This window comes from Melanostigma gelatinosum, assembly GCF_949748355.1.
Source record: "Melanostigma gelatinosum genome assembly, chromosome: 2".
Taxonomy (NCBI): domain Eukaryota; kingdom Metazoa; phylum Chordata; class Actinopteri; order Perciformes; family Zoarcidae; genus Melanostigma; species Melanostigma gelatinosum.
In genome coordinates, this window is record NC_136635.1 from 3,546,370 (window position 1) to 3,618,458 (window position 72,089).

The window sequence follows — 72,089 nt, forward strand, 5'->3', positions numbered from 1 at the left end:
ACCCTGCTTAATCCAGAAGCTGTTGGAAACCCACTGAAGAAAACCTTGTCATTCCACACAGGATATGACCTGGTTTATTCTTATGTTCCTCTCAAGCTAACTAATCTCTGTCTAGCTCCAATTGTACATTTGTTACTGTTGACGTGACGCCTGGCAGGAAAGCAGACCAAAACAACTCTGAAATGGCATCTTAACAGCCCAGTGGGATTGTGCAGAAATCTGCAGGTACTGTGATCTGTGCTAAAGTGTGTTCCAGTTTCACACCTGCAGTTTGTTACATCAGAATGAAGTATTAATAGCCCGAGCGAGCCCCATTTGGGGTTCGACTACCGGTACCGAGGTTCCGAATGGACTTTTCATCAAGAAATATCAAAAATGCTCCAGACATATTAAATACAGAATTTAAAAAAAAAGTCCGGGCAAAATCATCATGCCAGCCATTTTACACAATTATACACAGTTATACACAAACTAAGTCAATAAACTAGAAGATTTATCACAAAATCAGGATTTTTCTCCACAAAATCTGCGAACTATGCACCCGAAATTCATCTTTCATCACAAAGTCGGCAGCGATCATGGCGGATGGATATATGATTTCGCACTAGAGCTCGATACGGCGTAGACTCAGCGTGTCCAAATTGACCTCCGTCAAAGCATTCAAAAGTTACATGACAAACGCCAACAAACCATACACTGCTCTCCAGAAAAGAAATTGAAAGTCTGCATACCTTTTGGTGATTTACGTGCCGACAAAAAAAGTTAATCCATTTGCTGCTGCATTGTAGTCCGTTTCCTGCTCTATCTGCCTGCATTCAAATGAATGTGCTGTGACCTTACATGAGAAAATGGGGCGCATTTTTCTCCTGGACCAATCCATTTTACGCATGGGGGTTGAGCCCAGCATATCAAGATTTTTACTGACTAATGGCTCTCAGTTTTCCAAATAACACCCCTGACGGCTTTCAATGGACTATTCCGCATCTAACACGGTGTCACATGATGAAATCCGCCAATCACAGGCCTTACCAAAGGCTTAAAGAGACACAGACAGACAGAAGTTTTGTTCATGGATGAGAGTTATGACAGCTGAAAATAGCTGAACATGGCTGAAAATGATTGCAAACTGCTTTATTATGATGTATTGAGCACTCTTAATAATAAAGCAAGTGAATATATAGTTAATATGTAGTTATACAGTATATAACATTAGAATAGAGCAGCGCAAAATCTGGTTCCAAAACTGAGAATTCGAGTTGAAATTCTGTACTTATACCTTATTTATGCTGGCCTGCTAATACAATTGGCTTGGAGAGACCACAAACATGTAGAGTATTTTTAGGCTTCAATCTGCATTATTTAAAAAACTAAATTTCAATAAAAGTGCTTTTTTTCAGGCGAACCTGAAACTTTTCAATTTGAGCTGTGTGCCATCTTCATTCACTATTAACCAGTAACATATACACAATATTTGCATATGCGAACAAGTCTCTCACAAGTTTTACCTGTATTATACCATCAAAATTATTAAAATAGACCTTGTAGTTTCAGATTTACAGTCTTCAAGTATGGGTGTGCAATTTTCGAGCAGAATCCTAAAAATAGGGCTCGGGCTAAGGCCTTCTGACAACAAAGCTCTGTTCTGAATGCAGGTAGGGTCTGTAAGAAATTTGAGCAAAAAACTGTAGTTAGTAGATATAATAAAAGTGTTAAATAATTCATAATTAAGAATTCATAATTAGTCATAAACATAAGGGTTTTGGGAATGCATAATTAAGATAAACATAAAGGGTTGTAAGATTAGTAGCTAATAAGACATGAAGCTTCTGCCAAGGTTGCAGAAGTCTAGCTTATATACTGAAGGACTATCATAGAAGGGAGTAAGTCATAACTGACAGGATTTGAATGTGTTAGCTGCTCAGGGAGAGAGAGATGTGGAGATAGACATTTACAGAAGTGCGTAGGGAAATTGGCCAATAGAAATTGAGATAGACGGAAGGGGAGGAGTCGCGAACGAATATGTGGGAGGTTTGATTTAAAAGACTTTTTTGCTCTCTCGTGTGAAGGCTCTCAGACGACGGACGTGTTTTTTATACCTGAGAAGCTGAGTTGAGTTTTTTGCAAATGGGGTTTTATTGATTTAATATTTCATAGGAGTATGTACTCCAATGTTCAACTGTAATCGTACTAGCATCAGTGGAATTAAATTCCTTATAATTGTAAACCAGTCTTGGTAGATTTCTTATTGGAGCGTGTCGACTGCACAAAGCAGCCGGACACACGTGCTCCGGCCTTCTTCCTGTGGTGTGAGGTCTTAGCCTCAACAGGTCCTGAGATGTGGTGAGTTTGTCTTTAGTGCAGATGTAAGACATAGGCTGCATCGTACGCTGAAGTCACAGTGATCAGACCTTAAACATAGTGACTGAAGTGTATTGGTGAAGGCTTCACCAGTAAAGGCAAGATTGTTGAGAGAACCAACTGTCTCACTGAATGAGACTAACAGATTCTGTCGCATGCTGCCTTGCATACCAATGATCTCACTAAATGACACGAACCATCCGGTCAACTTATCGTTTGTATGCCACCATTAATGCCCCATGCAGGCGTTGGACAAACTCAACCGACCGGTCACATCGATGTCTGTGGCACGACAGAAGCTTATGCACGTCTTCTCTCTGTGCAGCCTGAGTGGTTTTGGCAGAGCAGTATTTGATTCAGACGGGATTTGGATGAGAGTTAAGCCTCTGGGACTGTCTGTGTGTGGAGGCTCTAACCTATAGATTATATCGATACCCTAAAGGTAAGCCCTGACAGATAGACCTACAATATGTCACTTATTGAGTGAGTGGTGCCTGTTTTCAGAAATGAAAGAGGAAAAACACTGCGTCTATTATTCAGAAGCCAGTAGCAGTGAGAAGAAGACAAGGCACACGAGAGAGAGAGAGACAGAGAGAGAGAGAGACAGAGAGGGGGGGGGGGGGCACCCAGAGACCTCTATTGATCGCGCGTCCTCGCGAAGCGCTCGCGAAGCAAACCAACCAGGCTGCAGGTCGGTGACAGCTGCCAGACGAGAGAGGGGGAACCACAAACACGGACAAAGGACAAATGTGTGGCTCCCCAGCAGCATCACCACAGAGGTCGGTCATGTGATGGGTATTGGAGCGGAGCCCTCGAGAGCTTTCCTTCACCGGGGGAGCGGGGTGGTGATGATGAAGATGATGAAGAGCAGGTTTCTGCCGCTGACCGGGAAGTTGGCGTTGTTCTTCCAGGCGACGCTCAGTGGGGAATAAAGGAGCCGCCTCGTTCACTGACGGACTCTTATTACTCACTTGATTTATTTGCTGTGACATTTGAAGAAGTCCACTTGTTATTGTTCCAGCGCAGACATGCGGGGTTAATGATGCCCCGAGCTCACCTTCGGATCGTACACGTTGCCCGGATGATGCAGCGGCTCTGGATCGTGCTTCTTCTTCTCTGGAGTTATTTGAGTAGCAGTTAACAGGACGCTCCGCATCCAGGTCCAGGGACCGTCTCATGTCCGTGCAGTGTGACGAGCCTCACTGTGACATGGAAAAATCGGGACTATACAGCCTCCTTTACTACTTACTTCTCAATTCGCCCTTTATGATTTGTGCAAATGGTAAGTGAACCCCGAGCTGGGAGGCGCGCGGGGATGAAATACGTGTTTCAAAATAGACTGTGGCTGTTGGACAGCTATAGTGTGGAATAAATGCCAGCATGTCTGCAGAATTAAACATATCCTGCCAATTGTCTGTACAGTTTTGGAACAGTTTGAGAATTGTGACAATAAATCAGTGAAAAGAAAGCCAACACAGTATGGCTGAGCTGTGCCCACATCACAGCATCATGAAAAGGATTATTTGATCAAATAAAGCCTGAGGCAGATTGTAGGTCACAGTTCTCTGATAAAATCATTTCCTTCTATAAATCACAGTAAATGAACCATAGCAGCTCAGACAGGAGGTGGGTGGCCATCAACAGGCCGAGCTCTGGATGCTTTTTAGGCTGATGAAAGTCGCTTTTTACACACTCACTGATCTGTGCTTCTGGTGTCTTGCTTTTCTCCACATTCGCCTCCATGAAACCAAAGCGGCATTTACTGAAGTCCCTAAAGATATGAGTGTGGGGGAGGGAGAGGATGTGGAGATGCCCTGCGCCTTCAAGGCCGACAGCCCAGCGCCCATGTCTCTGGAGATCCAGTGGTGGTACCTGAAGGAGGATGTGCCTAAAGAGCTGTCCCATGAGCTGCAGATCAGCGCCCCGGCCCACCGGGCCAAGGTAACTGCAACACTGACGCCAACTCAAACACCGTTAGTTCATCCGGCATCATGTGTGTGTTAGTACTGATCAGAATGATACGTCGTGTCGGCCTCCTCAACCCCGACATCTGTTAAGCACTGGTCTTACCCAGCAGCTGAATATACATCACTTCTACCCTGTAAATCTGCCAGAGATCAACATTTGTACGCTTTGCATATATGTGTGGAAATATATATGCAAATTCACAGGTTGCAGATCTGTGAGACGTCTTGATATAGGAGCCTGATGCAGTTTGTTCCATCTTTCTACATTTCTAAAGAACTAGCAGTGTTTAAAACTTGCATTTGTCAGCTATTAATCCTGTGCATCACTCAGGACGAGGGCGATGTCACCCTGACTCTGAAAGGACACTTGTTGGGTATCAACACCATTTCATTCCTCTCAGGTCCGCTGCATAAAACCATGATAGGATATGGTGGCAGGACGCGGTGGGAATTACTTTTCCCTCCAGCATGACAAATCAGTCTTTTTCAGTGGTCTGAGGAGTCAGGGGCAATCACATCTGCAGCATTTCCTCTGCGGTTTAAGCACATTAAAACATGCAGTGGGGGTGAAAGAGGAGGAAAGCCAGCGTGAGAGAGAGGAGAGGTTATCAATGGCGTCTTTGAGAAATGTACGCAACCAGCTCCGCTCATGCCGTTTGCTCTCACCACCAAATGAAATAACACTCTTGTGATACTGTTGCCAGCAATGTGCATGTATTTAGTTATATATATATATATATATATACACACACAGACATGTTTTCTACATGTGATTCACAATGCTTTCTTTTTTCAGGTTGTTCCAAGGGAAGCCACAAAGATAAGTGTAAGTGTCCACTCTCCTGTGTTGAATAGGAGACTGTTGTTTTTCAAACACTACACAGAAGACTGTCAGTCGTAAAATGATGACGTTGACAGACGATCACGTGTCTTGAGAGAAAGAAAACAGCTGCCTGACATGGCAGTGTGTTGGGATGTAAAAGGTGGAGAGATGCTCCTCTTCTCTGTGTGCCCATGATGCCGTGACTCCATGAAAGGCGATTGGCTGCTACACCTGCCACTCACTCTTAGTGACGTCTTGGCTGAACCAGAACAATCTTCCTGGCTTTCTCTGTTGTGTTCTCTTTTAATGGGAAAGAAGCTTCTAATCCTGACAGTTTGATCTGTAAGAGATCATTTGTGTGCATATTTACACACATTACGTAATTCAACTGATGGATTAGTATTCACTTCAGTCTTCTGCTGTCCCTTGTTCTTCAGACAGGTTTGATCTCATGTTTTCAGACATTTAGTGTCAACACACTGCGGCAGGTTGTGCTCTGATAGCATGTGAACACTTGTTGGGGATAACTGCGGCTCCATAAGATGTAGTGTGTAGGTCTGCTGAGAAGCTAACACAGGGTCAGGTGCTTTTGATGCCTGTGCCTCATGAAGGGAGCCTTATTAAGTTGATGATTAATGCATGCTGAAACTAGTTATTGTTCAAGCATTCCCATCTGCCACGTTTCAGCATTTCCCGCTCTCTCGGTTCCAGACTGTGCGTGTTCAAGGCAACGGCATCTCCCACCGCCTCAGCCTGTCCAAGGTGAAGAAGGAAGAAGAGGGGCTGTACGAGTGCCGCGTGTCCGACCTGTGGGGCGACGAGACTCAGGAGTTTAGGGTCCACGCGGTGCTGCATATCGCGCTGGGTGACGGCATGGTGGCCGAGGAGGCTGTGTCGCACATCCAGAACCGCTGGCCCCTGAGGAATACCAACACGGGGCTGGGAGGGGGCGGAGCAGGGAGGGCCACCTCGGAGCCCGGCCAGGGGCTGGCAGGAGGTCAGAGGTCAGGGCAGGGGAAGCACCGGATGCCTCAGCAGGCCCAGCCCGGCCTCCTCCCGTCCATCTCGTCCACCGTGGCCAAGTCGTCTGCCTCACCGCTGTCGGGGAACGCAGCCATCCTCCGGCAGCAGCTTGGAGCTGGTGAGTGAGCGTTGGAGGGAGGGTGGGCGTGAAACAGAGCCACAGTGACCCCTAGTGTTGGTAGAAGGGAGGAACCACGGGAGATTTACAGACACGCTCAGCAGACTGTGGCTGCTGTGCTGGTCTGCATCTGGCTCCAGGTCTTATCTCTTTAATGTGCTGTAGGTTGCTCTCTGATAAGGAGCCTTTATCGTTGTGTTGTTGTGGGAGACAGTTCAGTCCGAGATGCACCGAGACGTCTTTTTATCAATTCCACCTGCCACTATATTTTGAAGTGTGTAGAATTGGTGATATTTAGTCTAGAGCAGGGGTCACCAACCTTTTTTAAACTGAGAGCTACTTCAAAGGTACCGAGTAGTACGAAGGGCTACTTATTTGATACAAACTTCCTGAATAACAAAGTTGCACAGATCACCTTAATAATAATAATATATGTGAAGAGACTGTTTAATCACGTCAGTTAATTATTCCTCACAATAATTATTAAGAATGATTTCCACAACAATGATGGTATAGCTACACATACATATTTAAACATGCAACTTTTATTTCTGTTAATCTGTTTCAACATGTGAAAGTCAGAGGTCTCACATCTCTGATATGTTTGTATCATCACGTGATCAAAGCCGGGTACTGCTGCACACAGCGCCTGCTGGTGAATGATGCAGTGGTAATGTGGACATGTTGTGAAGTCTGGGTCACCTTTGCATTGCGCAATGAAGCCTGCATGCCGGCCCGTCATGGCGGGAGCCCCGTCTGTTGTCACCGACACCAGCTTTTCCAACGGAACCTTTTTCTCCACGAAGAAACTAGTAAAAAGCCTCGTCTGTAGCCGAGCGGGGATCCAACCCTCCGAGGCGCGCGAGGGTCTTCGGGCGCCCGTGTTCAAACCTCTAGTCTGGGCCTTTTCGGTCGGATTGCGTTGCCTCGCCTCGCCTCTACCCCCGCCACCCCTGAGTTATTGCCCCGCGGCCTGTTCCGAGGATTTACGGACCTGACGATGTGGTGCGCTCGCTGCGCACGTCTGGCGCCAACGGGAAGCGCCCGGCATTCAGAACCTGAAAACCTAGTGCGGTGCGGCGGCCTCGTCCTGGCTGTCCGCCGTGCGCCTCCGGGTACCCAACTCTCTTATGACAAGAAATAGTCATTTTAGAACAGGGGTGTCCAAACTACGGCCCGCGGGCCAAGTACGGCCCGCGGTCCATTTTTAATTGGCCCGCAGCAACTTCTAAAAATATAATGTAATATGGCCCACACTTGAAACTTGCGCTTGACTGTATTGTACTTCTTAGTTTCACCACTAGGTGGAGATACTGTGTTGAACAAGGCAGCTTCTCCACAAAATAAGAGCAATCAAAGAAACGTTTAGCCCCGGATGATGACACGTCCTACACTGATGCCGAGCGAGAACAGACAAGCTGTGTGGAGTTATAACAGATAGGGCTCCAGCTATGAAAGGCGAGCGCAAGAGAGCGGAGGTGAGGCTGTTAAAATGCAGTGTATCACCCACCAAGAAGCCCTCTGTGCTAACACAGTCCAGCGTGGCGATGTGATGAACACGGTTGTGAAAACTGTCAACATAATTCGAGCACGAGGGCACTCTACGCAACTTCAATGTTGCGCATTTCCCCACGCAGTCCGAAGTCAAATGTGCTTTTCCAAAGGCCAACCTTTCTGCTAAAAGGGGGAAATAGGTGTCCGTGATAACGTCTCTCATGACAGAACTCAGTCAGTGCTTACGTGGCGGCTGGTCAATAGAGGGCGATAGGGCGCCGCCCCACCTTGAGCCACAACAAATAAAATGAATAATAATAACAATAATAAACGATACAAATTGTCAATATTTGTGTTTTTGAAATATGGAATCACCCAGTAATATGTGTAAAATATGATATCTGCGGTAAATATATGCTTTTCCTGCATGTCCTCTCTGCGTGTGCACGTCTCAGCAGCGCTGGAGAAACTGCCCAAAAGAGCAGTGACGCAGTTTAGCCAATTGCTGATTAAAGATATAAATGTGTGACATACAATTTAGCCAATCAGCGCCCTCAAATAGATTCAGCTTGGGGCAGAATCGATTCGGGGAGTTGACGATCATTTGGGGTTCTGCCCCAAGCTGCGCGTTCCCGTCCGGACGAGTCTCTACAGGCGGGCGCGAGCTCCAGCGCGAGCACTACTCCTCCAAGACCCGTTTGAGAGGAGAAACTGCAGTGCTGATATCAGATCAGCCTGACCTCACAATCAGACAGCAGACTAGCAGGAAAGGGAAGCAGCACATGAAGCTACCAGCTGTAAATAAGATGTCCTGACGTGTTTGTCAAAGTGTTATTTTCTGCTTTTTTTCATGTTGGAATAAATGTTAAATATTTAACTGCAAAGTAGCAATACGTGTTTGATACCTTCATTTATTTAGCATTAAATCATACTGGGATGTTTGCTGAAATTGATTGGATGTGGCACAGCCCTACCTAGAACATGTTCAACCAGCTGCCATGGCTTTCAATATGTTTCTCTCATTGAGAGAGACATCGAGCTGTTCTCAACTCCCTTCTATTTGAATAATGAGTCTGTTCGGCTCAACATACGTGAGCAAACATCTCTGTTAAATCTGAACAAAAGCACATTGAGAACCAAATTTGATTGATTTTGCTCACTTTAACACACTAGGGGTGAGGCGATCGGACCTGAGTGGCCCAGCCCTTGGTATATTTTTCTGTATGTGGCCCTCAGTGAAAAAAGTTTGGACACCCCTGTTTTAGAATCTACACGCAAGCAACTATTTTAGACGGAGCTCCATGGGGACCAGTGCTATTTTTAGAACATGCCTTGCGGGCGACTCACGTGGTCCCTGCGGGCGACAGGGTGCACCGTGTTGGCTACCTCTGGTCTAGAGTGCCTAATTTCCTGTCATATTGAACACCGCACTCTCAGAAAATAACATCATTCATCCAATTTCTCTGCAATTAGTTATAATCACTGAGCTGTCTTTTGTTGGTCCGTCTTTAGAAACAGGGCAACGTTATCGACCCATCAGTGGACAGATCTAAAAATCCAAATAATAAGCATACCTGGCAATCCACAGACATGATAAAACAGTTCATGAGTGATTTTGGTCTTGGCGATATTTGGCGATTACAGCACCCAAACTCAAGAGAATACTCATTCTTCTCACCACTCATACTCACGCATTGACTTCTTCCTCAACAGCAATTCAATCATATCTAATATTTCAGACTCGAAGATCCATCCTATCATTATTAGCGACCATGCTCCCGTAACATTTATTTGGAACAGAGTTACCCTACATAAACCTATCACTAGATGGCGCTTCAATACATCTCTTCTCAAAGACCCTCAGTTTGATAGTCTTATTAAAAAAGAGTGGGCGTCCTTAGAAATAAATGATTCCCCAGAGTCATCACCAACCCTTCTGCGGGAAACATGGAAAGCAGTTTTTAGAGGAATAATCATCTCATTCTATGTTTACAACAAAAAGAAAGAAAAACAACAAGAAGCTGAACTGGAACAACAAATCAACCGACTCGAAACCATGAAAGCAAGTAACCAAACAACGGAAACCCAGAACGAATTAAGAAAGTACAAATTCCAATTAAATGAAATTATAAATAATAAAACTCAATTCCTCATACACAGACTTAGACAAGAAAAGTTTCACCATAGCAATAAATCCGGTAAATATCTGGCAAATAAAATTAAATGAAATAAAGAAAAAACAACAATCTCAATCATCAAGGACTCTGCAGGGAAGCCCACAAATTCACCCGATGAAATAAATAAAATCTTCAGAAGTTTTTATGCCAATCTATATTCATCTAAAAATAACCCAAATCAAGAAGACATCAATTCATTTCTCAACAGCATTGATTTACCACAGCTTAACAAAGAACAAATCAACATACTTGACTCACACAGGACAAACTTTTTACTGTCCTCAATCTTATGCCCAATAACAAAGCACCAGGTCCCGATGGCTTCCCAGCTGAGTTCTATAAACACTTCTGGTTCATTCTAGCTCCACTCTTTAACAAAATGATAATTGAAATAAAACAAAATTTGCAATTTCCAGCCAACATGAACACAGCCAGTGTTCACCATTCCCACTCCTCCTCAAACCAAACAAAGATCCAACTCTTCCTTCTAGTTACCGTCCCATTTCTCTTCTCAATGTAGATATTAAAATCATCACTAAGGCATTAACTCACAGATTAGACAAAGTCACTCCATCCATAATTCATCCAGATCAAACCGGCTTTATCAAAGGTAGACATTCATCCACTAACACACGCAGACTGTTTAATTTATCAATTACTCATCATTACAACAAACTGGTACCATCATAGCCTCCTTGGATGCAGAAAAAGCCTTCGACAGAGTAAACTGGACATTTCTCACAAGCACATTACAAAGATTTGGCTTTGGGGAATCATTTATTAACTGGGTTCAAATTCTATATACTTCACCGTCAGCCACTGTCATCACTAATGGACAAACCTCACAAAGCTTCACACTGCACAGGGGGACTAGGCAAGGATGCCCACTCTCTCCCTCACTTTTCAGCATTTTCATTGAACCATTAGCTGCAGCTATTCGTCAGAACATCTACATAAAAGGAATTCAAAAACTCAACACCCATCACAAGATCAGTCTCTATGCAGATGATATATTGCTCTTCCTACAAAACCCCTACTCATCACTACAGGAAACTATTAAAGTCATGGAATCATTCTCTAATATCTCCGACTACTCCATTAACTGGAGTAAATCATCCATCCTTCCATTAGATAGTAACAGTTGGGATGGGGCAGCCCATACACCACCTATCCCTTTCTGTACAGGTGCCATCACGTATTTGGGAATACATATTTCCCCCAAGCTGTCAGAGCTGTTCACACTCAACTTCACTCCATTACTTAAAACAATAAATGACGACCTCCTCCGCTGGATGAACCTACCACTATCACTCATGGGCAGAATAGCTACAGTTAAAATGACAATACTTCCTAAAATAAATGACCTATTCACAATGATACCATCTCAACCCACCCACTCCTGGTTCAAGTCGCTTGACTCAATCATTACTCAATTCTACTGGAAAAATAAAATGCCAAGAATTAAACTGGCCACTCTACAAAAACCAAAAACACAAGGACTTGAAGCTCCACGTTTTTTTCACTACTCTCTAGCAAATAAACTTCAGTACATTCTTAAATGGATCCACCCCAGCCAATCAGACAACACATGGTTAGATATAGAACAGACAGTTTGTAAGGACATTCAGATTTCTGACTTACCATTTTTAAGCCAATCTATCAAACGCCATCCTTGTTTCAATATACTAACAATAGCAGAAACTCTGACAGCCTGGTGGAAATTCCACAAAATCACGAACATTACTTTTGCACCTTCAAATTTTACTTCCATATGGAACAATCCTGATTTTCTAAGTCACAAGATACCTCTAAATCTCCACACATGGTCCGCTAAAGGCATCACTCATCTGAAACACATCTTCAATAATAACACCATGGTTTCATTCCCTCACTTGGTTCAGAAGTACGGCATCAGGAGCAATCAATTTTTGGAATATCTGCAACTCAAATCATCCGTTCAATCCAAACTTAACATTAAGGCCACTAACCTAGAATTACCCCCCTCAACCTCAGAATTAATTAATATCCCCTCTTCAAAAAAGTTTATCTCAAAAATATGTAGAGTAATATCACAGTCTGACAAAAATAATCCATACCATCAAGAAAATGGGAATCAGACCTATCCATCACTCCTGATTTCTGGAACGAAATCTGCAATAACATCTACTTCATGACTAAAAATGCCAATGTACAACTAATACAGTATAAAATACTTCACAGAATTCATTACACCGGGCAAAAAATGTTTCAAATGGGATTCACGTCAGAGATCTGTCCAGATTGCACTCAAACCAGCCCGGATAGCTATGTTCATGCCACCTGGCACTGCACACCAGTTAATCACTTTTGGGAAGAAATAACTGAGTCACTGTCTGTCTTCCTGGGCTGCCTCGTCCCTTTATCCCCTTCACTGTGCTTACTAGGAGACATCTCAACAATACATCTGAGTAAAACAAACCGCAAATTACTCCTTGTGGCCCGAACTATCGCCAAGAAAACTATCCTCATGAACTGGAAATCAAGGAATAATACACACATCGCACACTGGAGAAAATTATAGAATATATTTCAATGGAAAATCTAACCTCATCCATCATATACAATACAACAGAACACCATTCCACCTGGTCATCCCTCACTATGTTTCTGCAAACGTGACACCACCCATTCTATTAATATTGAAATATGTATAGTGTAGGGGACGACCGAATTCACGGGACCCCTTTAAAGAAAGGGGTGTAACCCTGGTGACAGAGTGGGTTAAAGGGTGACAGGAAGTGAATGTGTTTTAGGTTTTGTATGGATGGAAATAAACGGCCACATGGTGCAGCCAAAGGGAATACTCGCCTCCTTGTTTGTTTCCACGCACCTACATTGGTGACCCTGACGCTCCTGGACGTTTCCAGAAGAAAGAATGACGACGCACGCAGTTTCGCTGAAACTGCCGGAGTTTTGGGAGACGCAAGCGGCGGTGTGGTTCGCTCAAACTGAGGCACAGTTTGCCCTCAGAGACATTACAGCGGACGCGACAAGATATTATTATGTCGTGGCGGCTCTCGGCAGTTCGACAGCAGGCAGAGTGGTGAGCATTCTGGAAAATCCGCCAGAGAGGGATAAGTACAATACCCTGAAAGACCGGCTGTTGAACATTTTCGGGCTTTCGGACTCTGAGCAGGCTCGCCGGTTGCTTGCTCTGAATGGCCTCGGCGACAGCAAGCCATCGGAGCTAATGGACAAAATGTTAGCGCTGCTAGGTAAATACGAGCTGGAGTTTCCGTTTACGGAACCTTTTCTGCAGCAGCTCCCGCTGCAGGTGCAGCGGGATTACCAGGATTACCAGGATTACCAGGATTACCGATTGTCGTGAGTTGGCCGAGTAGGCCGATAAGTTTTTTCTGGCGGGCCAACAAAGCTACACGGCCGCGTTGAGGCCGGCCCAAGCCACGGCGTGGCCGGGGGAGACAACGATCGTCACCGCAGCAGCAGCAGCAGCGAGCCAACGGCGGGGAGCTACCGGTCTGTGCTATTACCATGCAAGGTTTGGGCCACGGGCTACAAAGTGCCGTTCACCATGCAGTTTCGGCAGGACGGGAAATGCCAGGGCCGGCGCTCAGTGACTGCCATGGGCGTCGGTTGGGAAGGCAGGCTGCTGTTCATCAGGGACAACGTTTCCGGGCGACACTTTCTCTGTGACACGGGGGCGCAGAGGAGCGTTGTGCCTGCATCGCGGGTGGACATGCTGACGAACGGGCAGGGCCCCCCGCTGGAAGCCGCGAATGGTACCCCCATACGGACTTTTGGGACACGGTGCCTGGAGCTGTGTTTTATGGGGCAGCGTTTCAGCTGGGACTTTGTGACTGCCAAAATTGCCATTCCCCTGCTCGGCGCGGATTTCCTATGCGCTTATGGGCTATTGGTGGACGTCAAGGGCCGCCACCTGATAAATGCTGTGACTTTTTGCTCTTACCCATGTACACTAAGTAGAGCGGGCTCTACCAGGTTGACTAACATGCTTTCAGCGGCTGATGAGTTTATGCGTCTGCTGGCCGAGTTCCCAGACCTCTCGCAGCCCACCTTCTCCTCCTCCACGGTCAAGCATGGGGTGGAGCATCACATCTCTACCACCGGCCCACCGGTACATGCCCGGGCCCGGCGCCTAGATCCGGCAAAGCACACCATCGCCAAGATAGAGTTTGAAAACATGGAGCGCCTGGGCATCATTCGCCGCTCCGACAGTCCATGGGCTTCACCCCTGCACATGGCCCCGAAGCCTGGGGGCGGGTGGCGCCCGTGTGGAGATTATCGCCGGCTCAACGAGGCAACAATCCCGGACCGCTATCCGGTTCCACATATCCAAGACTTTTCTACCCACTTGTCGGAGAGCGTGGTGTTTTCGAAAGTGGACCTGGTAAGAGGTTACCATCAAGTGCCCGTTCACCCGCTGGACATTCCCAAGACTGCGCTGATCACTCCGTTCGGCCTGTTTGAGTTCTTGAGGATGCCGTTTGGCCTAAAAAATGCAGCACAGACGTTCCAGCGTCTAATGGACACGGTGCTGAGGGACCTGCCTTTCCTGTTCGTCTACCTGGATGACATCCTGGTGGCCAGTTCGTCAAGAGCAGAGCACAGGTCTCACCTCCGGACTCTATTCGAGCGACTCAGCCAGCACGGGTTGATCATCAACCCGGCTAAGTGCCAGTTTTGGTTGACCACCATTGACTTTCTGGGTCACCGCATCACAAAGGATGGGGCGCTCCCCCTCCCGGCAAAGGTGGAGGCAGTGACTAACTTTACACGCCCACTCACGGTGAGGGCCCTGCAGGAGTTTTTAGGCATGGTGAACTTTTACCATCGCTTTATTCCCCGAGCAGCGCAGGTGATGCGGCCCCTGTACGAAGCCCTGAAAGGCAAGGCCATCAAACAGCTGGTGGATTGGACTGAAGAGAGGGAACTTGCGTTTGTTGATGCAAAAACAGCTCTGGCAAACGCAACAATGCTGGCACACCCGTCACCTAAGGCTCCGATTGCCATCACCACGGACGCTTCGGACTACGTGGTGGGCGCGGTGCACGAGCAGTGGGTGAAAGGGGCGTGGCAACTGCTGGCCTTCTTCAGTCGACAGTTGCGGCCTAATGAGCGGAAATACAGCACGTTCGATCGGGAGCTCCTCGGCCTCTTTCTGGCCATTCGGCATTTCTGGTTCCTGCTGGAGGCTCAGCCGTTCACTGCATTTGTGGATCACAAACCACTGACGTTTGCCATGAGTAAGAGCACCGAACCATGGTCTGCACGCCAGCAGCGCCAGCTCTCCTTCATATCAGAGTTTACCACGGATGTGCAGCATGTAGCGGGCAAGGAAAACCTGGTCGCAGACAGTCTCTCCAGGGCTGTCACCGGGGCTGTCCAGTTAGGCTTGGACTATAACAAGATGGCAGAGGATCAAGTTACAGACCCGGGCGTCCAGGAGTTGAGGACGGCAGTCACGGGACTGCGGTTGGAGGAGGTCCCGTTTGGCGAAACTGGCGTTACGCTCCTGTGCGACGTCTCCACAGGCCAGCCGCGGCCAGTTGTTCCCGACGAATGGAGACAGCAGGTTTTCAATGCTATTCATGGACTGTCCCACCCGGGCAAGAGGGCGTCTCAGAAGTTGATCTCAGCAAAATTTGTCTGGCACGGGCTGAAAAAGGATATACGGAAGTGGGCCGGGACTTGTGTGGTGTGCCAGCGCTCCAAGGTGCACCGTCACATAAAGGCCCCGTTAGCACAGTTCTCGGTGCCAGAAAGGAGGTTCGATCATGTGAATGTGGACTTGGTAGGACCTTTGTCCCCATCCCGTGGGTTCACACATCTCCTCACGATGGTAGACCGAACCACTCGTTGGCCAGAAGCTGTCCCGTTGTCATCAACAACGGCGGATGAGGTGGCTCGGGCATTTATTCACGCTTGGGTCGCCAGGTTTGGAGCCCCAGCTCACGTTTCCTCGGACCGAGGCCCACAGTTTACATCAGAGCTGTGGAATGCAGTTGCAGGAAGCCTAGGGGTGAAGCTCCATCGCACTACCGCCTACCACCCGCAGGCTAATGGCTTATGCAAGCGGTTCCACCGGTCGATGAAAGCTGCTCTCCGTGCCAGCCTCAAAGACAGCAGTTGGGTGGACAGGCTCCCGTGGGTCATGTTGGGGCTCAGGACAGCCCCCAAAGATGATCTGCAAGCTTCATCGGCTGAGCTGGTTTAAAGTGGAGAGCCACTGCGGGTCCCGGGGGAGTTTATCCCCAAAGTCACAGACCCTTGGTCTGCAACCCAGCAGGGGGAAACACTCCTGGAAAAAGCCAGGCTGTTTAAACCAGTGCCCACGTCGCAGCACGGCCTTCCGCAGTCATATGTCCCGTCCAGCCTCAGGTCAGCGGAGTATGTGTTTGTTCGCCAGGACGGCCACCGTGGACCCTTTCAACTCCCCTACGTCGGGCCGTTCCGGGTGCTGGAGACCGGAGACAAAACCTGCAAGGTCGACATGGGCGGCAAGCTGGAGTACGTGTCGGTTGACCGCCTTAAACCAGCACATCTGGACCTGGACCAACCTGTACGGTTGGCTGAACCCCCACGGCGGCCTCGTACCCTCCCACCGCAGCACGACAGGACCCGGAGGGGGCCTTCAACGGTGGTTCTGCCTCCGGCCCCAGAGACACGGAGTCGGGCTGGTCGGTTGATCCGGGCCCCCAAACATTAATGGTTGGGACTAATCTCGGGAGTTGGTGAATTCTGGGGGGAGGCATGTAGGGGACGACTGAATTCACGGGGCCCCTTTAAGGAAATGGGTGTAACCCTGGTGACAGAGGGGGTTAAAGGGTGACAGGAAGTGAATGTGTTTTAGGTTTTGTATGGATAGAAATAAACGGCCAGAAGGTGCAGCCAAAGGGAATACTCGACTCCTTGTTTATTTCCACACACCTACAATAGTATATATACCGGTGTATATCTATATATTTTTTTGTGTGTACTTTTTACTATTATTGATTTCTGTTTTGTTTTTCTTGCCGGACAACCAATTGAAACCCACGTACATGCATCCATGAACATCCATATGCACACATACTTACCTGTTTTTGATTTTTTGATTTATTTTTTTTAGTTTGTTGTGTTTAAAAAATTTTTTTTAAATTATTATTATTCTTTTTATATATTTTTCCCTCCATCTCAAAAGGCTGAAGGACATTCTCACACACACGCACACATACACACTGACTATATGATATTTGCTCTCTTTTATCCCACTGTTCTTGTCATCCTCTTGTTGTTATGTCTATGTATTGTCTTAATATTGTCTCGTGTCTTTCAATAAAAAATGTATTAAAAAAAAAGAAACAGGGCGACATGGTACAGGAGGACCTTTAAGTTACCTGCAATATTCGCTGTTTTGTGTCCATATTTTGTTATTCTGGCACCAGCGGTAAGTTACGCTGAACGATTCGGAATAAAAAATCTAATTGCATCATTACTCTCATTGTCATTGAAAAATATTTTGAAATGATTATAGTGTGATTTTTTTTTGCGTTGGTAGAGTAAGAGCTGTAGGCCGGGACATCTCTGCAGCACCACAATACTTAAGTTAGAATGATATTTTGACTCATGTTTTTCCTTCAACAAATATTGTGCCTCTTGCAATTTTTGATTTGAAAACATTTGGATTCATGCTTCTGCTTGTGTGCAGCATTTGTGAGCTTGTTATATTATCACTTATCATAAAAAATACATCTTTATATAAAAGATATTCAGATTTGGTGGAAACCCGTCAATGTGCATCTATCTATATATATCTATATATCTATATCTATATATATATATAGATATATATCTACATATATATATATGGATATATATCTACATATATATATGGATATATATCTACATACATATATATATATATATATATATAGATATAGATATATATATGTGTATATATATATATATATATATATATATGTGTCCTCTCATCCGTGTGATCGCCCAGCTCGGCCTTCCCCATCCTCTACACACAAGATCCTGCAAAAGCTCTGTCATACTTTTGAAATCTCTTTATCACGTCATCGTTTTCATTCATGTGCGCATGAACACGCAACACCGAGTTAGGACTGTACCTCCACCAGCCGCTTAGCAGATGGCACGGGCAAAGATGGAGGAAGGGAGTTGGGATTTGTAATCGACCTCATCTTAGCTTTGACAAACACAATGAAGATCATAAAGAAACCAATTAAAGACAACATCTGGGGAAGTGTAGCTGTTGTGATGGTGATAATACCAGTACTGGAAGTACTAATATCATTTACTCACTTAAAAATACCACAATAAAAAAAAAACACATTCAAAAACTTAATTGAAATGATGTACGTAAATAATCATGAAAATGTACTAAAAGTATAAAGTAAAAGTACTTACTATGCAGCCAATGGGCTGTTTAGGGATTACATTATTATATATTATATTATTATTATTAATGCGATAACATGCATTTTAAGTTTGTAGCTGGCTGCAATAGAGCTATTTTTATTCATTTGTATACTGTTGGGTGGTTTCATTTACTGTTTTTCAATGCATTGTATTTTACATACTCATTATAAATAAATATAATGAAGTAGAAAGTAGCATCAACATTCTACTTAAGTACAGCAGTTCTTAAGTAAATGGACCAAGGTACTTTCGTGCCTTGGGTTGTTTTATGCAATGTCACTCTGAATCTCACCAGAGAGAGTTAGTCTGGAGCATCTTCTCAGCTGCGGTCAGGCCTGCTAACCCTACACGGCTTCCAGGGTATGATAACTGGAAATCACTCAAGAGCATGGCTGTGGGTGAACATGGTACTACAGTTCCTGACTCCTAAAATCCGCTACAGTGCTACATTCCCTACACTTATGTAATAAAGTGCAGTGTGTCCAACAGGGCAGAGGTCATATTGTGGGGAGGGAATAGCCTTCATTATGTGGCTGTTTTCTCGTAGTACGTTGAGGTGGATCTGCTGATGTTCAGCGTTCCTGGATCATTCCACCATTGTGTTCTATAGTCTATTCCATACAATTGATTCCATACAATGGATTCGTTATCAACAGGAAGACCCAGTCAGAATAGGAGTGTTTAAGTGGTACAGCAGTAAACCAATACCAACCATTGCAGCCTCTCCTCCACGGACCGGAAGAAACTGATGAGTTAGGGTTGAACCACGTTGAGAGGGGATGAAGCACAACTGACCAGATGTAGAGTTTGGAATCTGGAACAGAAAAACCCCCATCATATTCGTGGCGCTGCAAGGTATAAATCTTGAGCCGAGGTTGCCTCCTCTCCCATATGAATTTTGAGACTAATGAATGTTTCTTGTCCCAGTGATTGGTGGGAGGAGGTAGGAGTTATATAGAGGACAAGGTCACTCACGACAAAATGTCCATCTCAATAATAGAGAAAAGGGTCTGCAGTGAGTGAGGACGATGAAAGCATCTTTCTTGGTCCATCTCGATACAGCTAAAATGCCTTTAATGCATATCTGCCTCTTCTAATACCTGCAAAAACTTGATGTCACTTGAGACAGCAGCGTGGGCAACTAGGGAACCTGTTGCTAAAATAAACGTGACATGGTTTTCTACACTTGAGTAGAGGTAATGTGTGCTCATCTCCTGTGATTGCAGGCAGTTGGAAATGGTGGAGTGTTTAGTTGAATCAATACCAGTGCTTTTTTCAGACAGCTGCAACTGCTCTAAGCATTGCACTTCATCAATCCCAGTGGGAAACCGTACCATTACGTTGAACAAAGATGTGCAATACAATACTTACCAATAATACAATACTCATCGACTAATAGCTAGACGAATAGACCTGGATCAGTCTCTTCCTGAAAGTGCTTTCAATGACAGACTGATAAAAGAGCTGCAACCTCTTCCATTATTAAAGGTGTCCTTATGTTTCCTCAGGAAGCAGAGTCCAGTCTGCTGTCAAGGGGACTCCAAGGTACTTGTACTTGTCTATCAACTCCACCTCCTCTCGCAGAATGTTGATGGGATCAAGAGCAGTCCTTGTTCTCCTGAAGTCTATGACCATCTCTTTGGTTTTGGTCATGTTCAGGAGCATGTGGTTTCTCTGCACCAGGTCCCTGTACTCTGACTCCACCATCTCTGGGCAGGGGAGCAGTGGAGTCTGGAATTGTGAGGGAGGGAGAAGCAGGGGTCAGGTCACTGGTAATCCAGGGGTGATTGTTTGGAAAACACCGCACTCTTTGGGTGGGGACGGTGTTGTTCACAAAGAAGGTGATGTAGTCTGTGATACAGTCTTTCATGCTGTTGATGTCCTCCCCATGAGGCTCGCGTAGCGCCTCATTAGCAACCTGTGACCCCATTCCTGACAGTCCTCTTATGCCGTGTTCACACCAAATGCGGCACGTATTAGCGTCATTCGCGCCGCCGGTCTCGCCGGGGACTATTTGTGTTAATTCGCGTGAATCGCGGTGGACGCCCTGAAAGCCGTTCAACTGTCAGCCATCAACCATGGAAAAAATAACCTCTATTTCTGCTTAATACGTGTCGTGGAAGTCACAGATATCCCGGGAAACTAAACACGTCATGTCTGGTTCATAATATTGTTCAGAGGAGGTCCGTGGATTTTATCGAGCTGTATTCACTGGCTAGCAAGCCACCGGTCGCTGTTTACTACAGCTGTAGGAACACAAAATAAACTGATTGGGCTGTGATTTAATGGCAGTAAACCGACAAAAAGGGACCCCGAAATAACTACGTAATGATGGTGATTTGTACTTGTCTTGCCATTGTATGTTGAACATACAAGGAATTTGACATGACGGGAGGTGCGTAACAATCAACAACAATCAACAATGCAAAGTAGAAACAAATTAAATTTCCAGAAAATATAAGATAAAGTAAAATATAAATAAAGTGAAATATAAAATAAAGTGAAGTCGAGTGCACAAGCGGACAGGTAACAGGACTATAAACCAGTGAGATGATGTGTAGTGTGAAAGTGTTGTGTGTGATAGAAGGGATGTGCGGGGGAGTGACCGGTGGGAAATTGTCCTGGGGATGACAGAGTCAGTGGGGGTCCCGGGCTCTGTTGATGAGCACGACTGCCGACGGGAAGAAACTGTTCATGTGTCGTGAGGTCTTGGTCCTGATGGACCTCAGCCTCCTACCAGATGGAAGGGGCACAAACTGTTTATGTCCAGGGTGAGAGGGGTCAGCTACAATCCTTCTTGCTCGCTTCAGGGTTCTTAAAGTGAACAAGTCCTGGAGGGACGGCAGATTTCAGCCAATCACCTTCTCAGCAGAGCGAATGATGCGCTGCAGTCTGCCCTTGTCCTTTGCAGTGGCTGAAGCGTACCAGACCGTGATGGAGGAGCAGAGGATGGACTGGTTGACGGACTGGTGACTGGAGGTGCAGCTGTTGGTGTACAGGGAGAAGAGAAGAGGGGAAAGAACGGAGCCAGTGCTGATGGTCCTGGAGGATGAGACATGCTTTCCCAGCTTCACGTGCTGCTTCCTGTCAGACAGGAAGTCTGTGATCCACTTGCAGGTGGAGTCGGGCACCTGCAGCTGGGAGAGCTTATCATGCAGCAGAGACGGGATGATGGTATTGACAGCAGAGCTGAAGTCCACAAACAGGATCCTGGCGTAGGTTCCTGGGGAGTCCAGATGCTGGAGGATGAAGTGATGGGCCAAGTTGACTGCGTCATCTACAGATCTGTTGGCTCTGTAGGCGAACTGCAGGGGGTCCAGGAGTGGATCGGTGAGGGTTTTTAGATGGGACAGGACAAGGCGCTCAAAAGACTTCATGACCACAGAGGTCAGGGCGACGGGCCTGTACTCATTAAGTCCTGTGATCCCTGGTTTTTTTAGGGACAGGGATGATGGTGGAGGCCTTGAAGCAGGCTGGTACATGGCATGTCTTCAGGGAGGTGTTGAAAATGTCTGTAAACACCAGAGACAGCTGGTCAGCACAACACTTCAGGGTGGAGGGGGAGATCAAGTCTGGGCCGGCTGCTTTGCGGGGATTCTGTTTTTTAAAGAGCCTGTTTACATCGCTCTCCTGAATAGCTGAATAGCCCCCCCACTGGGGGGGGGGGGCGCTGGAATGGGTGGTACAGAGGCATGGGCCCCTGCTGAGCTGGGGGAGGGGGGGCTGGTGGACTGGTGATGGTTGATGGGGCTGTGGGGGATGGAGTCAGGACTGTCCCATTGTCTTTCAAAGCGGCAGTAGTGCTCACTCAGCTCGTCTGCCAGGCGGAGGTCGTTCATGGAGTGGGGGGTTTTGGGCTTGTAGTTGGTGATCTATCTGAGACCTCTCCAGACAGAAGCCGAGTCATTGGCTGAGAGCTGATGTTGCAGTTTCTCAGAATACAGTCATTGAGCATCTCTCACTGCCTTGCTAAACCTGTATTTTGACTCTTTGTACAAGTCCCTGTCCCCACTCTTAGGCCATATCCACACTAGTCCGTGTCTCGTTGGATGCAGAGTTGTCAAATAGAACCGATCTCCGTCCACACAGGAGTTTTCAGCATTATTGGAGCATCCACGCGGCAGCCTTCGAAGGCGGACAGCATGTGACCATTAACGTACACTGGGCATGATGGTGTAAACAGGAAGTGGATTGCTTGCTTAGTTTTAAAAAAATATGCCAGAGTAATGAAGTAGTCTTCAATAATGAAAGGTTGTATTTGATACTTAAGATCTTCCTCTATAAACTCAAACAGACACAGTTCGTGGAAAGTTTTATTTTTCAGACGTAGTTACGGCTCTGTCTGTCCGTCCGTCCGTCCGTCCGTCCGTCCGTCCGTCCGTCCGTCCGTCCGTCCGTCCGTCCGTCCGTCCGTCCGTCCGTCCGTCCGTCCGTCCGTCCGTCCGTCCGTCCGTCCGTCCGTCCGTCCGTCCGTCCGTCCCTCTCTCTCTCTCTCTCTCTCTCTCTCTCTCTCTCTCTCTCTCTCTCTCTCTCTCTCTCTCTCTCTCTCTCTCTCTCTCTCTCTCTCTCTCTCTCTCTCTCTCTCTCTCTCTCTCTCTCTCTCTCTCACATCAACTTTACTTTAAAATCAACACTTACACGGAAACATTTACTCGATTATGGTCCATAAATGTGGTCAACACACGTCGATCACTCGCTTCCATGTGTTGTTGTCGTGGGGGCTGATGAATGTAACGTTAGCTCCGCCATTGGGGTATTCCTTCATGAGATACGGCATCAGGTGATAAGCTGGGTCACCCAGCAGAAAAAACAGGGACATCATCTTCGCCCTCTATCAATTCTTTAGGGCATTTGCTCCATCTTTTAGGGCACAACATCATGCAACAGGTCCGACTCGCTAGCTTCTAAGCTAATTTTAACATTACCGCCAATGGGGAAATGCTAACCGCGATTAGCATTAGCGAATATAATATATCTTCGTACATATTTTCATGCTCCATGAAGAAATACTTGCAGACTAAGGTCTCTCAAGGCTACCAAATGGAAAAAGTAAAACGAATCAGCGTCGATCACTCGTCTCTCACGAGTTTCCTCTGTGTTGTCTGTTTGTAGCTGTAGCTCTGAACAGCATTTATTGCTAACTGTAGCTTCAGACAGCCGCTCCGTGGGGGCTGATCGCCGATGGTCAAGCAGCTCGCTCATCGCTCGAAGAACAGCTCGCCTCCTCCGCATGTAGGCATTAGCAGCATTGTAAAATGATGAATTTAACGCCACAATAGCTGCTACTACAGACAACAAAGCAAGCAAGGCTTGCCATTCGTTATCCATGTTGAAATGAATCGCTGCTGGTCGCCCGGCTGTTTTGTTTTCTTCCGGGTACGGGTCACGTGATAGTGAGTGTGACGAATCAGGGACGGAGACATCATGGCTGGTAATAACCAATCCAGTAGCGAGCACGGGTGTGGGCTCATTTTTTCTAACAGACATCTACACTCAACCAAAACCCCGGAGTTTTCAAATACCTCCAACCTCGGCGGAGTTTTCAGGTTCCTCCGTTAAGGCTGCTCCAAAACTCCGGCGTGGTGTGGCTGCTCAGTGTAAACATAGGAAAACTGGACTAGTGTGGATATGGCCTTAAAGGCCTGATATTTTTGCAGCCTTAGCTGTCTAAGTTCTGCTGTGAACCAGGGTTTGTCATTGTTGTATTCACCCTGGTGCTTGTTGGAACACAGCTGTCCTCACAGAAGCTGATATATGAAGTTACAGCCTCTGTGTACTCATCCAGGTTGTTGGTAGCAGTCCTGAAAACATCCCAGTCTGTACAGTCCAAACACGCCCGAAAATCCTCTAGAGCACACGTGTCAAACTCAAGGCCCGCGGGCCGAATCCGGCCTGCCACGTCATTTTCTGTGGCCCGCGAATTCGCCAGCAAAAAAATAACAATTTTTTTTTTTTTGGAAAAATAATTAAAGTTGGACTTGAAAATAAAAGTATCCCCATGGTTGAAATTATGAGATAGAAAGTTGAAATTATGAGACAGCATGTTGTCTGTGTACCGACACTAAAACTATCACAACAGGTGGACAGGAGAGGTAACAGCCTGAAAAGCGGTTTTCCAACGATCGACAAATAATCCCAAAATGTCCACGAAGAGAAACATTTATGCAGAGGGAAGAAAATGTTGAAGAAGATGGGAGCACGAATACATGTTTGTGCTTCAAGGAGAAAAACGGGTCTGTCTTCTGTGTTATGAGGCGTGTCGGTGATGAAGGATACAATTCACGTCGGCATTTTGACACCAAACACGGAGCTAAATTTAGCATCCAAGAAAAACATAAAATTGTCCAAGAATTAAAAGGCAGACTGCAATCACAGCAGAATATATTTACACAGCTACAGCCCAGTGCATGCTGAAGGTATGTGAGCAGTGCTCCGACCAGATACAGACTTTTACAAATGTCAGTTTGTGAAGAAACACCATCGCAGACCGAGTTCATGAACGAGCAGCAAGCTAACAACACAGCTAGCTAAGAGACGAGCAGGTACTTGTGTTTCTAATGAACTGTTGATGAAAGCACAGACAACACGGATACATCATCTATCCATGTTCATCAGACCTGACTCTCAGTGAGCAGCTCTTGGATGTAGCTGCCATGCACAGGATGACGACAGGGAGGAACATTAGTGATGCAGAGAGGTGACACAAACAGCTTTGAACAAAGTTAATGTAAGAACTTGTTTGATATTTGTCTTTGTTATTTTCTTTAATAGTTTGATCTTTGGTAGAGTAATGTGGGTTTCTTAACCCTCAATTAAAATGATTTATGTTATAACAACAGAAATGTGTTTAAATATCATTTTTCATTGATATAACTGCATGTACAATATTTGTACACTTGAATAAACAATAATCAAATGCAGAGAGTTATTTTACTGTGTTGGGAAGTTAGTTTTACAGTTACAACCGGCCCTTTGAGGGCGACCGTGATGCTGATGTGGCCCAGAGTGAAAATGAGTTTGACACCCCTGCTCTAGAGCTTCTCAGGTCCACTTCTTGAATGTCCTCACCACAGGTTTACATAGCTTGAGTTTCTGCCTGTATGAGGGAATCAGATGGACCATGACGTGGTCAGAGAGTCCCAGTGCAGCACGAGGGACGGCGTGATATGCCCTGCTGATTGTGGTGTAGCAGTGGTCCAGAATGTTCTCCTCTCTGGTAGGGCATTTAATAAACTGACGGTATTTAGAGAGTTCGTGGCTGAGGTTTCCTTTGTTAAAGTCACCAAGGACAATAACTGGAGAGTCCGGGTAGGTCCGCTCCACACACAGTATCTGGTCGGCGAGCGTGCGCTGTGCTGCCTGCACGTTGCTCTGCGGCGGAATGTAAACAACGATCAGAATGAATGAAGCGAACTCACATGGGGAGTAAAAGGGTTTGCAGTTGATGATAAAATATTCCAGATCAGGAGAGCAGTGCTAAATAATCACTGACATATCGTTGCACCAGCCACTGTTGGTGTAAAAACAGATTCCTCCACCTTTCAATTTGCCTGAGAGCTCCGTGTCTCGGTCCGCTCTGAACAGCTGGAAGCCCGCCAGCTGGAGCGCAGAGTCAGGAATCTATCCACACAGCCAAGTCTCAGTGAAGCACAAAACGGAAGATGAATAAAATCTGTCTTTCGCCACCAGTAGCTGGAGTTCGTCCAGTTTGTTGCACAGTGAGCGGACGTTTGAGAGAAATATGCCCGGCAGCGGTGTACGAAATCCACGTGAGCGGAGTCGCACGAGCGCGCCGGCCTGTCTCCCTCTCTGCCGTCGTCTCACTGCGTGGGCTAAAGTAAGAGCACCTTTGACTAGAATGCCCAGTAATTCAGAAGTTAGCAGAAAAGATGGAACTAAGTCCGCTGGAGTTGTACCCCTGATGTTCATGAGCTCATCTCTGGTGAAAGAGCTCTGGGAATCGCAGCATAAAACTGAATTAACGACAAAAACAACAAAAAACAATGTGCACCAACACGTCGAGGTAGCCTTCTTCTGCGGCGCCATTTTTGACGTGTTGAGGAGAGGGAAGGCCGATCCTTGTTGAGCTGTGGATTTATATAGCCATTGTCACATCAGGCTAAGGTGTGGCTCATTAGCTGCTGATCAACATCCTCCAATACACCGCTCGCTAATCGCTCCAATAACGAGCGTTTCCAAATGTATCCGTTTTCGGTGCTCGAAAACCCTGGCATAGTGTAGACACTCAGTGTAAACGTAGCAAAACATATGCGTTTCAAATGGAAACGGAGTAGTGTGGACATGGCCTTAGTCACAGACAGCTGCTGGACAGTGGGCAGGTATGAGGGGGTGAGAAGTACCAGCTTATGATCCGATGTTACCTGTGGGGGCAGGGCGGTAGAACTGTGTATCCTTGAGATCTGCATATGGTAAATTTTGCGATGGCGCGGCGCGTTGGACGCGTTTTTGCGTTGGACGCCGCAAAATCGGCAACGCGCGAGTTGAAATTTTTCAACTTCTGCGACATAATCGCGTGACGCTGTGGCGCGATAGCCTATCAGCGTTGAGTTGCTCCCCCTGTCATCACTGACTTCCTGCTGTTGAATCAGGAAATAAATCCTGTAGCAGTCTGTGTTCACCCAGAGCTCTACGATACCTCATATCAACAGAGACCGGACCAAACTATGTGTATACATGTGTGTGTGTAAACCATATGGTACAAACAATGAATAGACGCTGCCGTATTTACGTCTACGTGACATTATTGAGTGCTGCTGGAGCTGCTACGATGTTAGCATAGCCTAGCACCGATCCATCAGAGCTCCATTGAGAAGACAAGTAGCCTACAAATCTCTATCATTACGTAGTTATTTCGGAGTCCCTTTTTGTCGGAGAAGACAAGTACAAATCGGCATCATTATGTAGTTATTTCGGAGTCCCTTTATTGTCGGTTTATTTTCCGCTGAATCACAGCCAAATCAGTTTATGTTGTGTTCCTACAGCTGTAGTAAACAGCGACCGGTGGCTTGCTAGCCAGTGAATACAGCTCGATAAAATCCACGGAGCTCCTCTGAACAATATTATGAACCAGACATGACGGCGTTTGGCATTCCGACGTTTGAGGGACTTCCACAACACGTACAAAGCAGCAATTGTACTTATTCCTTTCACGGTTGAAAGCGGAAAGAAATGACGGCCAGGTGAACGGCTTCCAGTCGATAAACCACGGCCCCTCTCCGGCGCTACGCGATTTTGCGGCATTTGGTGTGAACACGACCGGCGGCGCGTTGGACGCGATTTTGCAGTGCGTCAAAAAATCAACGCGACCGGTGTGAACGCAGCGTAACAGTTCGACATTCGGGCTTACAGATGAAGTTTTTCATGGTAATATGCTGAGGTTTACTCCACCTGTTATCCACAAGCACCACTACCCCTGCTTTTTAGTTCTTACTGCTCCTCACAAGTTCTCGCGATGGTCGCATTTGCGTTCGAAATATGTCTGTACCACCGTGGCTCTGTGAAACACATATTGTTGCATTCCCGCTAGGTGTTGGTAAGTGAGGAAGGCTCGTCTATCTCTTTAATAGTGACCTTACATTCCACATGGCGACCTATGTAATAAAGGGTTTGGCTACAACCCAAAATCTCTTTCATCTCACATCAAGGAACTTTCCACACTCAATACAACAACAGCACCAATGCACTCTGCAACCCATTATTTCCATTGACTTGCTTGGCGCCACAATATCTTTTCGCTGGGTCGAGCAAAGCGTTGGTGCCACGACGCCATTCACCAAGCCCAGAGCAGAGTGAAGAAAGGTATATCTACCCTCTGTCCTGTCGGTATGACTCACTAGCACCAAATGGGAAACAATTTTAGAACAGTAGAACATTGATAAAGTTAACAAAGTAAGACAGTAGATTCAAGGTGATTAGATGTACCAAAAAATTAAAAATACATATAGAAAGTTAGGCGAGCTGCTGCAATAGGCTGCCCCTCGAGTTGTGCCATCTTGCTAAATAACCAATACAGTATCTAGCAGTGGCATTTTATACTTGGACCTTCACTGCTGTCCTACAGCTGAAACACCACCCAATAATCTCATTATGATGCCACAGCTACGGTTAGTATTCATTTCTAGAGGTGTAACAATACACGTATTCGTATTAAACTGTTCGGTACGAGGCTTACGAACCGAACAATACGTCTGAATAATACTAGTGCATTTGGAAAATACAGAAGCTTAAATTGTGGGAAATATAATGTTTTCGGTGGACTGCGCTCACGTAGCAGACAACGGGCTTTGTGACCTCTGAACCCAGAACAAAAAAAACAAAAAAACAAAAGACAGCTGAGGCACCGCACTTATTTATTTTATTTATTTATTTTTCAGGGACAATGCACACTAATCAACAGTTACACTAAGTGAGCCAGAGTTAGCCAGAGAGGCTAATTTCCATCTGCTGTCTCCAGCCAGATGTTTCAAGGCAGCCTAAAATAACAAAATCTCAAATTGAAACGGAGTTAAAATTCATAGAGAAACAGACAGCAACATATTGACAAAATCAAAACACAGCAAAAGAAAAGTGAACGACATTAAAGCAGAGCAGACATAACGGGTTTCAGCATGCGTCACGCAGAACAGACCCACCTACAGGACAAGCACATGTAACACTGAAGCACTTAACATACACATCAAAAAAATGGAAAATAGCAACACTGATCAAGACAAATGCACATATGGGCAAAACAAGCAGGCAGGACAGACAGTACATCAATGCTTGCACACCTGATTGGCAACAAGCCATTTCTTTAAGTTATGCTTGAATGTTTGGTACTTGTTTTGTGTGCGTATGTGTGGTGGCACAGCATTCCACGAGTGAGCTGCCTTCACAGAGAATGTAGATTTACTGAACGAGCTTGACCTATGTGGAATGACACAATCACCTCTTGAAGCAGATCTAGTGAGTCTGCTGCTTTGAGTGCTTTGTTTAATAAAATCACTAAGTGAAGGTGGGGCCATACCATGTACAATTTTAAAAACCAGACACACATCAGTGAATTTAATGATGTTCTCCCAACTCAGGATATGATGTTTGGGGAGAATATTGCAGTGATGGTGACTTTTGGGTTTTTTATCAAGTGTTTTTAGGGCTTGTTTATGGAGAATATGAATGGATTTTAATGTCGTGCTGCTGGCTTGTGCCCAGCTGGTTAAGCAGTAGGTCAGATGGGGGATAATCATTGCATGAAAATACAATTTTGCATGGTTAGACAGTGTCTGATATATCTAAAATGCATGAGTTTAAATTTTAAGACATTTGTCACATGTTTTACCTATTTTTTTAAAAGAGAGATTAGAATCAATAAAAAATCCTAAATATTTAAAATCTGACACTACCTGTAGCCTCTCACCAGCAACATAAACATTTGGCTCCAGTAACACTTTGCAAGCTCTCTTTGTGAAGAACATACAAACTTCTTTTTAACATTTAGGTGAAGGCAGGAATCTGCAAGCCATTTAGTTACATTTGTCATTGTGGACGTGAGTTTAAGTGCACTTCTCTGAGGCTACGCTAAACTAGCTTAACAAACAATAACTCCGCGCATGACGGTATGCTTCGTAATTAACGGAGAATGCATTTAGTCCAAATCTATATAATTAACACAATGATAACAAACTCACAAGAACCAGTCACATATATTCATATGACAGCAAAGCAACAAATCAATCCAGCAGACCTGCAGCAACACGCATTCTGCTACACACTCAAGGGCCATTCAGATGTTAGATGTAAAAAAAACAGTCGACTTAAAGACAAACTCCATCCTCCTTTCTTTGTTGACAGAGAGTTTCATCCGGTTAAATCCCAACTCACTAATCCGTTTCTCCTCCTTCAGCCATTGAGTGTTAAAAAAACAAAACTAGGTAAAAAAATAATCTATACCAAGCAAAATGCCAAAAAGTCATAATTTCTTCCATCCATCCATCCATCCATTTTCCTCCTTTTATCCGGGGTCGGGTCGCGGTGGCAGCAGGCCAAACAGGCTGACCCAGACCTCCCTCTCCCCCAAACATGTTCCAGCTCATTCTGGGTGATCCCGAGGCGTTCCCAGGCCAGCTGGGTGATGTAATCCCTCCAGCGTGTTCTGGGTCCTCCCCGGGGTCTCTTCCCAGTTGGACATGCCTGGAAAACCTCCAGTGGGAGGCGTCCAGGAGGCATCCTAATTAGATGCCGAACCACCTCACCTGACTCCTTTCGACGCGAAGGAGTAGCGCTCGACTCCAAGCTCCCTCCTGATGACCGAGCTCCTTACCCTATCTCTAAGGGTGAGCCCGGCCACCCTACGGAGGAAACTCATTTCGGCCTCTTGTAGCCGCGACCTTGTCCTTTTGGTCACGACCCAGACCGACTGGTAAATTGACAGCTTTGCCTTCCGGCTCAGCTCCCTCTTCACCAAGACGTTCCGGTGCAGCGCCTGCTTTACTGCTGCAGCCGCAGCGATCCGCCTGTCGATCTCCCGCTCCATCTTACCCTCACTCGTGAACAAGACCCCGAGATACTTGAACTCCTTCGCTTGAGGTAGGCACTCCGTCCCCACCTGGAGGGAGCAATCCGCCGGTTTCCGGCAGAACACCATGGCCTCAGATTTGGAGGTGCTAACTCTCATCCCCGCCGCTTCACACTCTGCTGCAAACCGCCCCAGTGAATGCTGGAGGTCACAATCCGAGGAGGCTAACAGGACCACATCATCTGCAAACAACAGAGAGGCGATCCCGAGACCCCCAGATATCCTGTCCATGAAAGTCACGAACAGGACCGGTGACAAAGGGCCCTGGCGGAGGCCAACACCCACCGGGAACGTGTCTGACTTATTGCCGTGAATTGCACCCGACCCCGATGCTTGTCCCTGCGGGTGGTGGGTCCACAGGGTGGTTGCTCCATGGTGTTTCTTCAGGCAGAGCCCGACCGGGCCCCATGGGCGAAGGCCAGGCCACCAGACTGTCGCCTACGAGCTCCCCTCCTGGGGCTGGCTCCGGGAGGGTCCCCCGGTTTCCCTGGTCCGGGCGAGGTGGCTGAAGTCCGTGGGCTACTTATCATAAGGGTCGTTTTGAACCGGAGTCTGGGCTCTTCCCTGAAACCTGTTTGCCTTGGGTGACCCTACCAGGGGCTACTGCCCCGGACAACATAGCTCCCAGGATCACTGAGCCACTCAAACTCCTCCACCACGTTAAGGTGGCGATTCGCGGAGGAGATCATTTCTTCCACATCTTTCAATTTGAACTCTTACTACTCCGACTAAGCCTCTGATGGCTACTTTAAGTTTCGGTTCACAATAGTCACATGCTCGCCCACTGATCAATCACAGCGCACGCTGCACCTCACTGCACGTTAATGCTGACGTACTTGTAGGCCAGCTAGCAGACTCTGGCACGTCAAAGAATACGCCCAACATGTCAAACTAAAGATCTGATTGGTTGATTCACTTAAACTGCACATGGATTCACTTGAGTCTGCAGGCCTCGGGCCTCTCTTCTTACCTGGAGACACAGAGGTGAGATCTGATTGGATAAGAGCTCTACTTAAAACAAGCTGCACTGGAAGCAGAGCAACTGAGGAAGACAGTAGCTGTGCAATGAGAACATAAGATAATGGGAAAATATTTTTATAAATTATAATACATGTAGAGTATTTAAGAAAAATAATTTAATTATAAAATAGCTATAACTTTGTGATTCTGTTTAGGCCAGCAGAGAAGGCCTTGAAGGCCCTGATGGCCCACCACTGGTATCCAGTAAAATACAGTATCTGACCACAGAAATGGTCCGTTAAGTTATATGTCCCACAGGAGCAGACTGGCCAGGACCAGACGAACCAATGTTCCGGCCAAACGCATACATGCATTGGTTTTGTGCCCTACTACTCTTCAGACCACTCAAAGTCCTTTACATGTCCTCACTGACTTCACATCAGGACTAAACAACTTCACATTCACACGCATTCATAGCCTCGGGAGCAATTTTGGGTAAAGTATCTTGCCCAAGGGCACATCGACATGGACTGGAGGACCTGGGGATTAAACTGCCGGTCGGAAGACAACCCACTCTACCTCTGAGCCACAGCAGCACATCCATTCATACACTGTAATAAATCCAGACCTGCTTTTAGTGAACACTGATCTCTGTACTTGTTAGTAAGCCCAAAAACAAACCAATTAACAAAGTAGTTGTGAAGCCAGGTGTCCACTGTCCCTAATATGAACTACATCTGTTGTATTCTGGATGATTACTGATGCAGCACATTAAACCTCACAGAAGCTTGACCTTCATCATTGGACTGTCAAGCCTGATTGCTTAATGCCTCTTGCTGTTGTAACCATTTCAAAGCAGGTACAGTGCTGATATCAACTGTTGTGCTCACATTTCCCTCTGTTACAAGGCTGGGGAGCCAAGAAAATAGAAAGTGACCATAATCTATTATTTCATGGGTGAGTGGTGCATTTCTCTTTCAAACACTCCAAATCTTAATTCTGTTCAAACAAGGAAAGAAATCAAATGGAGGCAAAGTGACGACCTATATGACATAAAGCATTTGAGCCGTTTTGATCTATCAGAATGGTAGAGGTGGCCGATACGACCTAAAAGCTATTTCACAGTATTTTTGGGGTTTTGCAGACACAGTATGTTCCAAAATTAAAAGAGATACTCGCCTCAAAACATTACGCTACCAATTTTCAGTCAACTGACAATACAAGGGAACGTATCATAAGAAAGAAAAAGTATTTGATGTAGAAAAATACGGACGTGTTTCTTTGATCCAAATAAGAATGAAGATGAGGTATAGACTCACATGGAGAGGGAGCCCCTGTTGTTTTAAGTTGTCAGTCAACTGTGTTGCTGAGCAACCTGGATCTTTTTTTCACCTCTTTCACCACAGCCAAAATGGGATTTACATTACAATTAAAGGAATTGACATCTTTGAAGACACCCAAAGCTGACATAACCTTTTCCATCTTTATCCACATGAAGAAAGTACATACAGCATATACGCTGTTGGACAAGTACCGTACAGAAGACACGAGCAGCACGACTCGGCTGAAGGCGGCTCATCAAGAGATTTGGTGTGTTGCCTGTTTTTTTCTCAGCAGAAATAGACAGTGAAAATGATCTGCTGAGCGCTGACAGCAGCGCTGCTCCCACGGACTGTGTGGCTCCTCTGACCTGTTACCAAAACCTGTGTGCTCTAAACCACAATGTTTATTCCAGGAAAGACGGGAATGCAAAATCCATGTAGTGGCCAAACGTTACACCGGGGACGGTGATGAAACCCGTATCCTACCGAGGGGACAATGCTTCAAAGTGCAAGGGGGAACAATGCTGACTCGACATATAAAATGGATTGACTCAGCGAACTGACTTGGTTGTGTATTTATGCCTGTGGAGTTATACTCAAGGGGTAGGGGACAGCCTCTATAAAGGAATGAATTTGTTGAACATATGGATATTACAGTTAAGTAGTTTAGGGAGTCATATCAGTTACAGTTACTTTTCAAAGTGTCAACAATCAACCCCTCATCACAGGTTACATATTTGTAAGAGTTTAGAAATGGTGTACTGTGTACTGTTTGATTATAAAGCATGGAAATCTTAAATCAGTGACAGCACACCGGGGTTTAAGTAAAGAGCAGCAGAGAATTGTTCATGACTTCAATCCAAGGAGATTGTTGAACCTCACCAGAGCACTAGGACAGGAGAAGAAACATTGATGACAAAGATTTGTGACATTATTCTTTTCATTAGCTACGGATACCATCCGTCATCTGACCTGACTGGCTTCGTCTTCAAGAAGAATCTGGAGTACACCTTTTGACGGATTCCCCTGGGTAGAAAAACATACACGTATGACGTTTGATGCAAACACTAAGACGCAGCCTCACTTTGTGTTGATCAGAGGACACTGATGGTGAATTCAGACTGAACAATTACTTTCTGGGATCTTAAAGACGATGGTCCTGTGTTCTCCTCTTTGCTGCTCAACTACATTTCCTGCAGCTTGTGAATCAGCAGTAGAGGAGGTTGTACCAGTGTTGAAAAGTAGTTTAGCCAGCTTCACTCACACTGAGCAGTCATTGGAGCAGCTAACAGACACGAGTCCCGCTGCCCTCCATGTCCATCACCATCATCGGCATCAAAACCGGCTTTGTTAAGTTTACAGCCTGCCATGCTGTTGCGGTGTCTACAATTACACTGTTGATGCCTCTAGCTGTGACTTTTAGGCAGAAGCCCTAAGTTGAACTAACTTTGGACGTTGGGAAGAAACACAGTCGCCCTTTCGTGCTGTGAGGAAACTCACACAAAGTGCTCATCCATTACATTACACTTTTATCCAAAGCGACTTACAATTCAGATTCTCTCACATTGAACCAGATATCCTCCGGTTCCCAAGCCCCTACGTATGAACTGAGCCACTGCTGACTGACCCATTGTTTCTGCTTTAATTCAAAGTTACAGAAATATTGAAAATGAATATTGTAACAGTGGTATTTGTCTCATAATGATCAAGGTTTATTTTTTTTTTAACATGAGTTTTTGTTGCATCACTGTGGTCTAAAATTGAAAGTCAGTTTCATATAAATTCTTATCTTGATATCTGATGTGAAATTTGCACCCTGGAAACGTTTGATGAATTATTCCTGATTGAAAGGAATGTTCGATGAAATGGATTTGACTTCAGTGCAGATCTGAATCTAAAAGGCTCCTGATTAATAGTGCAGTGGTGGGAGCTGATGTTCTCACATTTGAGTCCTTGAGGGGACTGTCAGCCAGGCATGCTGCTGGTGTCCGTTATCAAATACAGTTGACACAATTCTATTGACAGAACAACCCGGAGGAATCCATCTTTGTTACCTCGGTTTCCTCAAAATTGGTCCACTTTAAGTATTTGACAACAGCTGAAGGTTAAGAAGATTGGCAAAATTGAAAGATTACTTCGTGCTGGCTCTCAGCTCTGCTGCCTTAGCCTCACTAATAACAGCCTATGGCGTGAGAGTAAAGAAACGCAGGCATCTGACACATTTCTGCAATGTCATCTGACTGAGTGGCAGAAACAATTAATATGGGAGGGAGGATGGTGGGGGATGGGACAGATAAGCTGTCGGGTGTCATATTCTCATTTTCATCTGAGGTTTGGTGGACTTCCTTAGTCACCGTCACTGATAAACTCTTTAGCTGCTAAATGCTTCACTGTGTTCCTCAGCTACTCTTTGACTGTAAAACAACACAATGAGAGCGGTGAGACTGACTCAAACAGTAACACAGTGAGCTGAAAGACAAAACACTCGGTAGAAGTGCATTCTGCTGACCGTTACTTGTGGGTTCGTAGTTCAGAGCAAAACAAATTTAACCCCGACATCCCCAACAACTACCGGCCCATCTCCAACCTCCCCTACCTGTCCAAAGTCCTTGAGAGAGCTGTTGCATCACAACTCAAGTCCCCCCTCAATCTCCATAATCTCTACCAACCCTTCCAATCCGGCTTCCGTTCAAAACACAGCACAAAAGCTGCCCTGCTGAAAATCACAAATGATATACTTCTCTCTTCTGACTCTGGCTTCCTCACCATCCTCATCCTCCTTGACCTCAGCGCCGCCTTCGACACTATCAACCACTCCATCCTCTTCTCACGTCTCCAGTACTCCCTTGGCATAACTGGCACTGCCCTCTCCTGGTTCACCTCATATCTCTCAGACAGACATCAATTCATTGCAATAAACAACTAAATCCTCCACCTCCCCAGTCACCCATGGTGTCCCCCAAGGTTCCGTGCTTGGTCCCCTCCTCTTCATCATTTACATCCTTCCCCTTGGACCCTTCCTCTGCCTCCTACGAGGGTTGAGAGGGATGTCCATCAGGTCACGGTCTGCCTTCTGGACACTCAGATGCCCTCCAAAGGCCAGGCGGGTTCCCATGAACTGTGCGTACCACTCGGGGAGACGGCACTGCAAAGCATTGTCTGCTGAGTCCATTCTGTCACGGGGCATGATAGAGGACTCAAACGCAGAGTAGTGTGAAGCAGGCGTTTTATTAAACACAAAGGGAATGTTTACCACACAACAGGGAGTCCAAGTTCAAGACAAGAGACGAGGGGGAAAATCCAGCGGGAAACGAGGCAGGGCAGGCAGACGGGGAAACCGGGAACAGGATGAGCAGAAATGGGCGGGTAGACATGAACACAAACAATGACCTGGCAGTGGGTGACTGGGAGGCTGGGGTTTAAATAGTGGCTAGAACAGGTGAGGGGAGTTCTGCTGATGAGGGAGTGCTTGATTAGTGATCAGGGGCAGGTGAAGGGAGTTAGACTGGTGCTGAGAGAGTGGCTGACAGGTAGCGTGAGGAGCTACAGAAAGAAACACACAGAACACAGAAGGCAAAGCCTGATCGTGACAGATAGTGTAAAGATGCTTATACACTGTATTTACAGTATGTAGGATTTATATTGAGCAGTGGATAGTTTGATGTTAGAGGGTTATTGAGAGCATATGACTGATTTAAGTAATCATCCAAGTGACGACCTGCGGGAATAACAGTTTCAGTTCAGTTTTATTGTAATTATATTTTTATTTGAAAAGAGTTTTTCTATTGTTTGAGTTTCAGTAGTGACATGTAGGTTAACGGTACAATAGAATGTGTTGGACAAGAACACAGGTCAGCTCAGCAGATAGAGTGGTTGTCATAAAATATAGAATAAGATTTGAAAGATTAAAAATATGATAATATACCTATCACTAATAATCGTCATACATTTGAAATGTAAATTTCAAAAACGCCTCTCACAAACTCAAGGACAGAGTAAAAAAGTAAGTCAAACTGTATCAGAGGCTCTAATGGGTTTGTTAGAGGGAAGATTGAGATCTTGAGATTGAGACATCTCCTTAAACTAGAGATGTTGTGGATTCCATAGATACCTCTAACAGCTCCATGGTTAACACCGGTTCTGTGGTGGACTTGGTGTCAGTCATCTTTATGCACGCTCCCTGTTTGCCTACAGATAAGCACAGAAAGGTTTGATTGGTTACTGCCCATGGCTTTCTTGTACAAAGCAATTACCATAACATTTAAATATAATTTCAAATTAAATCGTAGACATACGGGTTAAAGTTAAAGTTAAATTTAAGCAGTATTGTTCCAGGCAGAACACCAGTTCCATCGTTCTTAATCATGAGGGTATTGGCTCAGATATTAAACTGGCAAGATAAAAGAGAGCAGTGATAGAAATATGTGGATGGATGGAAGCCAAGAGAAGGTGGTTTAGAGGAAGAAATGAGAGAAGTCCCTTTGAACTTTAGTTTCATTTTACAGTGGAAAGGATGAAAGTCCCAAAGAAGCAGGTACAGGGTTTATAGGTCCAATATTTCATAATGTGATTCCAATATCGCTTACACAACAGTACTATTGCAGTAGAAGAGATATGAGATTTAGGTAAAGTAAAGGAGAAATACAGTGAGATAGAATCAGACACACAGACGACATCCGAGTATCTGTATCTGGCCTGACAGCTGCTCCACAGGCTGTGTTGTGTGTGTTGTGTGTGTGTGTGTGTGTGTGTGTGTGTGTGTGTGTGTGTGTGTGTGTGCGTGCATGCGTGCGTGTGTTCATACATTCATTCGTATCATGAGGGATGATGTACGTGTTTCCATTTAAAGGTGCAATGTGTAAGATGTGGCCACGTGTGGTGCTGGGCGGCATGAGCAGTAAAAATCGATATCACGTTATCTTTTTTAAAATCTGGTGATGTCACGGGATCACACCAACCGAATCAGGCCAGGGGCTCCCTTTCCTATTTCCTACCCTCCTTGCTTGGACTACATCCATCCTTGACCTCGGCCTTCCTTTTGATCTCAACTACACATGTGTTACGGTTGTCACTATCGCCTTGACAAGATCTGTCCACAGACCAAATAGACATCTAGCAAAGTACTCACAACCGCCTGCGGTAGTGTCTGCTCCAGTAGACGGTATGAAGGACCACATTGTGCCATGTTGACTCACCACTATAACAAAAACACTTTTGTAGCTTTGGTCTTGTTTTGTCTGGACTTGTGCTTTTGATATTGTGCACCTGAACAATCCAGTTTCCCATCCAGATAACACAGTGAGTGAGCTGAACCTTGGTACCCAGGTTTACATGAGGTCTGGTCTTCCCTCCTGATTCACATTGTGGGTCATTCTTTAAAGCACATCATACAAATGCATCAACTAAACCTGATGCTTCTATTGACAGCTGAGAACACCTTAGCTCACCTCACGTCTTCTTTGGAACTGGCCCCTCTGCTGTTTTAAAAGGTAAAGAGCACTGGCGATATAACTGGCAGGCTTTTAAAGTCAATTCAATTTTGCATTGTGTTGTAAGATGAGGTGGAAATCAGCTACAGTGCGCTTTGACCTCTGTTAGTGCAACACTGGTAGTAGGTCAGTCTGTAGACCGGTAGGGTTGCAGGCATCTAGTCACTTATCATTCTCATCTCTCCACATTGATCACATTGATTGTCTATAAATGTCTGAAATGAAGACAAATTGTATGTTGCTTTAGCCTCTGCTGTGGCATGATGTTGTACAGTATGTAGCCAGTGTATGATTAATAGACCTCTACAATGTTCTTACAAGCATCAGAAACTGTGCAGAGCGGGGCATAGCAACCATCACTTCGTTCTACTACAGTCTCAGCCATGCAAGCGGCAGCACAACTAATGTCATTCCCACAGCCTCCGCTTACATCACAACATGTTAGCATGATGGTGCTAAGCTCAAAGCACCACTGTGTCGAAGTACTGCCTCACAGATCTGCTAGTGTGGCTCTTGTTAATTGATCAGTGTAATGTTAATGTGTGTCATTGTATTTCTTTGTCTTCTACCTTCCTCTCATCCAGGTTGCGGTGTGATGAGCACCATGGACCCCCTCCTCTGCATCACTCTACTGTTCCTGCATAAACTCCTTCCTGTCCTATTGGCCCACTGAAGAGACTTCGACCAAAAGTACGCCGACATGCAACGTTCTCACTATACCAAAAAAACAACAAAAAAACAAGCAGCAGTCAGTGCCCCAGGTGAAAGGGTCACATTAAACCGATGTATGAAAGAAATCACTGCAGGGAGCGCAAGCAATGCAAACAGGATGGAGATCGGCAGAAGAGACGAACAAATGTGACGAGAAGGACGCGTCTCGGACTTGAAACAGAGATGGAAGCTCCGTGACTGTTGGCCGAGCAGAGGGCGGAGAGGAGAGATGTGCTGACGGTGAATGATAGGACCATCACTACTGATCCACACCGCCCATCCAGCGTGGCTCCATGGAGCGCTGCCTTTAGGCTGCTCAGCAACTGCTTCATGCATGGCCCTCCTCAAACATTGCACTCACATTTATTTTGCAGCATTTCCACTGTGAATTCCGTTCACATGACAGCACAAGTCCTACTTTTCATCTGTTATGTGGAAAACATGTGACTCCTTGTTTTTCTTTGAAAGGCCACGGTTTGATCAGCATGATCATTGACGTATCCTTCAGTAGCCATGTGACGCGTCTTCATTATGCAGAGCTACCATTCATCCAGTGTGTTAGTCTGACGTATGCCATGTCCACCCCCCCCCCCCCCACACGCTTACTTTGGTTCTCATAGCGGTGTTCTATCATGTAAACAACAAGTTGATATATTTTGATGAACATAAGGCACATCTTACCATTGTTGTTGTTAATCACCTCCAATAATGTTTATTTTTATGAAATATGTGGTGATCAAAGTGAGACATTTAATTTCTATGAGACGAAGTGATTTATTGGCAACACGCCAAACGCAGTTGAGATGAAGGTCTGTTGACTCTGTGTATCATTCTTTCTTTGTCTATTTTAAAATCAGAAGGAAAAGAACAGCAACAAACAGCAGTGGTTTCTTTTTCCATGACCGGAACAGAACACAACTTGGGTCGAGATGTGAGCAGATGCTGCTGGTTGTGCACAGTGGATGCTGTTGTGAGCTGTGCGTACAGGAAGAAGGATTTTCAAATGTACAGAAACTCTCTCTGGAGTAAATGCTAAATGGACTGTACTTGTACAGCACTTTTCTAGTGTCCCGACCACTCAAAGCTCTTTAACACTACATGTCATCCTTAAACCATTCACACACTGATGGGAGGAGCATAAAGGTGCCCGCTGCCCATCAGGACTCTCTAACATTCATACAACATTCACACACTGTAGGAACAGCTACGGGAGCAAGTTGGGCTTAAGTGTCTTGCCCAAGGACACGTGGACGTGGACTAGCGGAGCCGGGGATTGAACCGCCGATTGCAGGACGACCCGCTCCTCCACTGAGCCACAGTCGCCCTGGAGGTAGGGTCGTTTCTCATGGAATAGCTGGAGGGGCATTGATCAAGCACCAGTGTCTGCCATTAATTATGCCCACAACAGATTCATAATGAACCAACAATATTTGTTACACTTCCAGCAGAGAGGGTCTGCAGACGGACAGTCAGCCCGCCCGGTGAGCAGCGACCGCCGCTCCCCTGCCGTGCTGATCTTTCCAAGTCAACCGGCTCGAGGGGTGATGGTAGATCGGCTCTGACCATCTCGGCGAGGCGTGCTGTAAAGGGCAAGGGCAGCCTCTGCCATCAGTGGGTGAATGGGTGAATTTTGACATGTAGCCTATAGTTGAAAGTGCTTTGGGTGGGAAGACTAGAAAGGCGCTACGTAAATGCACGTCCATTTACCAAATGACCCTAACGCCAGAGAAGCTGACTCATTTTTCCTTCTGATGCATCTTTAAGTCGTTGTACGCATAGCCTATTTATCACAATATCATCCACCGTGCTCAATAACTAAGTCTCCACCATAAACTATACACAACAAGTAGTCCTCGTGACGTCACCCATTGTTTGTGGATAGTAGTTTTGTACCCTCGAGTTTTGCACTTTGGTCCTCGTCCACCTTGAACTGAGGAGGAGCGACCTGTCAATCACCGTGTAGCCCCGCCCTAAAGCATCCCCTGCTTTATGGTCTGTGTGACTCTAAATGGACCATAATGTACTAAATGAACATCATGCTGTATTGAAGACTTGAAACTAGAGATTGAGACATAAACTCATGTTTACAATGTTTACTGAGGTAATAAATCAAGAGAGAAGTAGAGTCATTTTCTCATAGACTTCTATACAACCAGAGGAGTCGCCCCCTGATGGCGAGTAGAGAGAATGCACGTTACTTTTGCATTGGCTTCGCTTTTCAGAACCGGAGGTTGCCGCCTGGTCTCAACCCAAGCTGCGTTCTGCTTCCCTAAAGTTTAGGTCAAGGAGAAAATAAACCTCTGCTCCTTGTTTTTTTCCAATTCATTTTTCCATTCTGGTGTTAAAACCTAAAAACAAAAAACAGCACCGTTTTTTGTTTTACCGATTTAGGTATGAAAAGGACAAAAAATCAAAGAAGCAATGATACACTGATGATATTGTTTTTGAAATAAAAGGTAGATTTCAAAAGTGTTGCATGTCAATGGTCGTCTTTCAGCACAGATGGGTTTGTCACAATAGCACAAGGAAATACTCAGTTATCCTCTTTACTCCCACTAATTAAACAGCAGCTGTATGTCCATGCATGGACAACACCACTTCATGCTGATGTCATCTGCACAATACTCGTCCTTTTGTCTCACCAGCATCTCGACATTTCCAAGGGAAAGGGTCCCTCAAATATATTTCATGAATATTCATCAATCTTAACATTTTAATGATATCTGACCACGCGCCAATGTTTCCATTTATATAAAAATATCCAAGTGGAATGTGCAAATTGACATGAAATGTGCTGACCACGTTCATCTTGCTCAGCAACATGGCATAACATGTGAATAGGAATAAATCCTCTCAAAGGATAAACGTTATCATCAGTGAAAGAACTGAGCCCAGACTGGCACCAGGCAGTCCGTCCTGCGACAGACATAACGAGGGAACTGTTGATGAAGTTAGATGATACGAACCTCTTTCTAAAGCAAAGCAGCCCATGACTTAATATGTGACAGTTGGAGTTGCTTCACTAAGATGGGATATTGCTTATAACTATTGTTTCTTCAAAATGAAAAATCTGTTAAGCTTTTACTAACATCATCATCATGGCTGCTAACTTAGTGAAGCAACTCCAATTGTCACATGACTGTCTCATACTAGTCATGGGCCGCTTTGCTTTATTACGACATTGTTATCATCTAACTTCACACACTGAGGCAGAGTGTGTGTGGCAGCGCTGCATCGATCCAATCTCACACGACAAAGAAACAGCTGAAGATCAGTTCGACCTCGTCTCACCTATGAGCTATGATGTATGTGGTAACTAGCAAGGCCTCAGGAAAGGCAGCGGAACCCAATGAACTGCTGCTGATATTCATAGAGTGAGTGTTGTGGAGGCAACATGTTCTCTGCATTCACCCTGTACACAGTTCTTAGTCTTGTGAGGTTTGTGTGATGTAAGATTACAAAACTAAATAACACAACATCAGAAAGCAGACAAGGATGCATTCGATTTACAACCCCAAATAAGAGACACAAATGAAGCTTGTAGAGCAGATTATGAAATATAATGTGAACTTGTGTCCTAGTGGGATCCACTAATGGACGAGCTAAAGAATCAGCGTATGTCAGTCTCTCTATTTGTGGGCTCTCTACTTTAGTTCTTTCCGCTGACTTTCTATTTACTATTTTTTTCAGTCCTTTCAACCTCTCAGAGCTCAGAGAGCCAGAGACAGAACCTTTGACTTTCACGTCTCATTACCAGAGAGACACCTTACTTTATGCTGACAGGAAGGAGACCTAATGTCTCCAGGATGCAGAAGTTTGGTACTGTATGTTACGCCTACAGGCAGGACAGGAAGAAGCTAGAGTCAAGGTCTGACAAGGGCATCTTCGTTGGTTATGACAAGAACAGTCCAGCCTATATGGTCTACTACCCTGACAGCAGGAAGGTGATGAAGCACCGACTGGTGAGGTTCATGTCCTGTGTTGAGGGACAGCAGACTGATGACATGTCCGACGATGACACTGGTGTGCAGTCTAACGCAACCAGACCTGACCCTGACAAACCCGAGCAGAACGACATCCCAGAAGCTAGGCCAGGTCCAAGCCAGATAGGCCTACAGACAGGTGGAGTCAAGCCCGAATCCCAGTCTCCACGGAGATACCCTGCTAGAGAGAGGAGGAGGCCAGACTTCTATGGGATAGAGAGTGATCAGGCTCAGATCAACATTGATTATTGCTACAGGATGGTTTGTAATGTACCGCAGACGTTCAGAGATGCTGTGTCTTCATCCAACTCAAGTAAGTGGATATATGCAATGGATGAGGAGATGAAGGCACTGAGGGATAACAACACATTTACTCTGACCACCTTACCTGAGGGCAAGAAAGCAGTGGGGGGTAGATGGGTGTATACTCTCAAAACCAATGTTGATGGATCTGACAAGTACAAGGCCCGCTATGTAGCCAAGGGATACAGTCAACGGATGGGTGTAGATTATGGAGAAACGTTTTCGCCTACTGCCGACCTGACTAGTGTGAGAGTGTTGATGCAGAAAGCTGCCCAGGAGGATCTGATCCTACATCAGATGGATGTTAAAACCGCCTACTTACATGCACCAATTGATTGTGAGATTTACATGGAACAGCCAGAGGGTTATGATGTAAAATCTCAGACAAATGGGAAGATGGTGTGTAGACTAAAGAAGTCACTATATGGGCTTAAACAATCAGGTCGAAACTGGAACATAATGTTGCATGACTATCTATGTGAAAATATGTTTGTACAGAATCCAGCCGATCACTGTGTTTATGAGAGAGAAACGGAACATGACAAGGTGATCCTACTGATCTGGGTTGATGACCTGGTTATTGCAGCCAGTGATGAGAGTGCTTTAAAAGCAGTAAAAAAGATGCTTGCTGTGAAGTTCCAGATGAAAGATTTGGGCAGACTGAAGAATTTTCTTGGTATCACTTTTGACCAGTGTAATGGATGTGTGACCATGTCACAGCAGAGCTATGTTGACAAGCTGCTTGACAGGTTTAATATGCAGGATTGTAAGCCCAGGTCAACACCTTGTGAACCAAAGCTGCATTACACTGATGAGAAGCTAGGTGACCCCAGAAAATACAGAGAGGCAGTGGGTAGCCTAATCTACCTAACCTCATGCACCAGACCTGATCTGAGCTTTGTTGTAAGCAGACTGTCACAGCATTTCAGTGAGCCGACAGAAGAGCAGTGGACAACTGTTAAGCATGTACTGAAATATTTGAAGGGCACAAATGACAAAATGTTGTGTTACAGAAAATGTGATGAGCTGAGGTTGTTTGCTTACAGTGATGCAGATTGGGCAGGTGATGCAACTGACAGACGCAGTACAACTGGTTATTGTGTTAGTCTGAGTGAGAATGGTCCTCTGATTTCCTGGAAGACCAAAAAGCAGCCAACGGTAGCACTGTCAACTTGTGAGGCAGAGTATATGGCGTTGGCCGCAACCACACAAGAGTGTCTTTACTTATCTCAACTGCTTGAACATCTTGATGACTGTCTGTATGATGTACCTAAGATTTTTGAAGATAACCAAGGTACAATTGCATTAGCCAAGAATCCAGTGAGCAGACAGCGATGTAAGCACATTGATATAAAATACCATTTTGTGAGATCAACTGTTAATGACTGTAAAGTATGTTTGGAGTATTGCCCAACAGACCGGATGGTAGCTGACCTGATGACAAAACCAGCTACTAAAGCAAAGCTACTTACTTTTTCCATGTTCTTGTTTGGGGCATAGCCAGTTAAGTGCAGTTAAGTGCAGTTGGTTTCCATGTTTTTTCCCTTGTATGATTTATGGTTGTCAATAATGTGTGATCAAGTGGGGGTGTTAATTGAAGCAACTGATTGTGCTCCCAATTATTGCCAATGCATTTCAGGTGTGAGTGTGTCATGTGACTGTCTATTTAAGCTGATGCACCTGCGCAGAATGAAATACGTGTTTTCTCAGAACTTGACCCAGTGGCTGCAGGTTGTTTGTTCTCCCAGGTTTAAATGTGTTGAGTCGGTATATCTCTAGTCAAGCTCTGCAGAACATACTCGTAACATATTGTTAAATAACTCTGCATTCACAGTTTAAAGTAGTCTTCAATGTACTCACAATACATTTCCATGTCAAATGTACAGTAACCAGCCAAAGAGCTGCTTCTATGACTGTGTGTTTAAGTATCTTGTAGGTGTGTGGAAACAAACAAGGAGTCGAGTATTCCCTTTGGCTGCACCTTGTGGCCGTTTATTTCCATCCATACAAAACCTAAAACACATTCACTTCCTGTCACCCTTTAACCCCCTCTGTCACCAGGGTTACGCCCCTTTCCTTAAAGGGGCCCCGTGAATTTGGTCATCCCCTACATGCCTCCCCCCAGAATTCACCAACTCCCGAGATTAGTCCCAACCATTAATGTTTGGGGGCCCGGATCAACCGACCAGCCCGACTCCGTGTCTCTGGGGCCGGAGGCAGATTCACCGTTGAAGGCCCCCTCCGGGTCCTGTCGTGCTGAGGTGGGAGGGCACGAGGCCGCCCCCGCCGTGGGGGTTCAGCCAACCGTACAGGTTGGTCCAGGTCCAGATGTGCTGGTTTAAGGCGGTCAACCGACACATACTCCAGCTTGCCGCCCATGTCGACCTGGTAGAGCCTGCTCCACTTAGTGTACATGGGTAAGAGCAAAAAGTCACAGCATTTATCAGGCGGCGGCCCTTGACGTCCACCAATAGCCCATAAGCGCATAGGAAATCCGCGCCGAGCAGGAGAATGGCAATTTTGGCAGTCACTAAGTCCCAGCTGAAACGCTGCCCCATAAAACACAGCTCCAGGCACCGTGTCCCAAAGGTCTGTATGGGGGTACCATTTGCGGCTTCCAGCAGGGGGCCCTGCCCGTTCATCAGCATGTCCACCCGCGATGCAGGCACAATGCTCCTCTGCGCCCCCGTGTCACAGAGAAAGCGTCGCCCGGAAACGTCGTCCCTGATGAACACCAGCCTGCCTTCCCAAACGACGCCCATGGCAGTCACTGAGCGGCGTTGGCTCGCTGCTGCTGCTGCTGCGGCGACGATCGTTGTCTCCCCCGGCCACGCCGTGGCTTGGGCCGGCCTCAACGCGGCCGTGTAGCTTTGTTGGCCCGCCAGAAAAAACTTATCGGCCTCCTCGGCCAACTCACGACAATCGGTAATCCTGGTGTTGGCCAAAGCGGCCCGCACCTGCAGCGGGAGCTGCTGCAGAAAAAGTTCCGTAAACAGAAACTCCGGCTCGTGTTTACCTAGCAGCGCTAACATTTTGTCCATTAGCTGTCGCCGAGGCCATTCAGAAGCAAGCAACCGGCGAGCCCGCTCAGAGTCCGAAAGCCCGAAAATGTTCAACAGCCGGTCTTTCAGGGTATTGTACTTATCCCTCTCTGGCGGATTTTCCAGAATGCTCACCACTCTGCCTGCTGTCGAACTGCCGAGAGCCGCCACGACATAATAATATCTTGTCGCGTCCGCTGTAATGTCTCTGAGGGCAAACTGTGCCTCAGTTTGAGCGAACCACACCGCCGCTTGCGTCTCCCAAAACTCTGGCAGTTTCAGCGAAACTGCGTGCGTCGTCATTCTTTCTTCTGGAAACGTCCAGGAGTGTCAGGGTCACCAATGTAGGTGTGTGGAAACAAACAAGGAGTTGAGTATTCCCTTTGGCTGCACCTTGTGGCCGTTTATTTCCATCCATACAAAACCTAAAACACATTCACTTCCTGTCACCCTTTAACCCCCTCTGTCACCAGGGTTATGCCCCTTTCCTTAAAGGGGCCCCGTGAATTCGGTCGTCCCCTACAATCTCATAATTTTGACTTTCAATCTCATCATTTTGACTTTCAATCTCATCATTTTGACTTTCTATCATAGTTATGACTTTCTATCTCATAACTTCGACTTTCTATCTCATAATTTCGAGTATGGGGATATTTTTATTATCAAGTCTAACTTAAAAAAAAGATTTTTTTTTTTTGGATTTTTCTCTTTTTTTTTGCTGACGGATTTGCGGGCCACATAAAATGACGTGGCGGGCCGCGGGCCGGGAGTTTGAGACCCCTGTTCTAAAGTGACGCATTTGTGATGTTTTGCTGTGGTTTTGTTGGGTAAATCTATAATGTTTGCCATGTTGCCAAAACCTAACTTCATGTATGCGTTTGAAGCTGAACCATGATGTTTTGTTTCCTCAAACCAACCTTCCTTTATTAGGGTAGTCATGCCGCAAGGAAGAAATGGTCAATTTGTGTCACAAGCAAAACTCCAAAAGGAATGACATAAATATTGTTTGAATAGTATATTCAAACAAATTAGGAAAATGAACATAGTAGATAGTGACATATGCAGAGAGAGGATGAGAAACAAAGAGTGAGATAGTTTAAGCAGTGCGGCAGATGCCATAGTGAACATCTGGCAGTGAAGTCTTTGGCGAGCTGAAGCTGACATGTCTGACAGGCCTTCCGGTCTCTGCACAAATCTGATTGGATTCCAGATTAAACAGGGTCAGAAGGGATCCGATGGGGGATGGCAGAGTGCAGCTGGGGGACACACACACACACGCGCACACACACACACACACACACACACACTAACAGATGTGCACCCAGCATGCATGCGTACAAATGTCTCTCCACATACAGACTTGGTTTCTCACCAATGGTTCTTCATCTGCATACATCATCAGGAAACCTGCATGAATCCAAAATCCCAAAGTATTTGTGTGCTGTTTGCAAAGATGATTTCTGTGCGTCTGCGTGCGTTCGTGTGCGTGCGTGCATGCGTGTGCGTGTGTGGCTCTGCTGGGATGGTGAGTGTCTGGTGAAGTCAGGCTGACATTTGGTCCCATCCTCGGCTCTTTTGTCAGTGCTGTGCAACCCTCCTGTAGGCTGCAGACCTGTGACTCACTTGCACTTGTTCTTGTTCATGACATTGGCCAAGCCTAGATTCTACTCAGCCTGCTTGAACAGAAATCCTGGCAACAACATAATCTCAAGTAAAACTCTACTGTGACAAGCGAAGAGAAAAAAGAAAAGCATTGAAAGGGAGAGAGACAGAAACTGCAGCCAAATGAACCCACTACCAACTACAGCCTAAGATCAATGGCCTGACTGAAAGTGTCATCAGAAAGCAAATATAGGTGGGATAGGATTCATTGCTGGGCTGTTGTTTTCTGTCTCTTTAGCTGCTAAATGCTCGACTATGTTCGGCACCTGTGTGCTGAGTGTGCAGGTTTTCCTGAGAACATTTTCTCAGAAACTAGCTGCCTGCTGCGTTGAGAAACTTCTCTATGAGAGCGATGTGAGTTCAGAGAAACATTAACGCTGTGTGCTGTCAAACCAAAACGATGAATGTTTGTTACGTATTGTATTCTATGAGTATAGGCGCAGCCCTCTAAGAGCTGATTACGTTTCATCTGCCGTCTGGCATGAACAGTGAATGAGTGGGGATTCAGACACATCGAGCAGATGGAACCGAATGGAGGACACGATGAGGCCCGAGATGCTGCTGTGCAGAAGTCTGAGGAGGGCCGTGATGGGAGACGAGGCTTCTTCTGCATCATTTCTTTGAGGCGGGGGAAGAACCCCTCGAGTATGGATCTTTTTTCCTATCTTCATTCAAAAGCATGTTTGTTCAGTTTGAGAGCATGACGTATTGAGTTCACTTAATGCTGTAAACCCCTGTCCTCACACCTGAACAGCCCCTGCTTGCTCTTGCTCTGTTTCAGTTCAAACTGTATCGTTGCACACAGATATATTGCTTGACCAGATGTTCTACCCTCCAGCTGTTGCCCTTCTCCTCACACATTACGGCTTCTGTGTGCTTGTGAAACATCTGCTCATGGATTTTCTTTTTATCATCCCTAACGAGCACTTACTCTTCAACCTGCTTCTCCGAGGCTTTATTATGTATTTCACTTGCTTTCTTTACGACTTTTGGAACAAAATGACGATATACCAGAACCTTACTTTTTCAACCCAAACTCTTGGGAAGACGTATGAATAGCACAACATGTTTATTAATTCTGTTTCGTTAATGTGAAACGCTTGCAGTTCCAGGTTCAAGCAACACCACTTAGACTTTGGCTGTTGCTTTCAGGGGGTTGGTTGAAAGCAGCATTGGCCGGGGAGGCTCTGACACCTCATAGAGGAGCTTAAGCTTGACCTGGCCCTGCAATGATCAGAATCAGAACCAGTTATTGCCAAGTACGTTACACATACAAGGGATTTGACTCGGTGAACGGTGCATAACAATGAACAATGAACACAGTGCAGTCATCGAGACATTTAAAAATAGAACAGTATTCAAATTTACAATAAAATATGGTCGACAAACAAACTGATAACAGTATGTTAAAACAAGTATATTATATAAGTGGCAAGTCTATTTCAATGTAGAAAGGATGTGCAAGGGTGTGTAGCAGTAGGAAGTGGTCCTGGGGATGTCAGTCAGAGTCAGAGTGGGTCACGCGCTTTGTTGATGAACCCAACTGCAGAAGGTGTTGCTGTGGTGTGAGCTCTTGGTCCTGATGGACTACAGCCTCCTGCCAGAGCGAAGGGACTCAAACTGTCCATGTCCAGGGTGACAGCCAGATAACTTCCCAGATCGAATTCTCTATTTCCCTGCAGAACTACAGAGACTTTCATGAAATCAATTCGAAACACGTTGTACTATAGTGCATTTAACATGTGCAATGGAAATAGTTCCAGGATGCGGCAAAGAATATTTTAAAGACAAAAAAACATTCTCCACAACAAAGTTAATTTTGTCCACCTGTGTGTAGCAGTGGTAAAATGCCACCAATGAGGCAATGGTGGGGAGGGAGAATTGAACAACCTACCTTTCCTCTCCAGCTGGTGCAGTGGCTTAACCCTAACCCCGTAATGAAGAGCACAGTCCTTAATCTCTACGTTGGATCTGTGGAGGACGAATCATAAGCTTCATTAGTCATCTCCATCATGACTTCATATCTGATGCCTGACTTTTTTCAGGCCCCTGTGCTGTGACTGTCCTGTTGTGCAACTCTCCTTCCAGGAAGCAAATGTTCTACTAAAGACTAGTTCCCAACGAACGTCCATCACAGCATGTCAAGTAGCAATCTGATATTATTAAGAGATATTAAAATTGAAGAAAAACGGAAACTACAAAGCTCTTGAAAACCGTTTGAGTGAACTGATTTTTGTGTTTAAATTCAATAAAAAAATAAACCAACTGATTTAAACAATACATTTCCACTTCTATTACAACTACTGACAATGTGATATTATCAGCAAACTGAACTGTGACGAGACTCAGTAATACGGGGAACTATGTGTGTTTCCATTTCTCTTTGAAATCCCCTCACCATGAAGTGCCTTTCATGAGCCTCATTGTCACTTTTAATCCTCCATCTGGAAACAGCAATCTCGATGATGTAAGAGACTTCTTCCTGTATGTGTAGGTCACTTAGGACCACAGCTTGTTGGTATGGTGCCAGAGAAAAGGGTTTCAGATGGTTGCACCAGGGCATGACACTATGTTGAGGCCTGGTGCCTACATGACAGGGTTCGACTCTGGACAGGGGCATTGGCTGAGAGGAAGGATGGCTCCAGATCATCCTCCATCAGAGAGGAACAAACAGGGGGGAGGAGAGCTACAAACAGTGGGGAGGAGAGGACCAAAGAGGGGGGAGGAGAGCTACAAACAGTGGGGAGGAGAGGACCAAACAGGGGGGAGGAGAGCTACAAACCAGTGGAGAGGAGAGCTACAAACGGGGGAGGAGAGGAACAAACCAGTGGGGAGGAGAGGACCAAACAGGGGGGAAGTGAGCTACAAACAGGGGGGAGGAGAGCTACAAACCAGTGGGGAGGAGAGCTACAAACGGGGGAGGAGAGGAACAAACTAGTGGGGAGGAGAGGACCAAACAGGGGGGAGGAGAGGACCAAACAGGGGGGAAGTGAGCTACAAACAGGGGGAAGTGAGCTACAAACAGGGGGAAGTGAGCTACAAACAGGGGGGAAGTGAGCTACAAACAGGGGGGAGGAGAGCTAGAAATGGGGGAGGAGAGGAACAAACCAGTGGGGAGGAGAGCTACGAACAGGGGAGGAGAGGAACAAACCAGTGGGAGGAGAGGAACAAACCAGTGGGAGGAGAGGAACAAACCAGTGGGAGGAGAGCTACAAACGGGGGAGGAGAGGAACAAACCAGTGGGAGGAGAGCTACAAACCAGTGAGGAGGAGAGCTACAAACAGGGGAGTAGAGCTACAAATGGGGGAGGAGAGCTACAAACGGGGGAGGAGAGGAATAAACCAGTGGGAGGAGAGGAACAAACCAGTGGGAGGAGAGGAACAAACCAGTGGGAGGAGAGGAACAAACCAGTGGGAGGAGAGCTACAAACGGGGGAGGAGAGGAACAAACCAGTGGGAGGAGAGCTACAAACGGGGGAGAAGAGCTACAAACCAGTGAGGAGGAGAGCTACAAACAGGGGAGGAGAGCTACAAACGGGGGAGAAGAGCTACAAACCAGTGAGGAGGAGAGCTACAAACAGGGGAGGAGAGCTACAAACGGGGGAGGGGAGCTACAAACGGGGGAGGAGAGGAATAAACCAGTGGGAGGAGAGGAACAAACCAGTGGGAGGAGAGGAACAAACCAGTGGGAGGAGAGGAACAAACCAGTGGGAGGAGAGCTACAAATGGGGGAGGAGAGGAACAAACCAGTGGGGAGGAGAGCTACGAACAGGGGAGGAGAGGAACAAACCAGTGGGAGGAGAGGAACAAACCAGTGGGAGGAGAGCTACAAACGGGGGAGGAGAGGAACAAACCAGTGGGGAGGAGAGCTACGAACAGGGGAGGAGAGGAACAAACCAGTGGGAGGAGAGGAACAAACCAGTGGGAGGAGAGGAACAAACCAGTGGGAGGAGAGCTACAAACGGGGGAGGAGAGGAACAAACCAGTGGGAGGAGAGCTACAAACCAGTGAGGAGGAGAGCTACAAACAGGGGAGTAGAGCTACAAATGGGGGAGGAGAGCTACAAACGGGGGAGGAGAGGAATAAACCAGTGGGAGGAGAGGAATAAACCAGTGGGAGGAGAGGAACAAACCAGTGGGAGGAGAGCTACAAACGGGGGAGGAGAGGAACAAACCAGTGGGAGGAGAGCTACAAACGGGGGAGAAGAGCTACAAACCAGTGAGGAGGAGAGCTACAAACAGGGGAGGAGAGCTACAAACGGGGGAGAAGAGCTACAAACCAGTGAGGAGGAGAGCTACAAACAGGGGAGGAGAGCTACAAACGGGGGAGGGGAGCTACAAACGGGGGAGGAGAGGAATAAACCAGTGGGAGGAGAGGAACAAACCAGTGGGAGGAGAGGAACAAACCAGTGGGAGGAGAGGAACAAACCAGTGGGAGGAGAGCTACAAATGGGGGAGGAGAGGAACAAACCAGTGGGAGGAGAGCTACAAACAGTTGGAAAGGTTATTTTTAGTAATCATAGCAGGAAAGACAAAGTTAAAACAAATGTTCAGGGGAAAATGTGCCACCTTTATGTGGATCACTTAAAAAGCCCGTAAAAATTTGGCCCAATAAACCTTGTTCATATAAAGGATTTTTCACAGTTGTATTACCTGTATTTTAAATAACGCACTGCATCGTGGGAGTAAGAAGCTAAAGATGTAAAATGCAGCAGCCTATGTGCTGATGGTGAATGTTGAGAACTGAAGCAACAGATTCATCAATTCATCAATTCTCCCACTCACAGAGCCCCACCTATGTACCAGCATGCATTGCGCGTGAGCTTCTGTGCAATATTGTCTCTATGCGTGTTATGGACTACATTTTGGGAACCATCAACATTAACCAAACAGACACGTACACACTCAGCTGCGGACACAAGGCTGGACAGGTGTGTGCGGTCACAACAAATTACCAATATTTGGATGTCGGCACATCGCATACGATACGATCGACCCCCTCTGATGACAAAACTTGGACCCGAATGGACTCTTAAGTCCAACTTCAGCTTTAGTTCCATCAAGTGTCCCACTAAAGCATGCCAGTGAGCCAGCGCCCTAGAACAAGCTCACCTTAATGCACTCGTTATAAATGGTATCAATCCCACCTGTGCCGTGACCCGCTGTGACCTGGCAAGGCAATTTGATCTATTAAGCAGGTTTGATACCGAGAGGTAGCTTATGTTAAAACTACACACTACAGAGTAAGAGCATATCAATTCAGAGTTAAGTTATTAGCAAGTATGAAAACTAAATAATTCATATCAATAGAATTATGAATATAAACAGTTTTGTTAACATATGTTAATAATATACGGACCAGAGACCAATAACCAAACTGTAGATAAAGTCTCAAAATGTCAACAGTCAAAGTATATTCCACATTCAGAGTCAACACCAGTGGCGCCTGGTCAATAGAGGGCAATGGGACCTGGCCCCACCTTGAGCCACACAAAAAAAAAAAAAAATTATAATAATAAATTATACAAATTGTCAATGTTTGTGTTTTTGAACTGTGGAATGTACCCAGTAATATGTGTAAAATATGATATCTGCGCAAAATATATGCTTTTCCTGCTCGTCCTCTCCGCCTGTGTGTAGACACGTCTCAGAACGCGCAGCTGGGGGGGCCAAATCGTTTTTGGCCCAAAAGAGGCGGGTCTATGTAGCAGTTTAGCCAATTGCTGATTGAAGATAGAAATGAGTGACATACAATTTAGCCAATCAGCGCCCTCAAATAGATTCAGAGTGGGGCCAAAAATATTTTGCCCCCCTAGCTGCGCGTAGTCGTCAGGAGAACAGGCGAGCGCCAGCGCGAGCACTACTCCTCCACGACCCGTTTGAGAGGAGAACTTTGGCGGAGATTCTGCAGCCAAAGAACTGATATCAGATCAGCCTGACCTCACAATCAGACAGCAGACTCGCGGGAAAGGGAAGCAGTACATGCGAAGCTTCTGTACGAGCTGTACACCACCCTGCTAAAAAAAACAGCATAGACCAGCATACTTTCTATGCTGGTCTATGTTGGTCTATGCTGGTTTATGCTGGTTTATGCTGGTTCGGTGCTGGTTTAGCTGGTCAACCAGCATGATGAAGCTGGTCCACCAGCAATAACTCATTAATGATGCTGGTCCACCAGCAAGAACTCATTAATGAAGCTGGTCCACCAGCAACAACTCATTAATGAAGCTGGTCCACCAGCAACAACTCATTAATGAAGCTGGTCCACCAGCAAGAACTCATTAATGATGCTGGTCCACCAGCAAGAACTCATTAATGATGCTGGTCCACCAGCATGATGAAGCTGGTCCACCAGCAAGAACTCATTAATGAAGCTGGTCCACCAGCAACAACTCATTAATGAAGCTGGTCCACCAGCAAGAACTCATTAATGAAGCTGGTCCACCAGCAAGAACTCATTAATGATGCTGGTCCACCAGCATGATGAAGCTGGTCCACCAGCAAGAACTCATTAATGATGCTGGTCCACCAGCATGATAATGCTGGTCCACCAGCAAGAACTCATTAATGATGCTGGTCCACCAGCATGATGAAGCTGGTCCACCAGCAAGAACTCATTAATGAAGCTGGTCCACCAGCAAGAACTCATTAATGATGCTGGTCCACCAGCAAGAACTCATTAATGAAGCTGGTCCACCAGCAAGAACTCATTAATGAAGCTGGTCCACCAGCAACAACTCATTAATGAAGCTGGTCCACCAGCAACAACTCATTAATGAAGCTGGTACACCAGCATGATGAAGCTGGTCCACCAGCAAGAACTCATTAATGAAGCTGGTACACCAGCATGATGAAGCTGGTCCACCAGCAAGAACTCATTAATGAAGCTGGTCCACCAGCAACAACTCATTAATGAAGCTGGTCCACCAGGTCCCTGGTCCCTTGCTGGTTAAGCTGATATTTTGAAGATGTTTTCTTTCATTAGTATCATGACTTCAATCTTGTAATTAGGGGCATGCCATGTCATATAGCTCACAAAAATGTTACAATTATTATTATGATATAAAAATATTATCGTGATCATGGCAATATTCTACTCATGTTGTGCAAATCATCAATTTTGTCATTGCCATTTTCCTTCATTATTTAATATATTCAAACGAATAAAAAATCAAAAGCAAAGTCTGATTTTGAAAATTTATGGAAGAAACAATAATGGATACTGGTTAATTTTCAAGTCATTTTAGAGAAATTGTGAATTGTTATTTTTTTGTGGAACGGTACTGTTCTGTTAGTTAAGTCAGTGCATTAGAAATCTTGTGTGTTTTCTAAACGACAGTAACTTCCTGTAGTTTGCTGTGGTCACTTTAAGAATAAGAGGCTGTCAGTAGTGATCAGTAATTAGGAAGTATGGAAGCATGGCACTGAGAGGTTATATTTTTAGTATCAGATTAATCCAGCGCTATCTGTACACATCATATGCCTCATGGTGGCATAGTGGGTATGTATTGTCTTGTTTTGTTCTTATCCATAACTGCGTAAAATATATCCATATATAACACTGCATTATTTTTGGACAATATTAAGTTTTCTGAAGTTTGCTGAATCACTGTTGCTAATGACCGCACTGTTCTTAGGCCAGTGAGAGTTCATGAAAGTTACAAAAAGATAAACAAACAGATGACTGAATACATGTGAAAAGTTTGATGTTATGTTTAAAGTTAAAATCACAATTAATACATAAAGCCTGTAAAACCTTAATTCATGTTTAAGATTGAGTTCATGTATCTACATTGCGTGCATCTATACATGTTAAAGAAAGCAGAGAATTGATTATGTTTTTAGTTTCACCCTTCAAGAAGCAGACAGTGTTCAGAGTTTTGATGTTTGGATGGCTATTATCTGGCTGTCAAATGATACACAGTACAGTACAGTACAACAAGGACAGCACAGGTACAAACACATTTCTCCACATCTGTACATCCCAGCATAGCTAAGCCTAAACTCTACCTGAGATAAAGTCTAATCAGCCAACTCAAAATGAATGCAAGTGTTGAGAATAAAACTCATGTTGAGGAGAAAACTCAGGTGAACAGACTTAGGTCGAGGCGTTTAGCTCAATTCAAGCAATAAGGTTTATTTGTAACAGAAGTATTATGTCCAGCAGTTAAACGTGCACGGACCTAGAAAGTTCACTCTGTAGGAGCGAATGAAAAGCTAAAAGGCGCTTAGACAGAGTGCGCGAGTCGTGAATAGGAAGCCTATTGGTTGAATACTAAGTAGGAGGCGGATCTGTTTCTATCTAACAGACAGCCGGTTGGAGCACTGGGCATCTCCGCCCACACTGGCCCACGTCCGGGATCCGCCTTCTCTGGAACGTCAGTGTGTGTGAAATGTTGATGTAACAGCATATTGTTATGTTCGGCCGACTAGATAAGCTAGGAGCTAGATATGCAAGGGCGCCTCTTTCTATCTCTAAGATGGAGCGGGCAGTTGAAGCTAGTTCTCTGTAAGACTATGTGACATTTAACTGGGGCAAAAGCTATCCTTCAGAGTTCTAGTATTTTCCACTTTGTTCAGGCGAGTGCTAGAGTGCCCCACCTGGCGTTTTTGACCTTCGTGCACTAGAACTCACATATCCACGTATAAGCTGTGTTTAACATTGAATGAATGTATATTTTATTTACACAAGCTAGAATGACCATCTTTGATGCAGTCTAGTCAGACTAGTCTCTCTCATGTGAATTTGGAAAGTCACAAATGTACATCTGATCACTTATTTTTAACATCATGCATTTCTGGTCTAACCTGTCAACTGGAATCAGACACACTGGAGAAAAACATCCTCCACTGACGAGTCGGATATGTGACACAAACCCATATCCTTGTGATCCTTGTGATAAAGGAAAGGAGGTATGTGTATAAAGCTTTTTGAACAATACAGCAATTTCTGTACCTCCTTCTGAAGGAAGGGATATGACATTCTGAATTTCCCCATAAACACCATCGCTGAGCTTTGCAAAACAGTCCATGCATCTCTTACTGAGGGTATAGCTTTTGCCGGTATACACCAGTCCTTTATGCACCATTCTCTTGTGCACTACCAATTCATCTGGTGCTTGTTTTTGTGCAGACACAAAGGCACTCTTCTCATCAGTAGTGGTCTCTGTCACTCTCCCGTTGTCCAGAACAGTTGTGTCTTGACATTTTGTGAAACTTTTTACTCTTCTGTCATTTGTCATCTCCAAACAGAACTCCTTGACTTGCTCCCTTACTGCATGCCTGGAGGTTAAGAGAGGTATTGCTCTGTGCAACAGGAATTTGTTCACAATCTGTAGAGCTACACACTTAGTTCCATGAACCAGTTTCAACAGCCCCCCATTTGCATTTTCAAACACAAATGCTGAGTGTGAACATCTTTTCTTCTACATAGCTGTCCTCAGTCTCATCTGCTTAACTTGGTTATGGAGACATCAACATTTAATAGAGATGGTAAATTAACAGTGAAAACTCATCATAGCTTAATTTAACATCAGTATTCATAATTACACTTCATGTTTACTTCTCCTGATCTTTACCTCCTATAACAAGGTCCATAGGACATCTCAATAAATAAACATGTTATGTTATATTATATAAGTGTTATTTACTGATTGTTTTCGTGTTGGAATAAATGTTAAATATTTAACTGCCAAGTAATAATGCGTGTTTGATACTTTAATTTTTTTTGCATTAAATCACACTGGGATGTTTGCTGAAATTGATAGGATGGCCCGACCTAGAAATTTTTCCACCAGCCGCCACTGGTCAACAGTGAAGGTTTGAAGTCGAGCCCAGGCCACGATATCCTGCTATCATCATAACTCATATGCACTAAATAATCACAGAAAGTTTTCCTTAAATATGACTGTCCATTTACTAAATATTACTACCTAAAATCAACAAATGGAGTGATGAGGGGAGTGTGTGTGTGGACGAAGTAGGGGGGGAGGCCAAGCAAGATGGCGGATGTCGTCGCCGAAGTGACTATGCCACAACACTTAACAATGGCAGAGGAGAGCGGTGAAAGAGGGCAGAGCAAGAAGGTGGACGTCTTCACTTAAAGCAGTGGTGCTCAAACTTTTTCTCTCACGCCCCACTTTGGAGGAAGGACAATATTCATGCCCCACCACCCCAACAAAATTGGAACAAAATGCTCCATGTTGAACTTTTATTGAAATAACAACATTTTGTGACTCCTCCATCTGTGCTTTTTCAAATAATAAAATAAAGAAAATTACAATCACTTTCAAGTAAACCAGATTGCTCCATCAGACAAAAACAAATACAATGTGCAATCACTTTGTAAGAACAATGCAAATAAAGTTCAATCTGTGCAAAAAATAGCTTATTGTGGCTGCAATTCACCTGTTTTGCACTGAATATCCATCCATCCATTTTCCTCCTCTTATCCGGGGTAGGGTCGCGGTGGCAGCAGGCCAAGCAGGCTGACCCAGACCTCCCTCTCACCGGCAACATGTTCCAGCTCATTCTGGGCTATCCCGAGGCGTTCCCAGGCCAGCTGGGAGATGTAATCCCTCCAGCGTGTTCTGGGTCTTCCCCTGGGTCTCTTCCCAGTTGGACGTCCCTGGAAAACCTCCAGTGGGAGGCGTCCAGGAGGCATCCTGATTAGATGCTGAACCACCTCACCTGACTCCTTTTGACGCGAAGGAGTAGCGGCTCGACTCCAAGCTCCCTCCTGATGACCGAGCTCCTTACCCTATCTCTAAGGCTGAGCCCGGCCACTCTACGGAGGAAACTCATTTCGGCCGCTTGTAGCCACGACCTTGTCCTTTCGGTCACGACCCAGAGTTGGTGACCATAGGTGAGGGTAGGAACTTTGACCGAGTGGTAAATTGAGAGCTTTGCCTTCCGGCTCAGCTCCCTCTTCAACAAGACGTTCCGGTGCAGTGCCTGCTTTACTGCTGCAGCCGCACCGATCCACCTGTCGACCTCCCGCTCCATCTTACCCTCACTTGTGAACAAGACCCCGAGATACTTGAACTCCTTCGCTTGAGGTAGGCACTCCGTCCCCACCTGGAGGGAGCAATCCACCGGTTTCCGGCAGAGAACCATGGCCTCAGATTTGGAGGTGCTAACTCTCATCCCGCCGCTTCACACTCGGCTGCAAACCGCCCCAGTGAATGCTGGATTGAAAATGGCGAATTTCGCCGAAAAGCGACAAGTTTGCAGGTATGAATAAAGCTCTTGAAATAAAACAATTCTGCATTTCCCCCTGCACCCCACCTGCAATACCGCTGCGCTCCACTAGAGGGGCGCGCCCCAGTTTGAGAACCACTGACTTAAAGTAAGGTGGCGGCTTCAAACACAACAAAGCACAGCAGCGTGATCACTGAACGGGACTCAGTGGTCCGTAAAATACACAACAAGGTAAATAGTACAGTTCACTTAAATAAAACAGAACAAGGTTACAAACTCACTGTGACCTATCTCTGCTCAGACAAAAGCCTCTTACTTGAGATTGCTTCGTCGTGAGTAGTGTGCTCTTCAAACTTGTAGGCGGAGTTTCTCCAACCCTAGGACCGGTGACCGTGATTGCGCTCTGTCGACCAATCAAGCGGCAAACAAATCCTCCGTATCACAGCGGTAATTCATTATTTTGAAGTTCGACGAATTTCTCCCTTCTATGACCGGTAAATGTTGACTTCAATAGGAAGAGAGTGGGCGTAGAAGGTATACTGCTCTTCCTCTGTCTCCTTGATGCTCTATGTTTTCTTGTTACCTGAGCGAGAGGCAGTTTTTTGTTTTACCTTTTTTGTTTTGTGATCAAAAGTTGTATTGGAGTGCATATCAATGCTGCCAATGGCTACTCTAAAATCTCCGGATAATTTCTCTGTATGAATTTGCACGGCATGGAGGAGCATTTGAAGTCTGCCTTCGTCCAGCATCCAACAGCCTCTTTTCAGCCTTCCATGTGAAGACAGTATGTGTCTCCATCTGGTGGAGGAATTGTGGTACTGCTTTCATCCTTAATGCATTGGCCTTCAATAAAGGCATTAGCTTTCCAAATAGTGGTGTAAGAGGCAGATAGAAATATCATGAAATAAAAGCTGAGGTAGTTTCCAATGATATCAGTGGCCCAGGAAAAATTCGGTAAGGATCAAATCCATTTTACAATATTTTGTCAGCATACCTTTACTGTTCTTTGCTATAAAAGTGAAAGATGAGTGAGACTATTGTTGGAGTTTGCAAGCATTATGTACATGTAGATTGATGAATGAATTTGGTCAAACTTGTCTGGTCAACAGAGTAATGCTGACATAACCCGTGAACTGGCCCTGGCAGCATTATGTTACACATTATTGTTCACATCTGCTGATGAGAATTTGTTGTGCTATCAGAAGATGTAGACCTCAGGAAAGCTATTGTGCTATTATCACGTGTTAATCCAAATATCTTGATAAACCAATAAACTTGCTGTCGGTTTGGCTTCACAATCCAACAGGGGGACCTTGGGAACAACAGCATACCTCCACTTTCCAATCCTGAGAAAACAGAGAGTGATTATTATCCATACAGTGTCATTCAGATCCACATTACTGTTCTGATATGCGTTTGTTATCTTAATTGACAGGCTAGATACATTTAAGATCCCTCAGAAAGATACATGTTGGAATGCAGAAACAGATCAAAAGCCGCCTGCATCTCTCACAGGAGTTTTACGCTGAACCATTTGCAATATTGGATGTCTGTAATTATATCTCGAAGATTAGGTTTGCGGGGACAGTAGAACAAGGGAAAAGCATTGGGCTTCGTCCCGGCCTCCATGTGCCAATGGCATAATGATTGCCCCCGGGAATGACTGAGACCACCCCAGCCGTTCGAAAGCACTGTCTGAAGTACGCTAATTACATTTTGACACAATAAGACTTCCATGAAAGTGGCTGAGCTGACAAATGAGCACCTTTGAATTTGCTTTCATTTTCCCTCTGACCTGCCTTGCTCCACCATTTTAATCTCCTCTCCAAAGAGGATTTAGGGAAAGTGAATTTACCACAATGTTGGGATGATTTGATAAACCCAAAGCATTCTAAATGTAAATGCCAGAGAGTCGGATTAGCCAAGGCATGTTCCAGGTTGAATTCATTTGGGAAAGAGGGATGCTGAGGACAAATTAGTAGCTATACTTGTAGTCATGGCATTGAGTGAATGTGTGTCATGCATGAACGACTGTACACTGTGGTGGACACACACAACAGGCATACGTGTAAGATATAATATCGGCTGATGAAGTCGTCTTGCAGTAAATCCAACCTTTGTCAACCTTGTGTTCTGTTGAGAGAGACGCTGACTCAGCTGTGTGCTGTGGTGTTGTACCGCATTATGTTGGAAGGAACAGTTCACAACAGATATGTCGTCTAGGCAGCAGACACGTGACCCAAGTCTCCAAGTCTCAAACAAGACACAAGTAATTATTTTCTTGGATTAGTCAAGTCACAGGTTATGACAAGTTGAGTCCTGAATTAGTACATTAATTATTGATGGTAATTTAACTTAGAGATTGAGATGCAACGTAAACGTACCTAACTCTTGTAGAACTACATAATTGTTCTGTGGTCGTAAAAATTACTTATCTGAACCTTTGCTGAGATTTTCATTTTCAGTGTCAGTCTTTGCGTCAACAGACCGATCAATCATCTTCGGGGTGATAGTGTGGTCCAGTCCATTGTTTTTAATGTTGCTAATATGGTCCTTTTGTTTTCATCTGGATTGTAAATGATGTAGTTTCAGGCTTGTAATAACAACTTCACGTTTGTAGCGTAGGTTTTTCTCACAATTATTCAAAATACAAGTTGGGCTCCAGACGGGAGAATAATAGAAATGCTACCCTGTCAATTGAATAAAAAAATACAACTTCGAACAGTTGGAGAGCGCTAACCCGACTAGCCTGCTACAAAATGCAACGCAAGCAAAACTCAACCAATGAATGTGTTTCATTGAAGTCAATTGTATTTTACGCAAACATTATAAATCAAGTCAAAACGGATAGTTTCTTTTTAAATACAGAATTATACACAAAAAGGTTCCAAAGGTAAAGGAGTATATGGCAGTTCACTGTTTGTAGTACGGAGGAAGGCAGTTCATTTCAGTCCCATTCAGTTCATTTCAGGGTGTTTTAGGGAGAAAAGAAGGAGGAGCCTGGAGAGTTGCATTTAAAGGGACTTATCTTGAATCCCCGAAGTTAAGGAGGCCCAAGCTGGTCCAAGCTGTAGCTGAACACGATTCCTTTCGATCAGCACACCTCCAGTCCAGCCGGTTCATGGATACTTGCTGCTCCGATTTAGTTTAGTTTACTTCAACTATTTCTTATTTTGAGCATAACAGGTCCAGAAACTAAATCACACTTTGGGTAACTCCATTAACACTCCCACTCCTCTCTTTGTTCTCCTCCGTGCAGCTTTGGTTACTTCCCCCAGCTCACAGGTGTGTCGAATCTTTCCCCACCTTCTTTTCCTGTGAGGTTGGAAAAGGGCTATTCCATGTATTTTTGTTCTGCTACAAGTTTTAATATGGTGAGTCTTCAACTAATTATGTAGAGCAGGGATTCCCAAAGTGGGGTGCGCGCACCCCTGGGGGTGCGCGAGCTGCCTCTAGGGGGTGCGCGAGAGGAAAAGTGTAATGGCGTCTGATGGTGTAATAATGTTAAATATTTAAAAAAAATGTAATTTTAATTTAAAAAGTGGGATTTTTCACAAAATAAAAACATGAATTATAAAAATCCCCTTTGTAAGATTTAAAATTAAAAACGTACAATTTAATAAATGCACTTGAGCTCCTTCCGGCAGTCTTGCCGGCTGCCGCCAGTCGTACACACTAGCCAGCCTAGCTTGTGCAGCTAACGTCAGCTAACAGCAAACTTCATGCATTCAGCAACATTCATGCAAATATGCTAAACTGGCTGAAATCGGGGAAACTGTCAGGTGGGACATCTGAAGCTATCAGTCGTAAAAGAGGAGAGGGACAGAGAGAGAGAGAGAGAGCGAGAGAGAGAGAGACAGAGAGAGAGAGAGAGAGAGAGAGAGAGAGAGGAATCGGAGGCGAGAGGAACGGAGAGGTGCGTTGGGGAGAGACCGGGAGAAGAAATCAAAGGGGAGTCAGAGGAAGATGAGACGGAGGAGACCGAAAAGGAGGAAGGGATAGCACAGACAAATCGGGAGCACATCGGCCCATCGCGGAGTCAAGGTGAAAAAAGAGGAAACGAGGGTGAGCATCAGACTGGGAAAAAAAAGAGGAAATATGATGAAAAGTATCTGTGTCTGGGCTTCACTTGGATTGGCAACGCAGATTGCCCAAAGCCACAGTGCGTGGTGTGCAGTGAGGTTCTGGCTAACAGTCTGAAGCTCTTATTTACGTCACCACCTGAACACCAAGCATGCCAGTGCAAGTCAAAAGCCCCTTACATTGTTTATATCGAAATTGGAGGAGTTACAAAACAGCCAAAAACAACTGGAGTCTCATTCTATGTGTTGGTCTATAAATGACGCACTACGGGCTTCATATCTGGTTCCAGAATAGCGAGAAAGGGGCTACCGCACACAATCGCCGAAGACGTGAGCTTGCCAGCTGCCAGAGAGATGGTGGAATGTATGATTGGGGAGAAAGAAGCAAAAAAGTTGGACATGATCCCGGTGTCCAACAACACTGTGTCGCGCCGCATCGATGCTTTGTCCGAAGACATCCTGGCTACATTAGTCTGTCATTAATTGTAAATTAAATGTGATAATCTGCCTCTGAGCCTGTGCGTGTGTGCTCGCATCCGTATTGCTCTTTAAAAGTGACGCCTTGTGTAACTGAACGTTATTGAAACTTTGTTGCAGTGTTTCAGGGCGTTTTCACACCTTCAGTTCGTTTGCTTTGTTCTGATTCAGGGATTAATATGATACAATGTTGCAGTTGCTCCTTTGTTCGGTTTGTGTTCACACTGCAACATTTAACAGCGGACTAAATATTGTAAACAAACGCCACACGCGAGCAAACTGTCATTTCTATGCGGCTATAAATAGGCTCTGTTGCTTTTTTATTTATTTTTATTCAAGGGGGTGGTGCGCGAACCCGGTCGGGATGTAGAAGGGGGTGCGCGGCCTAAAAGGTTTGGGAACCGCTGATGTAGAGCCATTTTGACCACTAGATGGTAGCACAGGCCTGCACACCAACACACCCTCACTGCAGTGAATGAACTAGAAGCTAAGGGATTCACAATAGCTGGTGATCCTTCGCTTTTCTGTTACCAGGTCATTGCTCACATAGCAAACAGTAGTCAACACACACAAACCAATTAAGTTGATAGAGTGAGCCACATAATGGTAACATCTGATGTCATCTCATTGCCCTGTGAATAAATCCACCGAATTCTGGTTCATCCACAGAATGTGTTTTGGTAGCATCAGCTCATACAGAGTAAGGACAGAACTTAGAAGAGAAGATTGGGGCAACTGTGGCTCAGTACTGGAGCAGTGTCGTCCTTCAATTAGAGGATCGGTGGTACGATCCCCGGCTCCGCTATTCCATGTCACTTAACCCCAAATTGCTCCTGCAGGCTGTGCCTGCAGTGTGTGAATGGGTATGACTGATTCGTCAGAGTTCTGATGGGCAGGTGGCACCTTGCATGGTAGCCCCTGTCATCAGTGTGTGAATGGGTGAATGATAACATGTAGTGTTGAATCGCTTTGAGTGGTCGGAAGACCAGAAAAGTGGTATACAAGTACAGTCCATTTACCAGAAGTCTAAAGTTTCGCAAATATGCCCTAAAATGTTCATTGCAACCTTCAACTGTCTTCTTTTCTGATGAATTTGCAGTTCTTAGCCTTAAGAGTGTAGGGCTTACACAGTTGGTGGCACCAGAGAAGAGCTCATGGAGTGTCCACAATAGAAAGGCAGGGAACAATGTGCTCAGTTTAACTCAACACAATCAGGACATAAGGATTCTTTTGTGCTTTTGGCACAAGAAGAAATTATCAAAATATCATGAAATAACCAGACTAAGTCCCCCTCCAGTCAAAAATGTATTTTTAGGGCCCGGGAACCGTCATTGTCAGAGCGTAGGAACTATTGTTCTGCTTATGTTTATTGTTATTATTATCATCCTGTCTTTCAGGAAAATACTGATTTGATATGGGTGACAGGCTCAGGTCGGACAAAATGTAACAAATGTAGTAGGCCATGCTCTAAACCAGAGGTCTTCAACAGGGGGTCCGCGACCCCTAGGGGGTCCACTGAGGTATTGCAGGGGACTGCAATTTTTGGTTGATTAGACAATTCATTTTTTTATTTTTCCCAAACATGAATGTGTCCATTATTGTAATAGTTCAGTATTATATGAACGATAACAGGTATGTTTATGCATGGCAGTGGCACTAATAGGCCATCACTAATAGTTCTCTGCGAACTAACTAAGCGGTCTCTGGAAAAAACAATGTCATTTGGTTCTGTTTACGGGGAAACCATTTATTTTTATATAAACAAAAGCCAAATTGAATCAAGTAAATGTAAATGATCATTTATTTATTATTCAGTGGGGATTTGAGACTATGAATATCTGTATTAGGTACTTGCGCGTTGAAAAATATCCCATCATAGGCATAAAGTTTAGTATTCTTGCCATTAGAAACAGCATTTAGGATAATACTTCTTAGTATGGGATTACTGCACTGATGGAAAAAGTAGTTCAATTTAAATTTGACATGATTCATTGTCTAATTTAGTGCATAACACCATGCAGCTAACATCCATGAGAGCACTCTAGCAGACTTTTCATTTTGATAAATGATCAGCCTGTCAAGGAAAACCAAAGAACAAACAGTCCAGACACACAGCTCCTGTCCCTATAAACTACATTGGACCGGTGTTACTGGTTTTACACCATTGCCAGAATATGTCAGTAATGTAATGTGTCCCATCTACATGTATGCAGTTCTGTCCCCTGATGATGGGTGTATGTGAAACAGCTCCAATGACTTCTCAATGATAGCTTTCTGTTGCATCACATGAGAGGCATTCAGAGTGCTGCGTGTTCACATAGAAGCCGACTCTCTTTAATGTTCTATTCATTTCCTCCACGTTTCCTGTCATTTTGTATCAAGTACAAGCATTAAGTATCTATTCTGTGTGAAGGCACAATATGGATGCAGCAAATTCTTGTCAAGATTACGGATGCTGCTCACCCTGACTAGGTGGAGGACACCTCCAACAGGTTGTGTGTTCCCAGCCTTGAGGGCAGCTCACTGGCCAGCTGTCTTTGACAAAGGCCAGATCTCAGCTTCGTTATTGTTGTAACTGTAAGCATGTGTGAAAGGGGCAGAAATACTGCATGTGTGTTGGTTTTTTTATGGGATCGAGGTTTGATCATGTGAGAGATTATTATGATGATAACAACCAGATGGATGTACTTTTTGTCAAGTTTGAAGATGTGTTAAAGGTTGGTACATCATTTATGGGTTGGTGTTGGAATCTAAATACACTAGAATAAACTATAATGTATCGTTGCAGAAAGACTTAAAATGAAATGCTTTTCCTCGACACCTGTAATTGACAGGACCTCAGAAGGGAAGTTGGGAAAAGATTTGAATGATGAAGCCATCGATGATGTTGTGGAGTTGTCCACCTTCAAAAACATGAAGATGAACCCCGAAGCAAACTGCAAGGCCTTCTTTGAAAAACAAGTAAACCATGTGCAAAGGTTTGTTACCGGCACGTTTACTACATCACGTCTACAGGCAAGTGTAGTACAAAGTTCTGATGGTCCCCTCTCTGCAGACGCCTTCTCTCTATGTTTTAAACCTTCATGTTTTCATTAGATCGTGCTTGTATTAAGTCTCAGGGTTGGCAGTGTGGCAGGTGACTGGAAGACTCTGTTCACATTGGCCCAGAATGAGTATTTTTACCAACTGTTGAAAGAGAGAATAAACGGCCTCTGAGCTTCACCTCAGCGATTGGACAGTAGCTCCATCATCATTCATTTTAGCCTCTTCTGTCATTTCAGATTGTAGTGTGGATCCTTCATTGCATCACTTAACCTGATTATCTTGTAGTGGTGCTGGACAGATCATTTATTCTACGGCCCACTAACATGGTGCTCTCCAAACAGCTTACTGTGCACACATTTAGATCAAGTTTTTTTTTCTGGTGGTGCCCCGTGAACCCTCTTAATACGCTCAGTGTTTGAATCTCTGGATTTATAGAATCTACTACTGTCGGGCAATGGCTGCCAGTAATTGATGCTGTGACTATGAGTGAATATTGCCATTCAGGTATCCTCAAGGCATGACTCATCAAGCAGGTCAAGTTTGGGGCAGATTTGGACAACAGAGTTGAGTTAGAAGAGCCGACATGCCACGGCATCGCCATTCTATGAAACCGTTTGATAACTTCACTATCTTCAGATTGTACCAAGTACATTTGAAGTTGGTCCAGTCAATTCCCGAGTAAGAGTTTGATAAAGTATAGCGCCTGGACAAATTCAGAGAAATTCGTACAAAATTCGAAATGGCCGACTTCTGGTTGGGTTTAGAGCAGGGGTCTTCAACGTGTTTCAGGCCAAGGACCCCCCAACTGATAGAGATGGAGCAGGGACCCCTGACTATATATATTGTATGAAATTGTGTTTTATATTAAATAGGCCTAATGCCATGTATAAACATACCTCTTCATTGTGCATTCAATACTAAGCTGTTCAATAATACACAGGTTCATATATTCATGTTTTTATTTTAAACATGTGCAAGGCACAGTGAGTAGGGAGGCCGTGCCACTGCCATTCATAAACATACCTTGTCAGGTGATACCAATACCAACATCAACATTGTCTGTCAATAGCATGATAATCATGTGATGCCCTATTAGTGTCTACAAGTTTTGTAGAACTGGAAAAAAAAAATTCTTTTGAAAAAACGTGTCTGCATTTGGGTCCTTGAACACACCACATCATGAACCGGGGCAAATCCGCCCTTGAGCTTGCGTTGTCCTCCTCATTGCGCTGTCCCCTTAATCTCATAGTATCCCAGCCTTTCAGAACCCGTTGGTGATGATTGATTCTTTCACACTGTTCCGCGCTGTTAGGATCCACTGGCAGACTTGAGAAAAAGCTGATCTTCTCTGCTCATAGCTCTGAATAGCATTTACGGCTAACTGGCTTTGCCAGTTGCTGCTAGCACAACAGCTATTCAGAGCTATGAGCAACAACAGTTATTGCCTCATTGCTTTTCGTTTGGTAGCCTTGAGAGACCTTAGTCTGTAATGCAAGTATGTCTGCATGAAAAGATGTACAAAGATATGTTATATATTCGCCAATGCTAATCGCGGTTAGCATTTCCCCATTGGCCATAATGTTAAAATTAGCTTAGAAGCTAGCGAGTCGGACATGTACTGTTAAAAGCATCTTGCCGTTCAACCTTTTTTGTCAACAGTCCTAGTGAGAGGTAGGTCAAAGGTACTTCATCCATATTGTAGCGACCCTGTCAGTAACAGCTGGTAGCAGAGGGGTTGCTGGTAGCAACTGTTCTGTGTCGGGAGCTAGTAAATGTTGTGTTAGACCGGAACCGGAAGTTGCGGTTGTTGTTGTGGCGGAGAAAAGCTACGGAAAAATCCGTATATAAAGCGCACCGGACTATAAGCCAACGCCTCAAAGCGTGGGGTAAAAAGTAGCGGCTTATGGTCCGAAAAGTATGGTAAACATCTTAAGGAAACTGAGTTTTGATGCAAACAAAACATGTATGTTCGTTGATGTGTTATGCTGCGCTGACATATGTTTATTAATGGGAATAGTGCTTTGACATGAGGGTTTATCATTTATTGTGATATAATCCACATCTATGAGTAAATTTGTTTCTATCACGGTCACTTTCAACTGTGGTGTAGTTTAAATACTCGTGCCGTTAAATAGGCCTATCCTTACATATCTGTTATGTCCCCAGAGATCTTTAACCGAGATTTGAATGCACACTCATGCCATGTTTAATCCGAGTCATTTGTATATATATTTTTAATCTACCTCGGCGTAACAAATTCACTTCATTTGCAAATCATTCACAAATTGACTATTAACTGTGAATTAATTTTGTTTGCATTTGTTTCATCTTTGTTCTGTAGTCCTACACAATGAGTTTTAGGTTACTGACTCACTAAATATAGTGTGCCGATATACATTATTGTGCAAGCATGCCAAAATTACTTAATTTTGAAATTAAATAATATGGAAATGTTAAGTTAAATTCTTGTTACAATTCCACGAAGGGGGAGCAACCTCCTCCTCCTGCTCCCTCTCGTCTCTCACACAATACACTGATTTGTGCTGAAATGCTGAGATTAATAATCTAGTTATAATCAATAAAAACATTTTCAGTACATTCTTCATACTTGTATGATGAAAAGATATCAAAATCCTGAGTTTTTCTGTGGAACGACGTAGCCATGGTGTGGTAGCCATTTTGCTCTAATTGCCATGAAATAAGAAGTCATTATAACTCAAGGTACATTGGCCAATCTGGCCAAATGTCTCATGCATGAACAGAAATTCAGGCCTGAACATATCTACATGACAACGTTGACTCATACTCCCACCACTACACTTTAACCCCGGCCCTTCTGTAACCCAGGATCCGTGTGTCGTATATACTTGTGGGCATGATTCTACTCAGCAGAGAGTTCGCGTTTCAGTGATGTCGATTTCCCCTGCAGCCTACAACATAGCCCTGCCCCTTTTATAACAAACTTGCCATTTGTCGTATTCCCTTGTGTGAGATATAATTTCATTCAGCACTGTGTTCATGTTTCATTGGTGTGGGTTTCCCTGCCCCCTCACGCTTAGCCCTGCCCCTTTCAAAAGGACTGAACTGTCGTATTCTGATGATATCTACTTCACATTTTCAGATTTTTTTCCAGATTTCACGTGGTCGATAAGCCTGAGGACATTTACAGGCCAATTGCCAATCAAAGTCACAGCGCCACCTATGGTTACAGGAAGTCCAGTCGCTGCACTTTGGCTTGCTACTCTTAGTCGGTAAACAAGATCCACATCAAATCTTTTCCACACAAATGTAAGACTTTCATGATGCCAGCCCACAACGTTTTTGACCTTTTGTGTAACGCTTTTGCCATTGCAATGTATCCTTTGCCATGAAAAATGAAACTGTGAGGGGCTAGAGATGCTCGAAACGAAATGAAACTTGGCACACATTCAAAGTCCAAAATGACGTCACCTGATGTGGTTGTGGTGCTTGGGATTGGAATGGGGGCTCGATCGCGCCTCCTACTAAATTTTGAGAAAGCAGCCCTCGCAGTACAACATTTGTACACTTATTTCACTTATAGTCCAGAGAAAGATTATCTTGGAGCCATGCCCTAAACTCAACAGGAAGACAGCCATTCTGAATTTTGTGTGCATTTTTGGCCATTTCAAGGTGCAATACTTTAACAACCTCCTCCTCTGGAATTTATCAGATCCACTTTAAATTTGGTCAGTACAATCTTAAGACCTTTGTGATTCAAAGTTATCAAAAGCTTTACGTTTGATTAAATGGTGTAGCTGTGGCATGGGCGCAATTTCAAGTGATTCGCCATGAAAAAACAAGTTTATGTATTGAGTAAATCCACTGGACTTGCTCAAATCTATCCCAAACTTGTCATGCTTGATAACAGTCATGGTCTGATGACGTCTACAGGCCAATTTTTACACCGTCATATTGCCATCTACTGGCAACAGGAATTCAGCGTTATGTGACAAACAGCATCCACTTAATGTGACATTTACACAATGTGGTCTACACTTGATATAGAGCAACATAATTCATTCTTGCACATGTTCCCTAGCGCCACATAGTGGATGCAGGAAGTGGTGGAATACTTGCAATACATAACTTCCAGCATCACACACTCCACAGGAATATGGATCAGTGTTGTATGACAGATGGACAGGCCAACCATATGAACCGTAGGAAAAGCAACAGACTCGTTGGTAAAAGTATTTTTTGTTGTGATGCATTGTAATGATCACTGAGTGGTTGTCAGCTTCCACAGCTTTTGTTTGTTTCCCATGCATGACAAGTTAGTGTGTGTGTGTGAGAGAGAGAGAGAAAGAGAGAGGGGGGGGGGTGGATGAGTAAGGGGCTTGAGGGATTTGATCTACAGCAGGTTGAGGTGAACATGAGAAGGGTCAGTAATCCAGCTTCTTAGGTTTCGTGTTAATCGCTCTTAAAGGAAGTGTTCTGAGGTTCCCACACACAGTACAATGAGGCTAGTCTTGGCTGTTGGAATGCTGTTAAAGCTACATGCCACCATCATGCAGCCATTCCACAAGTCTTCCTCCCTGTACACTGTAAAATGTAATTGATGACCTTACTTATAAGGATAAGTGACCGTAACTCATTTCTGCTTAATTAGCTGACAGTACTGAAAGAAACGTGGTAAAGAACACTTTCTGCTGAGTAAAGTTGTGAAACTCATCAGCTCAAGTAACCTTTAATATAAAAAATCAGTGAGGTGGAACCATCCGCAAAGTCCAGAGAAACTCGAGCCCGAACGATGCCGCACTCGACGACTACACATGCGCAGTTCACCACCTGACCACTGAAGACGTTCTTTGCTTGAG

The 72,089-nt window shown here is 45.0% G+C and overlaps 1 protein-coding gene across 1 annotated transcript; it reads left to right on the top strand.

The window, feature by feature from the left end:
• Positions 1-3,567: 3,567 nt before the first annotated feature.
• vstm2b (V-set and transmembrane domain containing 2B) lies at positions 3,568-39,423 on the top strand (the record flags this gene model as incomplete). The annotated part of the gene is made up of 5 exons (XM_079295745.1): positions 3,568-3,640; positions 4,112-4,299; positions 5,122-5,151; positions 5,860-6,289; positions 39,335-39,423. The coding sequence occupies 5 exons, from the start codon at positions 3,568-3,570 to the stop codon at positions 39,421-39,423; spliced, it is 810 nt and encodes a 269-aa protein (XP_079151871.1).
• Between the last annotated feature and the right edge of the window lie 32,666 nt (positions 39,424-72,089).